General features: G+C 36.4%; 4 protein-coding genes across 4 annotated transcripts in view; all 4 read right to left on the bottom strand.

The window, feature by feature from the left end:
- Positions 1-29,109: 29,109 nt before the first annotated feature.
- Positions 29,110-31,269, bottom strand: LOC145133084 (uncharacterized). Its single transcript, XM_079068023.1, has 2 exons — positions 30,774-31,269; positions 29,110-30,541 (listed from the first exon to the last, which is right to left on the bottom strand). Exons 1-2 carry the CDS (start codon positions 31,025-31,027, stop codon positions 29,236-29,238), a joined length of 1,560 nt encoding a protein of 519 aa, XP_078924149.1. The 5' UTR covers positions 31,028-31,269; the 3' UTR covers positions 29,110-29,235.
- Positions 31,270-58,314: 27,045 nt separating this feature from the next.
- LOC145128550 (DNA-directed RNA polymerases I, II, and III subunit RPABC5) lies at positions 58,315-60,391 on the bottom strand. Its single transcript, XM_079063351.1, has 4 exons — positions 60,235-60,391; positions 60,078-60,136; positions 59,550-59,644; positions 58,315-58,490 (listed from the first exon to the last, which is right to left on the bottom strand). Exons 1-4 carry the CDS (start codon positions 60,268-60,270, stop codon positions 58,465-58,467), a joined length of 216 nt encoding a protein of 71 aa, XP_078919477.1. The 5' UTR covers positions 60,271-60,391; the 3' UTR covers positions 58,315-58,464.
- A 5,713-nt stretch (positions 60,392-66,104) lies between these two features.
- LOC145128579 (Mitochondrial import inner membrane translocase subunit Tim17/Tim22/Tim23 family protein) lies at positions 66,105-67,762 on the bottom strand. Its single transcript, XM_079063388.1, has 4 exons — positions 67,602-67,762; positions 66,992-67,105; positions 66,736-66,840; positions 66,105-66,648 (listed from the first exon to the last, which is right to left on the bottom strand). The coding sequence occupies exons 1-4, from the start codon at positions 67,684-67,686 to the stop codon at positions 66,380-66,382; spliced, it is 573 nt and encodes a 190-aa protein (XP_078919514.1). The 5' UTR covers positions 67,687-67,762; the 3' UTR covers positions 66,105-66,379.
- A 1,903-nt stretch (positions 67,763-69,665) lies between these two features.
- Positions 69,666-72,089, bottom strand: part of LOC145131681 (Pentatricopeptide repeat (PPR) superfamily protein) — a 2,690-nt gene continuing 266 nt past the window's right edge. Inside the window, exon 1 of the mRNA XM_079066338.1 lies at positions 69,666-72,089. This exon is cut by the window's right edge and continues 266 nt beyond it. Within this exon, the coding sequence (XP_078922464.1) occupies positions 69,706-72,089 (2,384 nt within the window). The 3' untranslated portion in view covers positions 69,666-69,705.

Here is a 72,089-nt window from a genome sequence, read left to right on the forward strand (position 1 = left end):
AAGTAGTCTCCACCAAGACCCACTGTTTTGTTTGTTCCTTTGATAATGTACAAGTTTTCCCAGTAGTTATTAGTTTGAAAATATAGTTTGACTCTATCCATGTATAGTAATGAGAAAATTGTTTTACCCCAACAGTATCACTGTCGGCCATATGTAATGAAATGCAGACTCCAGGTAGTATTAAATGTACAATACTCCTCAGGGAGTCTGTTGCCTTTAATTCTTAAAGTATTAATTAAAGGTTTGAATGTGAACTCGTACGTAACCATGCTGATTGACGATCGAATCCCTTTGACCCTCCGAGTCATATGTAAATGTGACATTTTGTCACCCCTGGGCCTAGACGGCTCGGACTGTAGCTAGCAGTCGGGATGTGGGAGTGTCTGTCCCGTATAGATCTATACACATAATGCCCGCTCTCCCTCCAGGAGACTCTGGTTACGCGGTGATAGCACAAAGATATGTCGTATCGAGAGATAGTATGTCACATTCTGTTTTAGTAAGTTCTCTTGTATAGTATGTAGTGTTCTCTTTGTATAGTACATAATGTTCTCCTTGTATAGTATATAGTGTTCTCTTGTATAGTATGTAGTGTTCTCTTGTATAGTATATAGTGTTCTCTTGTATAGTACATAGCATATATTGACTCACAACTGAACTGACTCTGGTAGTTGTCATGGCAATAGTAGCATTGAGTAGTATCCCTTAACTATACCTATTATAGTTAAATAGTATTGTTGGTTGCATGTCTTTGATATCCAAAGGCATTGAACTGATATGAAAACTTTTATATCTGACACGAATATATAAGATATATAACTAAGAATTCAACGAGAGTCGGACTAATAACAAAATACCCTAAGCCCACAATCAAACAAGAACAGGAAGTAAGGTGAGTTATTAGTCCTAAGTCCTTCAAGTCTTACTTATATAAATATATTGGTGTAGATATGGTTTGGGAATAAAAATAGTTTAAAAGAGTTTTCGAAAATAGTTTTATAGTGATTTAACACGAAAATGAATTTGGTAACCATTTGAAAACAGTTTAATTGGCTATATAGTTGAAAATACAGAAAATCCCTTTTTGGTGGTAAAAACAGTTAATAGTGTAGAAAATCCTTTTGGTTGCAAGTTATAATTCACATGCGATTGTTACTATAACTTATTTGGTTCAACTTGTATTCCCCCCCCATAAAACAGTTAAAAACATTTAAAAATGTTCATTTAGGGGTATGAACTCACCTGTAGTGAGTGAAGTGAATGGAAACGCCGGGTAGGATGCTAGGTGTCAAGTGAGGACTTGAACACACACACGGATCCTATGTAACATGTAGTGATGTATAAAGTATCTAATTAGTTGTGTAATCACTAATTAAGTGAGTAAAGGCACTTTAATGTATGAAAACACTTTGTTTCAAGTGTTAGGAGTGCTAAAGGTGGCATCTAAGGAGTGTATGGCCTCACTATGGAGTTTACACTTCACTTGGCCACACTTAAGTGTGTTTACGGTTGGGAGACCATTTCCCCCATGAGTTTACGGCCGTAAACTCATGGAAATGGTGAGTTTGTGTGTCTAGAGGTCTCATGCATCACAAGGAAGGTTCCTAGTATCAAATCGAGGGCTTTGGAAGTGATTAGGGTTCAATTGGGTACTCCCTTGGAGTTTACGGTCCTTGGACCACTCCTTGGGAGTTTACGGTCGTAAACTCTAGGGTTTACGGTCCTTGGACCACCCTTGGGGAGTTTACGGTCGTAAACTCATGGGTTTACGGCCGTAAACCCACCTTTGTCCATGTTTGTCCATTTTCCAAGTGTTTTGGTGGTTTGTAGGCCATTCATGCAAGTTCTAGACTCAAATACAAGCCATGCAAAGTGTTTGGAGCATTAAAACACCCTTGGAAGGTGTTTACGGTTTTGGGAGACGTTCCCAAACCGTAAACTCATGTTTACACTTCTTTGGACATGTTTTAGGGTTCTAAGATCATTCAAGCAAGTTTCAAGGCCATTAGACATGCATTGGAAGGGTTAAGGAGCATCAAAACCCCTTGAAAGGGTGTGTACGGTTTTTGAACATTCAAGAACCGTAAACTCATGTTCATGGCCAAAAACTCATGATCTTGTGGTTCTAACTCCATGCATGTAAGGATCTAAGCATTAGAAGAGGTTTGGAAGTGTTTTGGGGCTTCAAAACCCTCTTATAGGAGTTTACGGTTTTGGGAGGCTCCCCAAACCGTAAACACATGCATGTTGGGGTATTTGGATGATCCAACTCGAAATAGCATGAATACTAAGCTAGAAAATCAAGTTAAGAAGATTACCTTTGATTTTTGAGGTTTGAAAATGGTGTTCTTGAGCCAAACCCGATTTTTAGAGAGAGAAGGTAGAGAGAGAAAGCTCCAAGGTGGGAAAAGGCTCTAAAGGTGGGCACTCCTCCTTTATATATGGCTGCCTAGTGGGAACCCACCATACACTGTCGTTTGAACGGAGCTAAATGTTTTTTTTTTACCGGGTAAACTGACCGTAACCCGACTTAGTTGTATTTATTCCGTCATTATATATTATTTATTTTTATAACTCAAAATGAATTATTTTAATAAATAAAAGTTAACGGAAAATTTTAATAGAACTAACTTTTATTAACGGAAACGGGTTATAGTGACGGAGTAAATTTCGGGTTGTCACATCATCCCCCCGTTAGAGGGAATTTCGTCCCGAAATTCAGAATTCAAGTAGTTACGTTATTACAACACAACTAAGCAAAGAGATGAGGATAGTTAAGTTTCATTTGATCCTCGCGCTCCCAAGTGAACTCTGGTCCTCGTTTGGCGTTCCAACGAACCTTCACAATCGGGATGCGGCTTTGCTTCGTTCGTTTGACCTCTCGGTCGATGATCTCCACAGGCTCTTCCACGAAGTTGAGGCTCTCATTGATCTCGATATCATCGAGTGGAATTATGAGAGTCTCATCGGATAGACACTTTTTCAAGTTCGAGACGTGGAAGGTAGGATGCACATTACTAAGTTCGCGGGGTAGATTGAGTTTGTAAGCTACGGGGCCGATTCTAGCGAGGATCTCAAAAGGCCCTATGTATCTTGGATTCAGCTTTCCACGCTTTCTGAAGCGTATCAAGCCTTTCCAGGGTGAGACTTTCAAAAGGACTCTGTCTCCCACCTGGAATTCCAAGGGTTTCCTCCGTTTGTCTGCGTAGCTTTTCTGTCGGTCTCTTGAGGCTTTAAGTCGTGCTCGGATTTGCACGATCTTTTCGGTGGTTTCGCGGATGATTTCTGGACCGGTGAGAGTGCTGTCAGGAACTCGTCCCTTAGCTAATTGAGTGTCGCCTACCTCGGCCCAGCACAGAGGGGATCTGCACTTCCGGCCGTATAGGGCTTCGAATGGGGCAGCTTTGATGCTTGTGTGATAACTGTTGTTGTAGGAAAGATCGACTAGGGGTAAGTGGGTATCCCACGCCTTACCAAAGTCGATTACACAGGCTCGCAGCATATCCTCCAAGGTTTGAATAGTTCTCTCACTCTGTCCATCGGTTTGAGGATGGTATGCTGTGCTCATATCCAGCTTAGTTCCAAGAGCCTTCTGTAGTGACTGCCAGAACCTTGAGGTGAACCTGCTATCCCGATCGGAAATAATGGACACAGGTACACCGTGCAGTCGGACTACCTCTTGGATGTAAATTCGCGTGAGTCTCTCCATTTTGAAATTTTCCTTGATAGGAAGGAAGTGGGCGGATTTGGTTAGCCGGTCGACAATTACCCAAATGGTGTCGTACCCACTCGGAGATTTGGGCAATTTGGTAATGAAATCCATAGTAATTCTCTCCCACTTCCATTCAGGTATCTCTGGCTGTTGGAGAAGACCCGAGGGTTTCTGGTATTCGACCTTGACCTTAGCGCAAGTAAGGCACTTATTCACGAAGGTAGCGATTTCCGCTTTCATGTTAGGCCACCAGTACGATTTCTTGAGATCCAGGTACATCTTATCTGAACCTGGGTGAATGGAATATCGAGTGTTGTGCGCTTCTTTCATGACCAAGTCTCTGAAGCCACCGTGTCGCGGTGTCCAGATCCGGTCCATGAGGTAGTAAGCTCCGTCATCCTTGACTACCAGATTTTTATCCATTCCTCGCAGGGACTCTCCCGCCACATTTTCCGGTTTCAAAGCTTCAAGTTGTGCTCCCTTAATTTGTGCGGGTAGATGCGAATGGATAGTCATGGTTAGGGACTTGACTCTTCGCCCAGAATATTCCTTCCGACTTAGGGCGTCTGCTACTACATTGGCTTTACCCGGGTGGTAACGAATTTCACATTCGTAGTCATTGAGTAGCTCGACCCACCGTCGTTGTCTCATGTTGAGCTCCTTCTGGTTGAAGATGTGCTGGAGGCTTTTGTGGTCGGTATAGATGGTGCTCTTTGTACCATACAGATAGTGTCTCCATATCTTTAGGGCGAACACGACCGCTCCTAGCTCGAGGTCGTGCGTGGTGTAGTTGACTTCGTGTGTGTTCAGCTGCCTTGAGGCGTAGGCGATGACCTTACCTCGTTGCATCAGAACACAGCCGAGCCCCTGATTGGATGCATCGCAATATACTACGAAGTCTTCTGTCCCTTCGGGGAGGGACAGTATCGGCGCGGTGCACAAGGCTCGCTTCAGGGTTCGGAATGCTGTCTCTTATTTTTCTTCCCAGTCAAAGGCCACGCCTTTCTGGGTCAATGCCGTAAGAGGCTTCGCAATCCGAGAGAAATTCTGAATGAATCTTCGGTAGTAGCCAGCGAGGCCTAGAAATTGGCGAATTTTTGTAGGCGTCTTCGGTGCTGACCAGTTCTCAATAGCTTTAATCTTGGATGGGTCCACGTGGATTCCTTCTTTGCTAACCACGTGTCCTAAGAATTCGACTCTTCGGATCCAAAATTCGCACTTTGAGAACTTTGCGTAAAGCTTCTCCGATCGTAGAGTTTCCAGGACCTGCCGCAGATGATCGCTATGCTCTTCCTCACTTCTAGAGTAGATAAGTATATCATCAATGAAGACGATGACGAACTGATCCAAGTAAGGACGGCATACTCTATTCATCAAGTCCATGAAGACTGCGGGCGCATTGGTTAGTCCGAACGGCATCACTACGAACTCGTAGTGCCCGTAACGAGTCTGGAAGGCTGTCTTCGGAACATCCTCCTCGAGCACTCGCAACTGGTGATACCCGGACCTTAGATCAATTTTGGAAAAGTATCTCGCCCCTTGCAGTTGATCAAATAAATCGTCTATACGAGGAAGGGGATAACGGTTCTTGATTGTCAGCTTGTTGAGTTCTCTGTAGTCGATGCACATGTGGAACGATCCGTCTTTCTTCTTTACGAACAAGACTGGTGCTCCCCAGGGTGAGAAGCTTGGTCTTATAAAGCCCTTGCTGAGCAGTTCGTTAAGTTGGCCGGATAGTTCTTGCATCTCAGCAGGCGCTAGACGATAGGGCGATTTAGCTACGGGGGTAGCTCCTGGAATTAAGTCGATTCGGAACTCGACTTGTCATTTAGGGGGTAAACCTGGAAGTTCCTCCGGAAAGATGTCAGGGAAGTCGCACATGACGGGGAAATCTTTGAGTTCTTTCGTTTTCCGGCTCGTGTCGACAACATGTGCAAGAAATGCGCGATATTCCTTGCGCAAGTATTTCTGGGCTTGAATGCTCGAGATGATGCGAAGGCTCGTACTGGATTTGTCTTCGTAGATCATCAATGTTTCATTGTTGGGTAAGTTCAAACGGATGGCTTTGTCGAAACACAGAATGTCGGTACGGTGGAGACTCAACCAGTCCATGCCTATGATGACATCAAAGCTCTTGATCGCTACTGGTATGAGATCGATAGGAAACGAATGATTATCTAGCGTGAGGGTGCAACCTATGTAGATTTCGTTAGAACTTTCCGTCTTGCCGTTAGCCATTTCCACGACGAAGGTTTCTTTCAGTGATTGCGGTGATTGTTTGAGTAAGTGTTTAAAGTTTTGATTTACGAAACTTCTTTCTGCCCCACTATCGAATAGAATACAAGCATAAGAGTTATCAAGAAGGAACGTACCCGTGACTACGGTGGGGTCTGCTACAGCCTCATTATGGCCAATAGCAAGTAGTCTACCTGCTCCTCCCGCGTTGCCAGCCTTTGGACAATTTCTTTTGAAATGTCCCACTTCGCCACAGCCATAGCAGGCCTGGCTTGCTCCCGAATTGGGAACTTGGGAAATAGGTTTGGGAGGTGCTCTGCAGAACCGGATGGTGTGGCCCTTCCGGTCGCAATTGGTGCAGTGCATCTCACGGCAGGGGCCGTTATGATGGAAGGCGCACTTATCACACTTGGGTAGATTCCCCGCATATGTTTTAGCGGGCACAGGGGCAGTAGGAGTGGTGGCAGCATGGACAGCCACCATTTGCTGGTTACTGGAAGAGGATTTGACTGATCTACCCTTCTTTTGATCCCTCCGCTTTCTCTTGTTGTCGGAGGCGTGAGTTGGAGCAGTAGTGATGGTTGTGGTTGTTGATGGAGCACGGGGAACTTCATGATCGATAAGCATTTGGGCCAACTCCTTAGCACTTTCGAAGGTCGTTGGTTGTGATGATAGAACGTTCCCACGATACGGAGGCACTAGGCCCCCGATGTATCGCTCAATCTTTTTGGCTTCCGAGGGGATCATGTTAGGGCATAGGGCTACCAGCTCGCAGTACCGGGTTGTGTAAGCTACTATGTCGGAACCCTGCATTTTGAGATTCCAGAGTTCCTCCTCCAATTTCTGAATTTCTCCCTTTGGGCAGTACTCTGTCATCATTAGGTCTTTCAGTGTATCCCAACCCATGGCGTTAGCTGCTACCAGGGAGAGGGCTTTGACATGGCCATTCCACCATGTTAGGGCCCTTTGGGTGAGGGTACAAGTAGCAAACTTTATCTTGCTCCCTTCGGGGCAGGAGCACATTTCGAATACTGCTTCGGTTCTTTCGAACCATTGAGTTAGGGCGAGGATTCCCCCGGTCCCGTTGAAGTAGGTAGGCTTGCAACTGATGAAATCTTTGTAGGTGCATTCCCGAGCACGGGGGTGGGTTTCACCCTGGCTAGAGTTAGTGCCTAGTCCACCTCCACTGGCACCACCGGAATTGACTTGCGCCAGAGCGGCGGTCACGGCTGCAGTCACAGCTGTTTGGAACAACACCGGGTCGAACTGCGGAGGAACCGGCGGTGTAGGTGGTGGTGGTGGAGCTTGAGTTGCGGGAGTTCTCCTGGTTGGACGCTTGCGACGCGGCATCCTGTACTGAAAGGTTACGAAAACGATGACAATAGTAAGAATTGGTTTGTAAACATGATAAGAGTGTTTCTTGGATTAACTCTCTATAGTCTAACAAACAAAGGGAAATGTACTGCTAGGTTAGGGACACCCAAAAGTACAACTTCCCCATCGATTAGATACTGCCAATATTACTGGTATTACTGATGTGTAATGAGTTCGGGAAAGGAAATGACCCATCAGGAGGTCTTACATCAAACCATCAAGGAAAATGTTGGCAGTTTAGTAGTCTAGCTAGAGTACTTCCAAAGTTAGGAATGTTTACAGGCATGTACTCTATTGACTATAGAAAGGAGGCTATTCCTTAATCAGAAGAGAGGGATGAGTTGGCATCTTTTACTGGCGACGGGGATCCTTTGGGGCAAACCCTAAGATCAGCCAGTTGGCGCACAACTCCCTGAAGATGTCGCTCGTGCGTCCTCTGACGTGCTCGGAGTTTCATGACTTCCGCTCGGGATGCGGTTATGCCATTTACGCGAGAGTGGGGAAAGGAAAATTGATAGGCGCGCTAATCTAGGATACTTATATGACGATCGTTATTAGTCGACCCAATATTTGCATAGTGCATACCAATTACATGTAATCAAAGCAGAATAGACCTTCGAATAAGTGACCCTAACTCCAAGCCCACAATCAAACAAGAACAGGAAATGAAGCAAAGGTCACAGATTCTAAGTCTATAACGCCTTAGTCACATGTAACCGTGGTGTATCCACTTAGCAACTATTGCCCTACTAGTAACGACCCTTTTAGTTCTCACATATGTTGTAACTAGAATGCAGAATACTCCTATAGTATTCTTGTTCTGATGTTCTTGTAGCAGTATTGGTAAGTTTTAGACTTGTTGCAACACCACAACCATTCTTAGGCACATGCTAGCCACTCCTAGGAAAATGTAGTTGATCAGGCTACATCCGCCTAGTTTTGGCCATATGTCTCTAAGCCTAATTGTGCTGTTCAACAATCTTAATACTTTTGTTCTGTTCTAGTATGATACTGACCTTTTGTATGAATGAATGTATATATATACTTAGTTAAATATTTTATTATTTAAAAGTATATATTCTTGTTCAGAGTGTTTTAGTCCCGATGTGTTTATAGTTTGTATATCTTTTATGGGTTGATATACTTGATTCACTATAAACAGTGCTCTGATACCAATCTGTCACACCCCAAAACCGAGAACGGCGGAATACGTTCTGGGGTGGATGACGTCATGTACAGTATCATAACAAAGCATAATAGTAAAGACAAGCAACAACATCCATTGCATTAAGATAATAATTGTAATACAAACGTGTTCAGTACAAATGTTAGACACCAAAATACAATCAAAATAAAGTGGAGTCTTATATGTGCTCCGTCTTCTCAAAAGTCGCATCCGTACCTGTCTACTGATGACCTGAGAATACAAGTTATTTTGAAAACGTTTATCAGCATAAAGCTGGTGAGTTCATAAGTATTTAGTGTCATTTCCTGTATAAAAATGTTCACAATTATACATTGTAAAAGAAAGTTTCGGTGTTTGAAAATAGTATGAGCCCTAGAAAACCCTATGTTTTCCAGAAAAAAAGTAGTCTCCACCAAGACCCACTGTTTTGTTTGTTCCTTTGATAATGTACAAGTTTTCCCAGTAGTTATTAGTTTGAAAATATAGTTTGACTCTATCCATGTATAGTAATGAGAAAAATGTTTTACCCCAACAGTATCACTATCGGCCATATGTAATGAAATGCAGACTCCAGGTAGTATTAAATGTACAATACTCCTCAGGGAGTCTGTTGTCTTTAATTCTTAAAGTATTAATTAAAGGTTTGAATGTGAACTCGTACGTAACCATGCTGATTGACGATCGAATCCCTTTGACCCTCCGAGTCATATGTAAATGTGACATTTTGTCACCCCTGGGCCTAGACGGCTCGGACTGTAGCTAGCAGTCGGGATGTGGGAGTGTCTGTCCCGTATAGATCTATACACATAATGCCCGCTCTCCCTCCAGGAGACTCTGGTTACGCGGTGATAGCACAAAGATGTGTCGTATCGAGAGATAGTATGTCACATTCTGTTTTAGTAAGTTCTCTTGTATAGTATGTAGTGTTCTCTTTGTATAGTACATAATGTTCTCCTTGTATAGTATATAGTGTTCTCTTGTATAGTATGTAGTGTTCTCTTGTATAGTAAGGTGAGTTATTAGTAAGGTGAGTTATTAGTCCTAAGTCCTTCAAGTCCACAATCAAACAAGAACAGGAAGTAAGGTGAGTTATTAGTCCTAAGTCCTTCAAGTCTTACTTATATAAATATATTGGTGTAGATATGGTTTGGGAATAAAAATAGTTTAAAAGCGTTTTCGAAAATAGTTTTATAGTGATTTAACACGAAAATGAATTTGGTAAGCATTTGAAAACAGTTTAATTGGCTATATAGTTGAAAATACAGAAAATCCCTTTTTGGTGGTAAAAACAGTTAATAGTGTAGAAAATCCTTTTGGTTGCAAGTTATAATTCACATGCGATTGTTACTATAACTTATTTGGTTCAACTTGTATTCCCCCCCATAAAACAGTTAAAAACATTTAAAAAGGTTCATTTAGGGGTATGAACTCACCTGTAGTGAGTGAAGTGAATGGAAACGCCGGGTAGGATGTTAGGTGTCAAGTGAGGACTTGAACACACACACGGATCCTATGTAACATGTAGTGATGTATAGAGTATCTAATTAGTTGTGTAATCACTAATTAAGTGAGTAAAGGCACTTTAATGTATGAAAACACTTTGTTTCAAGTGTTAGGAGTGCTAAAGGTGGCATCTAAGGAGTGTATGGCCTCACTATGGAGTTTACACTTCACTTGGCCACACTTAAGTGTGTTTACGGTTGGGAGACCATTTCCCCCATGAGTTTACGGCCGTAAACTCATGGAAATGGTGAGTTTGTGTGTCTAGAGGTCTCATGCATCACAAGGAAGGTTCCTATTATCAAATCGAGGTCTTTGGAAGTGATTAGGGTTCAATTGGGTACTCCCTTGGAGTTTACGGTCCTTGGACCACTCCTTGGGAGTTTACGGTCGTAAACTCTAGGGTTTACGGTCCTTGGACCACCCTTGGGGAGTTTACGGTCGTAAACTCATGGGTTTACGGCCGTAAACCCACCTTTGTCCATGTTTGTCCATTTTCCAAGTGTTTTGGTGGTTTGTAGGCCATTCATGCAAGTTCTAGACTCAAATACAAGCCATGCAAAGTGTTTGGAGCATTAAAACACCCTTGGAAGGTGTTTACGGTTTTGGGAGACGTTCCCAAACCGTAAACACATGCATGTTGGGGTATTTGGATGATCCAACTCGAAATAGCATGAATACTAAGCTAGAAAATCAAGTTAAGAAGATTACCTTTGATTTTTGAGGTTTGAAAATGGTGTTCTTGAGCCAAACCCGATTTTTAGAGAGAGAAGGTAGAGAGAGAAAGCTCCAAGATGGGAAAAGGCTCTAAAGGTGGGCACTCCTCCTTTATATATGGCTGCCTAGTGGGAACCCACCATACACTGTCGTTTGAACGGAGCTAAATGTTTTTTTTTTACCGGGTAAACTGACCGTAACCCGACTTAGTTGTATTTATTCCGTCATTATATATTATTTATTTTTATAACTCAAAATGAATTATTTTAATAAATAAAAGTTAACGGAAAATTTTAATAGAACTAACTTTTATTAACGGAAACGGGTTATAGTGACGGAGTAAATTTCGGGTTGTCACACTGTACCATAACCTATCAATAATATCAAAGCAAATATAATTATTATATATAGGGTTAAGTATATATGAATAATTATATAATGAAATTATACCAAAGAAAATCATATTACGTTGTCATTCCTCGCGTATATTGGTTAGACATTAGGTCACCAGTCCGCCAATATGGATTTGTTAAAGATATCCATCTAATAAAATTAAACAATAAGTTAATTAATAAAGCAAAACGGTTATGTAGATTAAGATTGGATGGTATTCCCAACTTAATATTGCATACGAAAGATCCATCTCACTCTAAGATTAGATGTATTGCTTTACATAAGTATACTTCTGGGATAAAAGTATAATAATATAAGTATCCAATGGGCATACTTCTGGAATAAAAGTATAATAACTCTAAATAGAAGTATTGCTTTACACGAGCATACTACTTGAATAAAAGTATAATCAATCTAAATAGAAGTATTGCTTTACACGGACATACCTCTCGGGTAAAAAGAATAATTACTCTAAAAATACAAGTATCCGAGAGCATACTTCTGGATATAAAGTATCAACAATATGTGTCTATAAAATAATAATATTACACATAAGATTATATTGTACTCCATTTGATAGGGGAAAGTCTAAAGAGAATGGTAGTATGTGATAAAAATAAAGCATCGAAATTTTTGTATCTAGAAATAGTAAAATACTATTAGCAGATACCTTAACAATGTAATCAAAATACTTTTATAACTTAATAAAGTTACGCATAGAAAGTATTTTCAAAGATATAACACTCAAACCTATGAACTCACCAACATTATGTTGACGTTTTCAAAGCCACATGTATTCCTAGGAAACCACGAGATGGGAGACTTCACCTCCGAAAGCAGCGGTTAATCGACAAAGCTACCGAAGACTTATTATCATTATAATTATGCCTACCTGTTAAGGCACCTTTTGTAATCGAAATTCTAGTATTTCAGAAACATATTATGAAGTAATATTTTTATCCATAATGGAAGTGATGTTTGTGTTTTATATTGTTTTGTACTGTTCAATGTATGTTCAATGAAAGTGATCCAATATCCCTACGTTGCAAAGCCCGGCGTTTCCGCCGCCGGTCGGGGGTGTGACAAAAAGTTATTAAATGGACCATAACTCCTGCATGACTTAATGAGAATGCCTGAAATCCCATTTTTCCATTGCCAAAATGTCCAAAGAGCATTCCAAGGTGTTCAAATGGTTCTGGAGTTCTTTTGAACTCCAAGAACACAAGGAAAAGGGACAAAAGTGCCAAAACCACACATAATAAGATCTAATGAACTAAAGAACAAGATGTGAACTCTTCACTCACAAAGGTCCGTAAATGGAGTGAGTTTGTTGGATATACACTTGGAACCACGTTACTTGCAACAAAGGACACCTTCTTAAACTTCAAGCTTCACTAAAATGGAAGAAATAAACTTTTAAATCACCAAAATGCTCAAGAATAATATAGATGATGCTAGGGGTTGACAAGGATCGTTTGGGGAGTGATGGAGGCTGATAATGAATAAACCCTAGGGGTTTTTGCCCCTTAAATAAACCCAAATCCCGAGAATATGACATCGGTGAAAGATCTATATGCCCAAGAGTCATTATAAAATGACATTGCTAGATAATATATGATCCTAAAGGGTCACACTAACAACAAGTTGATACAATTGATTATTTATTATAAATTGATTTTAATAAATATTTAATAAACTCTTATAATTAATTAAAAATTATTTATTTCATGGAAATATTAATTTTCAATTGCATGTAACATAAAATATCACAAGATATGATTTCTTAAGTCATGTACATTATTTTGGACTAGAAAGACTCCTTTGTCTTTTAGCTAAAGTTAAAGTTTATATCTTATAGAGAGTTATAAGGATTTTATAAACTTCTCTTCTCTTTTTATACAAAAAAAAGATGAGCTAGTTTCTAGGAAACAAGACACGATCTTATGAATATAATAAGGGAAAGTAAGCATGGATTAAGAGGCATGGGAGACATGTAGGCATTAGGGTATGGAGTTTTTAAAGGGTTAAGGACTCTTTGGTAATGATTTAACTTTATGTAAGCTTTCATCCCTTCATTTTTTGTGTACCAAAACCGTAGCTACCTCCTTCCTCTCTTATTTTTTGTCTATTGCAAAGAAATGTTAGAAGTTACTTGCATGCTTTTTCTCTCTTTAAGTCATATATTTGGATATGTACTCAAAGCTTATGAGTTTTGGACTAGCATCTTCATCAAGTTGATTCATTGTTGGTGTCCATATTAGGAAGAGTTCTACTTACATTCTACATCAATATTCTAGCCTCATCTTAGGAATCATGAAGCTAGAAAAAATTGGAATAAGTCGATGCAAAATCCCCTCATGAAATAATTGTTTTTTCTTGCTAGCTTTTCAATACATATAGCCATTAAAAAACAAAGTGTGTTGTGTCGTACTACTGCGAAAGGATATTTCAAATACTGGGGCGACCCCAATTTTCTTGTAAGGCGTCCAACATATTGACTTCTGCACGTGTAATAAAACCCTCATCGTTATCAATCGACAGACGAAATGAGGGGGGGTACTCATAGTACGATAAGATATTAAGAAACCAATTTGTCAAATTTAGTTACTTACAAGAGAACTTTGCTTATATCAGATATCTCATATTATTATTGTTATGAGTATTTAATAAAAGAAAGAACAAAACGTTTATCTACCTCATTTACGTATGCTTTCCCTTACTGATGTGACGTGGGGAACGTGTTACTGTGTAAAGTTTTATATATACTGAGATCACGTTCTTTGGGGCCACTGTTTATTAGGGTGATCCGTTGAACATTTCCCAGATCTAAATCTAATAAAGTGATATTTATAAATATAGTAATTTCGTCCACACAACCAAGGTACATTTCGACTAAATTTGACTAATGTGACGTCGGGAACGTATTACTGTGTAAAATTATGTGTGTGTATGTGTGTATATATATACACACACGCACTATATTATAAAGTATATTCATTATATCTTGAATTTTATGAGGTATAAGTTTCAAAGTTTTTTGTACAAATCAAATATGCATAAATAAATCATTAATACTTGCCAAAAATATGAAGACATAAATAAGGAAGATTATTAATAAATTCAATTTGTAACAAAATACCAATATCAAAATATTATGTATATGAATTAATTTACATATAGGCAATATAAATATAAGCTCTAAAAATATATATTTTATTTAAAAGTGATAATTTTTTTTTGTTACTTAATAACTAATAATAACATTTAGTAATTTTTTCCCGTAAGAAACTATTCACCAAAACAGCTATTCGTCGTCGCTGCTTTGCGGGGCACATATCTAGTGTGTGTGTGTGTGTATATATATAGACACACACACAGATGTATCAATCTACCCGACAATCACATAGTAATTTTGTCCACATAGCCAAGGAACATTTCCGAGATCTAAACCTAACAAAAAATGACATTTATAAATAAGTTAGATTCTAATGTTTAAATCATAAACTATTTTGTAAATTTCAAATCAAAAACTATTTTGTAACTTTTAAATCATACCTTGAATGGAAAAAGAAAAACATAGACACTCTACTGTAATGTTACGAAATGATTTTCAATGTTACAAGATGATTTTCAATGTTACGAGACGATTTTCGTATGCATTTAATTTCGTAAAAACTTTGCACATCTCATTGTAAGTGAGCTACCACAAATAATTTTCCCACGTATATCTGACACCCAACAAAACAAATTATATTTTTTAAATAACAAATTAGTTAAACACATTAATTTTAGATTCCATACATATTCCATTTACCTCGGTCATCGCCTAGTGAAAACCATTTAACTCTTACATTTTCATTTATCTCATTTCCCAAGAACTCGTCACATAGAATGTACAATAGATAGGATGTTACCATGTTCTCCCCATTAATATAGTAAAACCACTTGGTAAATATAAGCACATGCCAATCTCCAACTGTCAACTACCTGTCTGTTTGATTCAGGAAACAACACTGTCGGGATGATGAAGCAACGAGTCATTTCTTATTCCTTATTTACTTCTGGATACCAAACGCCAAAATTGAACTTGGTTATCAAAACAAAACAGAATCCCTTCACAACCGAAATAAATATATTTGTTGCCAAATAAAAAGTCTAAGTGTTCCTCTACTGTTAGTTGAGTGTCCGGTCTAACCTCCTGCAACATCACCCCATGAATAAATAGTGTGTTCTCCTTGATATTAAGTACATTCACCCACTATTCGAATGTGGTGGACCGGAATAACTCTAGCCTTCTTTCCGTTAAACGTTGTATATGATCTCTAACATTTCTTGTATTGACCTTTGAATTCAAAGAACATTTAAATGCTTGCAATACATGTTACATCAATACGAAAAGTGTTACAAAAAACTAAATCAAAACATTAAAATTTATATGGCAGGATAACAAATTTTTTGAAAATAACCTTAAGATTTGCAGTACCACACCTGTTAAAACTTAGATTTTTCTAGGTCAGATTCTGCTAAAATCTAGATTTTTGTAGGTCATGACATGCTAAAACCTAAATTTTCATAGGCGTTGATTTGAAAAAATCTACATTTTCGTAGGTATAGACCTGCCAAAATCCATACCCTCTAGCGAGAATCTAATATGCATAGTAACGATGTCTAGTTTTCGTCTACAAACATAAAATACGTAGGTAAGATGAAAAACTATATGGTTGAAAACGAACCAAACCGTAGGCCCATTAGATTTCCGCAACCCAATATAGATTTTTGCAGCCCACAATCATATTTTCACAGCCAGCAAGCCCAAAACAACGTCGTTTTATAGTTTTAAAAAAAATCATAAGATACCAATATTTTCGTAGGTGGTGGTATGTGAAAATCATGACTATTTTTAATATTTTTGTAATTTTTAGCTATTTTTTGGAAATTAGTTTGTGATTAAGCTAATTAGTCAATTTCTCTAAAATATAACACATACATACATACATACACATACATATATATATATATATATATATATATATATATATATATATATATATATATATATATAATTATTATATATTAATAGTATGTTTTATTTAATAATTATTTTAATATGTAAATATATTAATAAAAAATTAAGTTATAGTTATTATGTTATGTATGTATATTAATAAATAACAGGAGGTACACATCCGTCTTCTCGATGTGTAGCGATATACAAAAAATAGATGCTCAGCCTGAAATGTTCGATAACAACGTTGAAGTCGTTAATCTATCGACATCATAGTGTAGCATGCAACAGACACGATAGTAGTCGTTGAACTACTAGGTCGGGAGAGGACAACCTCTTGTTCATGCTTCTCTTTCTTCGTTTCGGGGATGGAGGTACGATATTTAACATGTATAAGCAATTTGATTGAAGGGACCGACAAGATGTTCATAAAAATATACAAAATGGTTGTTGATGTATCATAATATCAACCGACTATTTTTGAAAGAATGTCGACGCTATCCTGCTAAGAGTATCCACAATGTATAGTTCAATGAGAGAGTTGAATGAAATGTCATGTCTAATTGACATTCAATGGATTAAAATTTATCATTGTATGATGTCATGTTGACATTCAGTGGATATAGAGTTGAATGACCATTGAACTTTATAGAGTTCAATGCATTGTAGGAAAATTAATTGAGAGTTGTATAAAAAGTAAACTGATGATATGTCAATCTATTAAACTCTAATAAGTTTAATGTATTGTGGATGACTAAGGAGGAACGGGGAGATTCCAAATACCGCCATAACACAACTGAAAAAGTATTGACATTACATTGACGTGAATTATTACAATATATTAAAGCAACATCTGACTGGATGCATAATTAGATAAAAGGTCAGTTATATATTAACACAACCAACTTCATTATATATTCAACATTGGTCACCAAAAGAACTTTTTTTGATTATCGTGGATCCTCACACTCATTATTCTTGTTTTTATTTCTCCAATATCCCCGACTCTAGGCTTATTAGTGCATTAGTTGGCATAAAGATGTACACGTTATCTACTTGGCATCCACATAATGATTATCTATTCATATTGTTCTTCTCCACGCATAAGACTCCAGTGAAGAACGACAAACTCCAACTTCGAAGATAAATGCATATGAAATGGGTTTCATAAGGATTTCGACAAAGAGGAGACCAATCATCAGGTTCCCCGCCCTCACTGGCGATCATATTGGAAAATCTAATCGAATGGACATTCGAGTATACTTTATACATTTTTTTTGGATTATTTGTTATAAGGTTTTACTTTACTTTTTGATCAATGAACTCAATTATGCAGTTCAAGATGTGGTTTTCTTTGTGAAACATGTTTCTGTGGCACTTCCATTTGTCTTATTTGGTTTATAACGTGTCACGTTGCATATAAAGGATATAGATTGGCTCGGCCAACATGTCACGTTGCATATAAAGGATATAGATTGGCTCGGCCAAGACCCAAAGATGTGTCTGTGTGTTTTATAGCTATATTGACATCGTGATCAGAATTATTTATTTATTTTTATTAAACGTTATACATGGTATAAGATGACATGAATGTAGTTCATGATTACATGGTATAAGATGACATGAATGTAGTTCATGATAATTCCCTTCTTGGCATTGACTTGTCTACTTGCCTGGTTTCTCTTGCTTGAAACCGTAGCCACCGTTCCTGTTGTTCCACCAAGGTCCACGCCTCCACCAACCCCAACCATAGTTAAACGGAGAGCCACCAATCCCTGGCCAATACCCACCGCCAGGCCAATAACCGCCGTTGTACGGATATGGGTATGGTTTACCATAATAACCTCCTCCATCTCCACCGTATCCTCCACCACCATCTTTTCCATGTCCACTGTCCCCTCCATCTCCATGACCACCATCATATCCTCCTCCATCCTCATGGCCGCCATCGTATCTGCCCCCATCTCCTCCATCATGATCTTTTCCATGCCCACTGTCCCCTCCACCTCCATGACCGCCATCGTATCCTCCACTGTCACCACCATGATCTTTGCCTTGCCCACCGTCTCCTCCACTTCCATGACCGCCATCGTATCCTCCACCGTCACCACCATGATCTTTGCCTTGCCCACCGTCTCCTCCACTTCCATGACCACCATCGTATCCTCCACCATCTCCACCGTGATCTTTTCCATGTCCACTGTCCCCTCCATCATATCCGCCACCTTTTCCATGCCCATCCCCTCCTTCGCTTCCATGACCGCCATCATATCCTCCACCATCTCCACCGTGATCTTTTCCATGTCCACTGTCCCGTCCATCATCTCCACCACCTTTTCCATGCCCATCCCCTCCTTCGCTTCCATGACCGCCATCGTATCCTCCACCATCTCCACCGTGATCTTTTCCATGTCCACCGTCCCCTTCGTCATGTCCACCACCTTTTCCATGTCCATCACCTCCTTCACTTCCATGATCGCCATCATATCCTCCACCATCTCTACCGTGATCTTTTCCACTCCCACCATCCCCTCCACCTCCATGACCGTCATCACCATGATCTTTTCCATGTCCATTATCTCCTACACCTCTGGAACCACCACCACCTCCACCACCGCCACCTCCATTGTCACCACCACCTCCACCGCCGCCGCCACCACCACCACCACTACTACCGCCGCCGCCACCTCCTCCACCTCCACCTCCACCTCCTGAACTGCTACCATATCCGCGTGCCTTTCCTCCATCTTTTCCATCGTCATGTCCTCCTGTGATCACAACGCTCTCTTCTTGGTCTTTAACAACTACCCTGTTGTGCTCATCATGCGCCTCATTCTTTTCCAGAAGTTCCCTCGCACTTTGTGTTGTAGTTGTTATACTCTGGAACACGATCAGAAAGATTGCTAGACTTAGAAGAAAGGATTTATGAACTCTCTCCATTTGTATGCATGTATGGTCTAACCAATGTGGGGACTTGATTTATATACTACCAGAAGTGTGAGTAAATCCCCACTTCCTTAATTTTACCAATTAAATTTACACAGCTCATGGGTAATTTATTTACTTTGATACGAAACAAAGTATATTGTTCTTTAACAACACGAATCTCCTAAGCTCAATTTTGGAGAAAAAAAGTTGCTTGTATCGTAGGATCAATATATATATTTAAGAGTTTTGTGTTTCGTGTACCAATTTTTTTTAACATTTATAAGTGCGAAGAATTTGCTTAGGAATGTGAAAAAAATTGTTGAACATATGCATTAAGTTTTTTATCATTTACTTTAAATAAATCGATTTCTTTTGTTTTTACATGACGATATTTTTTCATCTTAAAATGAATAAAACGTCTTGATACGTACGTTGTTAAATAAAAGTCTTAGACTAAAAATTATAAATCTAAAATATTTCATAAAACTTGTGGACCAAATTCAGTTACTAATATTTCATAATGGTCCGAGTCATAAAAGTAATCAATTTGGTTTGTAAAACATACTAAAAAACTTATATTTTACAGTGACCATTTTAAGAAAATTTAGTTCCATATATACTTCCATCCCTAAATTAATTTAATCAAAATAAAAAGGATTTTCGTGTCGTAAATGATTAAACCTACTCGTCATTTAATACATTCTAATGAAAGCCAAAGTCTGTAAAAGAATAAATCTTCTTTTGGAATGACCAAAGAAACCATTTTTTATTTCTTGATTTATTTCCGATGAATTGATGGATGATCTCTAACTTTATAATTTTCATATCTTTAGGTTATTGCAAGAAATCTAAAATATTAAACTAAAAAGGGCAATTATATATATATATATATATATATATATATATATATATATATATATATATATATATATATATATATATATATATATGAATTTCAAGAAAAAGATATTCGAAATTGAGATAAATCTATTTAAAGTGTGTTTAAATCTCAAGTAAATACCACTAAACCACCGTAAGGTGGAGGGAGTCGATACGAGATGAGACATTTTTGTGGGAGGTACCGACGGTATCACATGAAACACCATTCTCCTCCTTGTGGTACCACATATATTCATGCTTGAGTGGGTTCACTTATCTATTCATCATTTTCTTAGCTTAAGCATTTATTAGTTGTAAGTTATGTTCATATATTTGTACAAAAGTGTATGGTTAAGACTTAAAGAGAGATGTGTTTTCAAGTGTTTATAGGTGAGAGAGTTGGAAGTAAGAGCCGAGAGAAATATTGATGTGACGCTACGTGACATGAGGAGTGGGAGGGATGAACTCCATCCACTCTAAAACACTAGTAGTAAAGTGGACGAAGGTAGCGAGCTTTTTCAGCGGTTTGAAAGCGGTGTCAGCAGTATCGTGGGCTACACTGTCCTTAACTAGTGACATACCGCCAAATGTGTAGACAAACAAGTTTCTTAACCCACTTGAAATCTTCTTTTTTTTCTTATTCGTGACCTCGACTATTTTTTCAATTTCTTTTTTTATAAATTACCTATACAAACAACAATCTACCACTCCATTCCAACTCTCTCCAATTCCGTTCCAACTCTCTTCAATTCCATTTTAACTCCCTCTAATTTAATAGATTCATCATTTAGTTCCGATGAGCATCCCATCAGGAAATATGATATGTAAATGGAAGGTTTTTTTCATCGGATGTTATCCGATGTTGAACCAAATAATATTCAACTTTTGTCAACACTATTTCGAACTATACAAGCACTTGTTCGGAATACTGCAAGTTTAAACATAATTAAGAATTTAAGAACTCTTGTCCGGATAGCGACATAAAAACAATTTATCTGAAATTACTTTGCGGATAATGCAATCATTGGCAACGAACATTTTCGAAAAAGGTTTCAGTTGAACAAACACTTCTTCATGTGTATTGTTGGTGATCTAGAAAGAAATTATCCATATATCATCACAAGAATTAGCAGGAAATGACGTCGAATGGAATTTTGGCGTCCCTAAAAAGTTGTTTTAGGATTTAATTTACCGTTTGTTGTAGTATGTTTTATAAAATAAATGTTACTTTTATTTTTAGCTTTAACTAGAATGATCTTATCCCCATTTTGCAGGGACCAAACATGCCAACGTAAGAAAGTTTAGGGACCAAACTTGACCATATATAAAAGTCATGTGGCCAAAGTCTGAAACCCAAAAAGTGTATGGATCAAACATGGCAATATACAAAAATCTAAGGACCAGAACTGCCAATATAAATTGCGAAAGTCTTATGGTCAAAATCTAAAACTCAAGTTTTAGGGACCAAACGTGCCAATATATAAAACTTGTTGTGGCCAAAATATGAAACCTTAAAATATACTATTCATTTTACAATTGTAATTAGTATATATAATAAATTTGTAAATTTTATATTAGTAAATGTTTAGTTTTGAAAATATAAATAACTAAATTATGTGGGTTGTGAGAATGAGATGCATAAATTTTTGAGATGTGAGCGAAGGAGGTTGAGAGTGGAAGAAATGAACTTCCTCCTCGAACCCTAATAAATTTTTATAAGAGAAATTTATAAATTTAACCAAAAATATTAATTAGTTTTTAAAATATCCAAAACAATATATATATATATATATATATATATATATATATATATATATATATATTCAACACTAACCACTAACTTCCACCTGGGAATTTGGCATCTTTACCTATGAATTTACTTTAGACAAAATTGCAAAATGGTCTCTGTGGTATGTCAAAACTAGCAACTTTGGTCCAAAGTGAGTTTGGCTCGCAAGGATGGTCCAATAGTTTCGTTTGGGAAAATGACTTATATGGGTAACTATGTTTCAAAATTGTTCAAAAAATATCATTCAAGTTTGGTGTGTCCAAAAAACACCATCCAAGTAAAGCATTTGTACAAAAAACACCAACGAAGTATATTCTTTGTTCAAATTTGACCTTGTGGTAACCGGCAATTACCGGTAAAAAAATAAATAAAGGAAAAAAAAACAAGAGGAAATGATTCAAAGAGATAATTATGTTTCAAAATAGTTCAAAAAACATCATCCAAGTTTGGTAGGTTCAAAAAACACCATTTAAGTAAACCTTTTGTACAAAAAACACCAACAAACAATATGTTTTGTTCAAATATTACCCACCGGTAACTGGCTCTTACAGGTTAAATGATGATTTGGCTTAACTATTATGACATGGCATAATAATTATTGACAAAACAATAAATGATATATTCCTCCTTTAAAAATCGATTTAGGGTTTCTTCATGAACGAATGACTTCTTCTTCTCCTATGATTGCTCTTCTTCTTCTAAAGTGATGATCTCGAACTCAACCAACTGGTTCCGACTCTGCTACAAGGAACCAATCGCCTTCGATTGCATCTTGCAATTTTAGGGCAGTCTTCGATGATCAATCCTTCTATAATGATTCAATCCGTCTCATGATCAAGTTCATCTCCAATCATCCATTGTTTGGACCTTTCGAATCGTTCACTGATGTGGTTCCCATCTCAACTCTGTTCAAATGTGCTTTCTCGGCGTACCGACCACTCAATAATCTTCAAGAAGTTCATCTGAACTTGGTGGATGATTCTTTGGTCATTTTGCCCAAAGACAAGTTTCTTACTGCAATCAATCTTTTGGTGCATCCCTCAACCAAGTTTTTCTCACCAAGTGTAACAGACATTCTCTCCACACTATACCAGATGGGATACCAAAAGAAGCTCAAGGGAATAGGTGAGTTCAAGAAGAACCAGCTGCCTGCGGTATGGCAGTTTGTATGCCATTTTGTGATCCGCAGTCTGTCAGGAAGAACCGGAGGCACAGACAATATGGGCCTCAAATTACTGAAATTAGTATGGAGCATCTTCACAGGCCATGATGTCAACTACGAGCAAATCTTATGGGATGATTTCCTTCAATACATCCCTAAGGAAAGTCCAAGAGAAAACCCCACAGAGCTCACATTTGCAAGATTTTGGGCTCTCTGCATTTCAGATCTTTGGTCGAGGTCGCTGTCTCAATCAAAAATAACCTCAAAACCACTAGATAGCTAGGGTAAGTAAGGGTCGAATCCACGACGAGTTTGTGGTCAAACTTGTGCTATAGTAGTCAATGAAAAAGAACTAATACTTGCAATTGTCACGAATTTAAATTAAAGTAAAATAAACTAAACAACTAGAGACTTCATGTTGCAAAAGGTTGTAAAAAAAATACTATGAATGAGAAAACAAGGTACTTCCGGTTCAGTTGTTCAGATGGTTGGACAAACATGTTTTCTTCCCTTAAATTCCAATTTAATTACCTAGACATAATTACGGTTGACTCACATTCAATATATAATTATGGGCATCCAAGCTCAACTACAAGGCCTCTAAGGCCCAATATGACCCAAGAACTCCCAACATGGCCTTAAGCTCAAAAAATGACCTGCTACAATCAGGTAGGCCCGAGGCCTAACTTAAACAAGTCCATGCATATGCCAGTATATGCTGAAGCCTCTGCGATCCGGATGTCGAGCCAGTACGCCCGGCGTACTCCTAGCGTACGCCCAACATACTCGGCTAGGGTCAAGAACCGCCAATCTTCCGAAGGTCATAACTTCTTCATGCTAAGTCCGATTTCGTCATTACTTATATCCACGGGAGCTAATTTAGGCATCAGACAGCCATACCGAGGGTTATGGCCTTCGGATTGCGATTCTTAGTGTTACCTTAATGCTAAATTAGATTTCGTCATTCCGGTGTCCAACCGAGGGTTATGGCCTTCAGAAACGAAATCGCAATCTAATTTGGACCCCGACATAGCTCTCTGATGCCTAAATTAGATTGTGATTCTTAGTGTTACCTTAATGTTATGTATGATATCTCTTTTTTGCCTTACTTTACTCTGCCTCGGATATCATGCCTTTGGGGTATTTATAGGCTGCTCGTTGGGTCATATTGGGCCTTAGAGGCCTTGTAGTTGGGCTTGGATGCCTTTTGGGGCTTTTTATGGATTTGGGCCTTAGGGGGAGGGAGGCCCATTGAGGCAGGAGTAAAGGAGCCCTTTTTTCCTTAAGTCAAGAATTAGGGTTTGGGGCTTGAGTTTGAGATCATCACTTTAGAAGAAGAAGAGCAATCATAGGAGAAGAAGAAGTCATTTGCTCATGAAGAAACCCTAAATAGATTTTTAAAGGAAGAATATATCATTTATTGTTTTGTCAAAAATTATTATCCCATGTCATAATAGTTAAGCCAAGTCATCATTTAACCTGTAAGAGCCAGTTCCGATGGGTAATATTTGAACAAAACATATAGTCTGTTGGTGTTTTTTGTACAAAAAGTTTACTTGGATGGTGTTTTTTGAACATACCCAACTTGGATGGTGTTTTTTGAACGATTTTGAAACATAGTTACCCATTTGACTCATTTCCTCTTGTTTTTTTTCTTTTACTTATTTTTTACCGGTAATTGCTAGTTACCACAAGGTCAAATTTGAACAAAGAATGTACTTCGTTGGTGTTTTTTGTACAAATGTTTTATTTGGATGGTGTTTTTTGGACACACCAAACTCGAATGGTATTTTTTGAACGATTTTGATACATAGTTACCCATATAAGTCATTTTCCCGTTTCGTTTTGTTGCAAGTTTAGTCCAATTTCCTATGAACTTTTTTATAATGACGGATTTGCCCTTATTATTTTATTTTCTATTTTTCTTTTATTACAACAGTTAAAAAACAATTAAAAATAATACAAAATCTCTCTCTCTCTCTCTCTCTCTCTCCCTCCCTCTCCAAAATCATTTACCTCTTCAATCTTCATCCACACACACATGTTTTACTTCTTCTTCTTCTTGCATACGCCTGTTACCTCAAAGGTACCTTCTTTTCATCTTCGTATCTATCTGTATCTCACTTGCTACCATATACCAATTCTTTATGGTCTATTTTGTTCCAGATCCTCATCTCTTATTACGACTTTGATTCTATATGTTTCGGAATTCCTCTTTTTGTTTTAATTGTATATGCTGAAAATTTATCTGAGATCTATTTTATACTCATCTTTGGAAAATAAATTGCTTTACCTGGGACAGGTCTACATAGTTGGTATTTGTTTTCATTATTAGCTGTTGTGGTCTTTGGGTTTTAGTTACTTACTTGGTCACATTTCAACCGTTGCGGTAGACTAGATTTCTCATTCATATACTGTTATCTAACAAATTCGATTGATTTTGAACAGGGAGTCTTCTTTTTTCAGGATCAAAATGCAATTAAGAGTTGTTCCCAGAATCAGTGACCCAGAGAAACGAGATTAGAGTAAACAACATCTTGGAAGAGTTGTTGTTCTTCGTGAGTACATTTATATGATACTTCTTCTTTCCCCGTTTTGTGTAACCCTAAATCGATGAATCTTTCAAGCCCTAGAGAGTTTTTTAGCTTCAATCTGACCTCATTGCTGTGTTGTTGCACACATCGGATATAACCAAAATCCAATAATTGCATTCCGTTTCACTCACAGGTGAATTGTTACAAACGCCTAATACGTATCATCAAAATGAACTAGTTTTCGATGGAGACGATTTAGGCTCAATCTGAACCTGCTTCACCGATCTGAATCTCCCTCTTCTTCGATTTTGCATGATGGTCGCTAAGATTTTGTTGCATCATGCGTCTGCGTAATGGAGTTATGACCTAGTTTTAGGGATGACAGAAGGGAAACGGGAAAGGGGAAGGTGGGTTGGCGTGTGGTGAGATTTGATAGCGTAGGTGCCTTGGAGTGACCGGAGATGCCTTGGAGTCGCCGGAGTACTCGTGTTGGCGGTGATACCGGTGGAGAGGAAACACACTGTAGAAGAAATAGGGGAGGGAGACGACGCGTTTGGGTTTATAGCTTATTTATTTTATTTTGTTTTATTTTTAATTGTTGTAATAAAAGAAAAATGAAAAATAAAATAATAAGGGGCAAATTCGTCATTATAAAAAAGTTCATAGGAAATTGGACTAAACTCGCAACAAAACGAAACTATTGGACCATCCTTGCAAGCCAAACCTATTTTGGACCAAAGTTGCTAGTTTTGACATACCACAGGGACCATTCTTGCAATTTTGTCTTTAGTTTATTTGATTGGGAAGAGGCCCATTTTCGGCCCACGGTCCAACAATAGTGAGTAGTTATAAAATACAATTTTTTTTCTAACTTCCCAGTTAGGTGTGAAGTTCTCACCTCCAACTTTGATTTCCTCTACGTTACTTGCGATTTCTTTTGCTAAATTCTTGATTTTTTTATTTATGTTCCCAATAAAGTATGTAAGTTTGACTACGGTTTTGTTGCGTTTGACTATGATATCTGACATCATGGAGTATTAATCCGTACAATTACACTAGATTATATAGAAAAATGATGTAAAAATGGTTAGATTTTTAGTTTTTTTTCGGTTATTTTATGTTTGTATTGAAATGAGTTCTAGTGAATATATCGTTGTCCTTGTAACTGGCAAGATGTGGGAGATAGTTGAGAAAAACTAGAATATGTTTAGCAAAGTATTCATCTTCACCCGTTTATAGGAGCTGAGAGTTTTTTCGAATATGAAAGTGTGAAAATGAAATTGATTTCAAAAAAACTGAGATTTATATACTTTGGCCCATGGTTCAAAAAACGGGCCACTTCTCAGCCCAATACGGTAACCTCCCAGGTGGAGGCTCTAATTTCCCAGTTGTTGCTAATTACTTGTGAAGTTAGTGACTTTTTTCAGAAAAAAACTATTTTTCACTATTTTTTAAAAAGTAATTAAAGTTTTTGGCTAAATTTACAAATTTCTCTTTTTAGAACTGTTATAGTTAGTTCATCCATTATTTTTAATAAAGCATTTAAGATTTATTCGATACTACAACAGTGACCCATTTCGACTCTTCACTTTTTAAGTCTAGAATCATATACTAAGGACCTCGTTCACTTGAACAATTACTTTGATACCAACTTGTAACATCCAGAAATTTGATATAAAGTGCACCCAAAAATTTCTTTAAATATTAAACATCGAAGAAATATGCCCGCCTCCTCCACCAATGGGAGGGGACAAAACAAAAGCTCGAGTAAAAAACATGAATCGTAAGGACATAAAATTTAAAAAATATTAATGGTTCAATTCATAAATAAGAAAAATTAAAATAAAAATATCAAATTTATATTCATAATTTAGATATATACAAAATTTATATTTATAATTTATATATATACAAAATTTTAAATATAATTACACAAATTGTGTGTAACGTTTTTTGTATATTGCAAATTTGGTAAAAGAGTAAAATAGTTATTTCATAAAAATCTAACAGCTGAAAAATTAGTTTTAGGGTAAATTACACCAATCGTCCCTCGTGCATATGCCAGAAAGCGTGTTTAGTCCCTAATTTCAAAAATTAACTCAGTCTCTTATATGGTAAAAAGGTGCACGCTTCATCCCTCGTTAGTTTAAATTTGTATATTTCATCCCCTGTGATACATGAAATGACTCAAATGCCCTTTGTAATTTCTTTTTCATTTATTTTGACATTTACGTTCTTTTTAATTATTAATAAATATTTTAATTAAGATTATGGGTCCACCTAGCTACCATCATCACTTGAAATCTACACCACCAATAGAAACTTGCACAACTACCATCGAAAATCTACCAACACCTTGTACCACCCAACTCCCCGGTTCAAAGCTCAAGACCACCACCCTGCTTCCATCAAGCCACCTTTCACCTCCTCCTTATACCACATGTTCAAAGCTTAAGACCACCACCACCACCCTCCTGTACAAACACCAACAAACCAAAAAAAAAAACCCATTCGAACACCATCTGTCACCGCTCCATCATCACTACTGGAAAAATCCACCTACACCCTCAAACACCACATCTGCCACCTCCATTGCTATCAACTACCACCAGCAAACAAAATTAAAACAATAATCTGATGTAACAATCTTAGAAAAACCACAAACCTAAATCTACTCGAATTAGGGCAAAATTAGTTTGATTAAATCCAAAACCCAAAATCATTTTGCTCAAATATAATCAGAAGAAACACAACCCCTAAATCAGAGTTTGAAGTTGGGTTTACTGTGATGGTCTTAAGAGAAATCAAACCCCCACCGGAAATCGACACACAACCCCTCGCATACTTCGGAAAATCAACTGATATCGACACACAACCCTCGGGATCCCCTATCGGAAATCAACACTAAGGTGATGGAAAATTTAGAGTTGCAGGTTTTCGGTCGACAGTGTAATCGTTGAAGGCGACTTCATCGTTATCAACGTCTCTCGTTAGAATCCAATTTACAGATACAAAGACAGGAGAGATAACATAGTTATTTTCCACAACGATGTCGATGGATCTAGAGTTGTAGAGTCGTAATAAGGTTTTATCTTCGGAGAAGTAGTGAGAGACGGAAGCAGAGTAGAGAGAGGCAGTCTGCCATTTTTGTTTCAGGTGAGTTTGGGGGGACGAAAGGAAAATGAGGAAAGGGAAGGGGGAGGTCCGATCAAGTGGAGATATTTATTTATTTATTATTTTCTTTAAATTTAAAATTTATAAACAAATAAAAGAAAATTGAAAAAGAAATTATTAAGGGCAAAATAGTTTTTTTATGTACGAAGGGACGAAGCACGCAAATTTTAAGCAAATGAGGGACGGTCCGAGTTAATTTTTGAAAATAGGGACTAAACACGCTTTCTGACATATGCACGAGGGACGATTTGTGTAATTACCCTTAGTTTTAACTTTAGAATGAGCGGTTATGAAATATTTTGTCTTGTTTATAATTACAAAACTTCAAAGGATCAATGAACATGTCAGAAATAAATATACAACTTATGACTTATGAACCAGTATCATTACAAATCACAAAATAAATAAAGAAATCCTTATGAACAAGTATCTTTACAAAGGACAAACATATAATTCTGGCTTTCCAAATTCGTCACAAAAAATTTACAATTAAACTGATTAGATGGAAATGCAAGAACATATCCCAAAAAATTAGATTTATTAAATCTTTATCTCAAACTGCACATTTAGAAACTAGTTACAATATATAAAAATGAGACCAAAGATATTATTTAAAAAAAAAAAGTTTTTATTACCTCAAAACGACATTAAAACGCCCATTTTGGTGAAGAGTGAACCGCACTGGGCCTACTACGAGACCTATTAGCATTAGGCCACTGCTCATTGTTCCGTTTCTTCATAATCGAAGACACGGTAGGGCTATAATAGTCATTACTCCTATGAGAGGTTGCCCCTTGTGAAAAGACCTTTTTACCCTGCTGAATATAGCTTCTCTGCTTTTCAAGCGACCTCCCACGAGCCACCGTGTTCCCCTGAACCGGCACCCATTTTCGGTTGTAGTTTACACAGCTTTGGCTCCTCCCAATCCCAACTCCTTTCTGACCAAAACGCCCTTCTTTAGGACTCGGGTAGTTACGGCTCTCAGCTGTTTCAGCCGAGTACATCGTGGTTTCCCCTTCACTGATATACCCATTTTGCCCCTCTGACACCGACACCTCACTCTTGGGCCCGGTCACCGAACCCATCTCCGCTTCTGATTGCTCTTTAACCACCGGCCCAGATGGTTTAGGATTAGGATTAGAAATCTTATTGGTCTTATTCTTAGGAGGGAAGTTGATATCCAAAAGCTGAATCTGAGGGGTATTTTGGTAATTTCTGAAAGGACCCGAGATCAATTTTGGCGACTCGTATATCTCGGGTGTCCGGATTCCTTGATCACGGGTCGGGGTTTCACCTATAGAAGAACTGGAACTGGGGTCCGATTCTGGGTCCGGGTCCGGTTGGTCTTCTGATTTTGAGGTTATGTTTTCGGGTTGGTGAGGATCGATTGTTTTAAAAACTTGTCGCATAGTGAAGGAAGTACATGATTGTTCACTTTTTTGACCTGTGGACATTAATCGAATGAGGGGTAATTTTGGTTTGTTTACCAAATCATCCAGGTTGCCTTCCCAATTTTGGTTTAACCAATCACAGATTACAGGAATCGGGATTCCAAATTGCAATGGGAGATCTTTTTTCCATGATGAAGAAGATGATGAGGTGGTGGTGGTGGAAGAGGATTTTGTGTTTGGGGAGGTGGCTAACTTCATAGGGTCACAGACCATGAACGAGAGGTTACCTTGTGGGTCGAACCCGGCCGAACCGGGGCTCCATGTGACTCCATCGGTGCAGACCTTTATGAGATTGTCGGTTGCTATCACCACCTTTGCTTCACCAACAGTTAGCTCGTTTTTATCGGTGTAGCCTAGAATATAGACTATGTTACCCAGGTTTAGACCTGATTTACAACAGGTTTGCAGGTAGTGAGGTTGCTGATTTGGTGCATTTGAGTCACCATCCATGGAGTCTACGCCCACTATTGTTAGATCCAGAACAGAGCTAGTTATGTAAAACCTGTTATTCGATTCGATGGTGTGTGAGCAATTAATTATAAGTTATAACGATACCATTGTTCGAAAAAATGAGGGGAGAATTGAATAAATCTAGTTGTTGTATCAAAATTGAGCTAATTCCATTAGATCTGGCGATCTACCATCGCCAATTTCTTGAATACAGATAGTACACAACACATACATATATAACATATTAACATCAGACCAATTCGACGCATTAGCTGCATAGATACCTGTGAGGGAAAAGGGAAGCGCCGACACCGTTTTGAAGCCGGATCTCGGCGGCCTCGGCGGCAGCTACCGACGGAAGGATGGCGTGTGTTGTAAGGAGAAGGTTCCGGTGGATAAGGAATCCGGTACCGGAAACCAATCCGTCGGTGAATATTCGAGCCATAGCGGGACCTTTGCCGGAGAAAATGGAGGCTTTGGTTCTCTCCGACTTTCCTCCACCATTACAAAAACACCATGACTCCCCTAAAACCCTCATTGCTGCTTTGAATCCTCAACTGTTGACCCTTCAGAAGCAGGAATGTAGGGAAAACATTTTGGGTGTGACAAGGAATGAGTACATGTGAAGATTTTGGCTATGACGTTTTGTGTATGCTAGTTGAAAAGAGCTTCTTACGGGTTGTTAATGGTGGCTATGGGGGATAAGGAAGGGGACGAGAAGCTCATGAAATTCTTAGAAGGGAATTGAATGCAGCACAAGGTTTCAACGTTCAACCAGCTAATTTAAGGATGAAATGATGAATTATTAATTATAACGGTTTTTATTTTTTATTTTTTCCAAAAAGTAAAGCAAAAGTGAGTTTAATAAATCAAGCCTAAAATCTAACTGGTTGTGTTTGATTTAGTTCCTGATTTTCCATTTCTCAAAAAATCGTTTTTCGTTCAAGATCTTAAAAGAGTATATATTTAGTTTGGCCAGTTCCAAACTGTGTTTTATTAATATGATTATTATATATATATATTAAAGTTGTGGAAGAAATGAATAGTAAAGTTGAGTAACTTTGTCCAGGTTTGGTCCTTTGATTTACATATCCGGTCCCTATACTTCTTTAATTAATTTATTCATGTCCTTTTGTTTATGTTCCATTCAACTTCCCATTTTTTTGGCAGAATTGGTCCCTGTATTATTGTTGGAAGTTAGGAATACTAAATTTGGATTTTTTTTGGCAACTTTGCTCATTATTCTTTACCCATTTTGACACTTTTGGTCCTTGCAATCAATATTTTTACACTTTTTTGGAACCTTTTAATATTTAAAGTTTGGCCACAAAACTTTAACGGTTTGACAACTTTGATCCATTTTCTAAAAAGTTGCTAATTCCTACCCCTTTAATTCTTTAGCCATTTTCACACTTCTGGTCCTTACAGTCAAAACTTTTATATTTTTTGTCTGGGGCAAAACCCAGACTTTTCATCCTTGCACTTTCTATGTATGTCATATTTATCAATTCGGAAACAACATTGAAAGCTTCTGTCCTCCGCGTAGCGGGGGTAACCTTTCTAGTTATAATTATAATAATATAAACTAAATTATTAAAACCTTTTTTCATCGAAACATCTAAAAGAATATAAAATCTTAACAACCCTTTTATGTTTTTCCTCTAAAAATGGCAAATAAGCCTCACAACTTCAATGCCACCATGATGCTCCATCACCCCATGTGCAGATTTGCAATACCAGCACAACCAGTTGCATTTAATTTCACTTCAATATATATATATATATATATATATATATATATATATATATATATATATATATATATATATATATATATATATATATATATATATAAAAGCTAACCTCAGAACTAGGATAAATTTTATTAACTATTTAACTTTTATGGTGATAAAATATAATTTTAGGGAAAAAAAAATATAAGTTTATTAAATACCAAACCTAATAAAATGATAAGTAATTTTTATTGTTTGTCAAATACTGTGTATACGTATAAAATGATAGAAAGAAAAGACGTATTACACATTAATGACTTTTTTGTTTATTTAATAACAGTTTTTTTTCGTCATTTATAATAAAAAAACTTAGACAGAAATTTAATATCAAATAAATTTTTAAAAAATACTGCAACTCTGATTTTAATCAGATTCTATAAAAATACTTATTATTTGATAGAATATATAAGCTCAAATATCATTAATATTAAAAAAATATCGTTCATAAAAAATAATATCAGTAATAATAAAGAAAATACTAGAAAAAATTGTTCAGAAACGAAGCCTTGTATAAGGCCGGACCGAGTGGACCGCGGGGAAACCGCGGGATCGGTTCCCGCATGAAGACACACCGCACCGTGGGTGCGGGAAAGGAGTAGCGGGAAGAGGGTGGGGGGAGAGAGTCCCGCTCTCTCTCTCTTCTAACCATTGGCTGTGCGATTTTTTTTTCTTTTTTTTTTCTTTTTTTATTCCAAACGGCTATATAGCTGTGACATCCCTAATTTCTCGGCCAGAAAAGACCGATTTAATTTATGCTTTTTAAAATAAAATCAGAGAAATCTTTTTAAAAGATATTGCGGAATTGGTCCCCAATACAAAACATGATAAAAGTTTGTTAAAACCTTTCTTTAAGAAATATATAATTTCATTTCATATCAAAACCTCGGGATGTCATGTTCCGATACAGATCAAAAGCATAAACAAGACATTATAAGTCTTTCAACAGTTATTTACAACTACTGGTCTATAATCCAAAAATCTCTCATCGTCCACCAACTATGCTCGGGGTCCACTACCTGTAACATAAAAAGCTGAGTGGGTCAGGCTTGGGAGCCTGGTGAGCATATAGGGTTTTCAACCCACAATAATAATAAACTTATTAAGTTCACCAATCAACAATAACCCTGATTACCCGTTCCTGTTATCCTCACTTTACGTCCCTAAACACTTATCACAAGGGACCTAGTCTAAAGAATATCATCGGGATGGACACTAATGCTAACGAGTTTCCTCAGCCATACATGTCCTAAAGGCAACCATGAGGGGGATGGAGTACAGCGAATAAACACTCTAGTTCATTACACCTACAGGTTGCGGGTCTGCCAGTGTTCCACTGGACTGTCTAGGAAGTCCGTGGTCGTCATCCAAACTCCGCTAGATGACTGGATCTCAAATCACATCGAGGCCTCTCATCACTTTTATTTTATCACACATCACTATCTACCCATGTTTTACCCAACATATTTGTAGATAAAAATACATATACAGTTTAAAACTTGTATAAAACATCAATTCAACAGTCACCTCTGTTAAACAATTAATATAATTACACGTAGCACGTATTTCATATAAAATATTTCATATCTACGTGTAAGATGAAGGTGACTATACACTCACTTGATTTGATGAAAATCGGGCAGCAATTCGTTTCCCAAAACGTTCGTTTCTAATAAAACTAGGAGTTTTATTCAGAAACCGGGCTCTGCGAGGTTCGGGCTTCGAAACCGAAAAGATAAATTTTTCGGGCTTCTCGGGCTCTTTGTGGCGTATTCCGGGGGTTATAATCGATACCGGGGCTTTGGGGAATGTTAAAATGAAGAAAATATGAAGAAATGGGCTAAAAGTGGCAAAATTCTAAAACTAACCGGAAAGGCTCGCATACCCCTTCTATTTATAGGGTCCGAAGTCGGTTCAGGAGGTGGGGTCCGCAGGCGAGGGTCCGCAGGTGGCTGCACATGGGCTGCGCGTGCAAGGCCTCGGTGTCGCCTCCTGATTGGACCGCGGCCTAGGGTCCGAAGTAGGGGTTCGTGGCTCTCTCGCGAAGGCTCGGACACGTGAAAGAGGACACGCGTCGGACAGGCATTGGACCGCTTCGGATGACTCAGCAGCTCGGATGACTCAGCCATTTTTCGGACACGTGGCATGCTCTAAGCGAAGGTGACGTGGCCGAAGCCACCTATGCGAAATTTCTCGGTTTTCGCGCCAAAACTTCTAAAATCCATAACTTTCGCATACGAGCTCCGTTTTTGACGTTCTTTATATGCACGCATAGGTAAAATTACGCTCTACAACTTTCGTTTAGACTTCGTCGGCTAATTTTGACTTTAATTTTTATATTATTATTTTTAACAAACCGGGACAGGAAATCCGTTAAAAATTCATAACTTCTTCATCCGACGTCCGTTTTCGTCAGACTTTTTACCGTTGTGCTACTAATGACAAGACCTTCGATTCTCGTTTAGGTCGTGTCGGCTAAAAATCACTCGATCCAAAATTCGAGTTTTTAGCTGTCTACTGCTAAGCTGAAACTTCGAAAAATCATATTTTCTTCATACGAAGTCAGATTTGGGCGTTCTTTTTATACCTACTCTCGGTTTAACGAACACTACGAGTTTCGTTTAGATTACTAAGGCCAAAAAGTAGTTTATCGAAAACTCACTTTTTACGACATTCGGCCCCGTGCCGGTTTTGTCGCGAAACTTCGACAGGTCATAACTTCTTCGTTATAACTCGGATTTCGGTATTCTTTATATATCCGTAATCCTTGTCACGCCCAATACAAGTTTCTTAATAGATATCGGCTTTATCTAATATTTATTTTTGACGCTCATTTTTATTCTTAATTAATTAAACCCTAATAATTAAGCATAAAACACATAATTCACATAATATTCACATAATTCCTTTTTATTTCTTCAAAATGAGTTACAAAGGTTAACATAGACTATAATGTCAATATTAATGCCTAGCCTAGAAACACGGGCATTAAAATTCTCTCCCCCTTAGGATGATTCCGTCCCCGGAATCACACATCAGCAAACAAATGCGGGTAGCGACTCATCATGTCACTCTCCATTTCCCAAGTGAGATTTGGGCCATTCGTATGTTTCCAATGCACAAGCACTAAATCGACCATCTTGCGTCGCAACTTCTTAGTCTTACGGTCAACGATTGCCTCAGGTTCTTCGATCAACCTCTTGTTTTCATCCAACCTTCACTCAGAAATCGGAATTATGTCGGGCACATCTCCCGTGAACTTTCTCAAATAGCACACATGAAAGGTATTATGAATACCCTCCAGTTCTTCCGGTAATTCTAGCTTGTAAGCTTGATTCCCGATCCTCTGAAGAACTTTAAATGGTCCAATAAACCTTGGACTCAACTTTCCCCTCTTACCAAATCTTATAAGTCCCTTCCACGGCGAGACTTTAAGTAAAACCGAATCTCCAACATCGAAGGATATCGGTTGTCTTTTCTTGTCAGCATAACTCTTTTGTCGATCTTGAGCAGCTAACATCCTTTCCCTTATCACTTTCAACTTTTCAGCAGTCTGATGGACTATTTCAAGTCCCATAAACTGCTTTTCCCCAGCTTCCAGTCAACATGATGGCGTTCGACACTTTTCTCCATACAAAGCGTGATAAGGTGCCATCTAGATGTTCGAGTGGAAACTATCATTATAGGAGAATTCTATTAGAGGTAAGTGTTCATCCCAATTACCTTGGAATTTTAGGGTACATGCTCTCAGCATATCCTCCAATGTTTGAATCGTTCGTTCGCTCTGACCATCGGTTTGAGGATGGTAAGCTGTACTCAAACACAACTTGGTACCCAATTCCTCTTGTAGACTTCTCCAAAACCTTGAGGTAAAACGGCTGTCACGATCGGATACAATCGTTAACGGAACACCGTGTAGCCTCACAATTTCCTTCACGTAAGAATTCGCAAGTTTATCGATAGACCATTTCTCGTTAGCGGCTATGAAATGCGCACTCTTAGTGAAGCGATCAACGACCACCCAAATCATGTCGTGACCGTTCCTTATTCTGGGCAGTTTAGTCACAAAATCCATAGTGATATCTTCCCATTTACCCATGGGTACATGTAAAGGTTCTAAACTCCCATACGGTTTCTGATGTTGTGCCTTAACCCTAGCACAAGTTACACACTCGAACACATACTTAGCAACATCGAGCTTCATCGTCGGCCACCAGTAATAGGGTTTTAGGTCCCTATACATTTTCGTACTGCCGGGATGAATCGAGCACATGGTCTTGTGAGCTTCTTCCATCAGAAGATCTCTTACTCCTCCCGTCTTAGGTACCCAAATCCTATCTTTGAATACCTTCAATCCTTGACCGTTTGTATCCAACACCAACGTTTTGCCCAAACGTTCCTCCTTCCGGTCATTTTTCTCTAAAGCTTCCTCCTAAGCTTTCTTTATACTTTCCACAATTGTAGAGACAACTTCAATTCTCAACGCTCTTGGCCTTTTCTTTTCAAGGTTCACCTTCCGACTGAGAGCATCAGCAACAACATTCGCTTTACCAGGGTGGTAAAGTATCTCACAGTCGTAGTCCTTGAGTAACTCTAGCCAGCGTCGTTGTCTCATGTTCAATTCCTTCTGATTAAAGAGATATTGAAGACTCTTACGATCAGTGAAAAGTTTGCATTTTGTACCGTAAAGATAGTGCCTCCATATCTTTAAGGCGAATACTGATGGGTTTTGAGCATAACAACATTCCTATGGTGTTCATGCAACCCTAATTGCTTGGATCTAGTTTTTCTACTTAGAACATGCAATAAACCTCCAAGACTTATAAACCCTAGATCTAGCATACAATTAATCAAATAAACATGTAAACTAGGGTTTGGATCTTACCTTGATTATTATGTAGCAATAACAATGAATTCCTTGGCTTCAGAAAGCTTAGTGCCTCAAGTGTTGCACCTCTAATGGAGTCACAAACACCACTAAGCAATTTGTATGAAGAAGGAGGAGAGAGTAGACACCAAAAACGGCTGGAAACCCTAATCCCAGTGTTAGCCACGTTTTTGGGTCTCAAGGGTTCTTTAAATAGGTAGGCAATTAGGGTTATCTAACAAGGAAACCCTAATTTGACTGCTTAAGCCCTAAGCAGCCCATGGACCCCTTCTGGAACATGCCTTGGACGATTTCTAATGGGCTTCCCCATAGAATTCGTCCAACCTATATTCCAAGGTGATTCATAACCCAATTGTAATTATCCTATAATTACAATTCCAGTCCCCTAAGTTTAATTAATCTCTTTTAGCCACAAATCTAATTCTTAATTAATTCTTGACTAATATTAATTAAATAATATGATTTCTCGTTTAATATATTATTCTCATAATATATTAACAAATCATAATTAAACCTTTCTCTCCTTAATTCATCCTACATATTGCTATGGTGAAGGCAACCCAAAAGGACCATGCTCATAATCGGGTCAAGTACATACCAAAATAGTTATGGACTTAGACACTAATCCAACAGTCTCCCACTTGGATAAGTCTAATAACTATTTTGTATAAATTCAGAACCTGATCAGCAATCGTAGCTTTCAAAAGCCGCTGTCAACTCTGATCTTATCAGATACGCGTGTCCTTTAGATAAGGAATTATATATTCGTCCATTCTCAAGATATCGTATAGACACAAGACATGAATTAATCATTCTCTCTATATTGTTTCCCGATTTCCGATTTATGACAACTGAAAACAGACTACAATTGAACACATCAACTTATTCCCGGCTTGGCCAAGCGCTTAGGGTGTCATCACTAAATCATCGAGAGGCCCACAGATATCGCTTTTATCCCACTTTGAGTAAAAGGAATGGATAAACTTCGACTCAAATGCTCGCTTGCATTTACTGATCGAATCACACACAATAATAAGTTTTATAACACCAAGTTACTGGTGCGTTTTCTTATCATCAATGTGCAACCGACCAGCAAATAACAACTCACACGTCTCGGTTTCAAGAATATACAATGTTATCGTCTCACAATTACTCATGATAAAAACCATGAAGTGATTCAAGTGAGCGTGGGTTTGATCCAATACTCTAATCTTATTAAGGCACTCATGAACTCTGCAGCAAACTTGTGCTATGTCTAAACACTTAGGCAATCTACAGACAGATTCATGACAGTCTTCCTTCATACCTACTTCCAACGTATGACCGACTGTGGAGGTTCGAATAACCCAGTTATTCTGGAAGTCAAAACATGCAAAGTGAAACGCAATAATAATATTAATCCTATATGGCCCCAAAACTTTTGAGCGTAAATAAAAACACTTTAATTTAACACCATAGTGATTACTCATTATTCATTGCTTACTGTTTCAGAAAATCAACTTATTACTCGAATTATAACCACAATTGTCCCATGCTCCAAGCATGCACACTTTGATTTCCTATGATCCTTACTTTGTGAAATATATCAATTGAAAAACATTTCCAATGAAACTCATTTCACAATTCCCAATCCTTATCATTAGCGTAAGAATACAAAATTCTTGCCACTTTTAGAATATGTCAGATTCTAACATTTTATGCAACGATCCTTTCGTGAAGTCACAACAAAAAAGTCACAACGACTCGGCCAATGAAATCACAAGGTACTCTATCAGAAATTGTTACAAAACAATTATATAGATGTGATGTCTCTCACTCAAAGTACATTCCTTTGAACATCCTTCTCGCATAAAAGTTTCTAATCTAGACATATTTCTTAATATCCAACTCCCATTAATGGAAACATTTCCATATTTGCCATATGACAACTCATTCTTAATAGAATCTTATCTATTCATAATATTGTCAATATAGTCCATCTAGTACTATACTTCCAACTACTCACAAGCAACAATTCCTAGGCGAACCTTAGATCGTCCTTTGATAGTTGTTTAATTATTTTAGTCAAATCCAGTTCTAGTCCCTTTTTCCCTCTTAATACCCTAGGCATTTGGAAAATATTAGAACGGTCAAATATTATAGCATTTGCAATCGATCCTATACCCTAAGCGTATGGGACACGATGCATAATGTCTTACATAAAGATATGATACTTTATCAATCTTCTGTCATAATATTTTATGTGTCACGTTCTCACAATTCGAACTATGAAGAGGGATGCCGTAATCATAATCGAAATTTGAGAACACACTATGTATCCTTTGACTAAATTTATTAAAATTTCTCAATCTAAGCTTTAGATATTGAAACGAAGTATAATATTCTATCCCTTAATTATAGCAAAACAACTTTTTAACCCCTACAACTTTGCAAAGTTAATCTTTGTTTTCTATAATTAATATTGCTAACTCGCAATACTTTAAATAATAATCATGCTCCCACTAACACGATGATTATTACAATACAAGCATAACACTTATACTCCCACTAGCTTTGACATATATCTAGAAACATCTGAACTTCCAGAAAACAATGCTTATTGAATTCCTTAAGTTCATATTTCTAAATACTTGATGCTTTGATAAGCCTTTATCTAAGCTTCTTAAACTCATACACCTTTGCCTTAGAAAGCTCATATGTGTGTCTAGACAAATTCAGAACTAAGTCCCAAATGTTCAAACTAATTGCCAAATTTCACAATTCGAACTATGAAGAGGGATGCCGTAATCATAATCGAATTTGAGAATACAATTTTCACAATTGCTATCTTCTTAAAATCTCTCTTAGTGAAAGCATTTCCTCACAATCATTTTCATGAAGGAGGGAAACCTTATGTCACTTAGATTTTATGGTGTATGTGTTCCTATCCATGTGAATTTGCCAAAACGAAGGTTTGCGACAAATCCAAAAACATATGGACTGAACTTTCTCAATCTTGATTTCTTGTCTCATGGTAACACGAGTGCCCACCATGTCTTCCAAGTAGTTTGGCAACTCACCCTTACATATCAATGTACCTTCCATTGATCAAGGTGCTTGCCTTTATGCATACAGATGAGAACTCATAGAACTCAGAAGCATAACTAACTTAACTGGAATAGCGCAGAAAACAAAATTGTCATCCACGATAGGTTACAAACCTCAAGTCGTGCGCTAGTGATGATCAATTAGGTTTATTCTTGATTTATTCTTGAACCTTTTCAAGAACATTAAGACTCCCACTGACTCCTTGACATATAAGATTCTCTTGTCAAGAAACATTCCTTGACAAAACAAATATTCAAGAGTCAGTGTAGTTTTTATCAAGACTATCACTTCACATAATTGGTTCTAGTTGGTCTTTGTCTTATCCAAGACATCACAACTTACCAATCTCAAATGTGCAGGAATAAGAAGACTTTTTTCCAATTCCATATTTGTTGAATGTTATAAACCTACTAAAGACTTGTCACTCAATTCACAATCTTGGAATATAACTCTAAGACTTGATATTGGAACGAAGTATGATTGACTTCTTGATTTTAACCATTTCTACAATTCTCGATTCCTCTTCTTAGACATACAAATACACTAAGACTCACTTGGAGGATCAATTGAGATATGGTTCTTAATCATTAAGACTTATCATAAAACACAATAAAATGTACTCTCCCTTCTTCTTAGAATAGAGAAACTTTTATCTTTCTGCCTACTTGATTCTTCTTATTCGTTCTGCTATTGATTGAAACTCTTTCAATCAACTCAGAATTATACTTAATCTTATAAGTATAACCATATTTACTAAACTTTAGTAAATCATGACGAATATCTTTATCACTCTTGCGATGGACTTGATCAACGCACAACCTAGTGTACTTGATCTCCTAGTCCTTCTATTGACACTTTGTCAAAAATAGTCTAATTTCCAAATCTGAAGTTTCTCATTCATCACGCAACCTAGTTGTATGATTCCAAGTTTCTGCCCAATTGAAACTTGGGAGATGAGAATCTTCCCTTATTTGGCAAATTCTCGACATTTCCACAAATAACATAATAAAGAATCCATTATTGTTGACAATAGAAACAATCAAACATCAATTTTTCATACATACCATTGCAAGGATAAATAAATAAGACAAAATCAAAATTTATTTTATTGCGGAAAAATTTGTCCTTACAATGCAATTTAACTGAAAAACTATGTTATTTCATATTTCTTATCATTCTATCCTAACTCTAAAGTAGCAGCTCAAAAATCTGATCCTCGAGTCCATGCGATCGAAATCCATTTCTTCATGATCAGATTCAGCACGCTTCTTCCTTAAGCTTCCTCTCTTTTCTTCGATCCTGCAAAAACATCAAAATGTAATCTTATCACATCATGTATTAAGAATCAAAGAATAGGAACTTATAGAGTTAGTTAACAGATTTTACCTGAAGTAGAGCCATACGTCTTGACTATCCCATCTCTTAGATCTCTCAGGTAAACAGGGCAGCTTCGTCTCCAATGCCCCTTCTCTTGGCAGTAGAAGCAGATGGACTCTTTTGGAATGGCACAAGGAACTATCTCAGAATTTACCTTTTCTGGATTTCCAATGTCACCATTTTCAATGTCCATTGAAGTTTGGGAGTTTGATTTGCCAGACAAATTTGCTCGATCAGCACGCCAAATCATTTCTGATTCAGCAGCTATAAGCAAATACGTCAAATCAATGAGGGTCACGTCATGGTCCATCATATAGTACTCTCTAACGAACTCACTATATGATTCAGGAAGTGACTGAAGAACCCGATTAACAGCCAACATTTCTGAGATATCGACATCCAACATCCTTAACCTATCAATGCGTGACTTCATCTCTAAGACGTGTGCACACACAGGTTTCCCATCTTCGTGCTTACTTGCCAATAGGGATTGAGTGAGCTTGAACTTTTCAAGCCTTTGAACTTGTGGGTCAGGGAGAACAATTTGAGGAGGTGGAGGAAGTGAAGCATGACTCTCATTTCCTTGATCGTATCTTGGAACGCCATCTTCATTTGGAAAGCTTGTTCCAATGGATTTAGGAAGACCATTGTTAGATTCAGACATCTACAAAACGGGAGAAAATTCAAGTCAAGTTGATTAGAATCCTTGATGTAACACCCAAACGAAACATCAAGGCTAGGATCCAACACAATACTCTACAACCTAGAAGAGGGATGCCGTAATCTAGTTGCAGAATATTTGAAGGTAGGTAAATGACGATTTACCAATTTCCACCATGAAAAACGAAAAAGACGTTTAAGTTTTAAATGAATTGAAACTCCTAGATCTTTTGAGATTCATTGAACTTTTCAATGGCATGTTTAATCTCGATTATGCCCTTCAAGTTTGCGACTGGGATGCCGAGGATCACAAACAAGGTGTGAATAACCATACGAATCATGTGGTGCACCCAATTGCTACTATCACCTAATCAATGTGCCGGTTAGCCACACACGCTCCATTGATCTATAATAAACATCGAGCCACCCTTCGCCACCAATGCCAAACCCAAATTAGTGTGCCGGTTAACCACACACGCTCCACTAACGTTTCGACAAGGGTACGATGTGTAATTCCATGAATTAGCATACAATTCCACATTTTTCCTAAAGTAACTATGATTTGGGAATTTGTAAAAGCATGTAGTTACTTCGTACTTCATTATACTTATAATGGAAGGTTTCGTCCTATCCTACCCGTTCGGCTAACGACCCTCCACTAGTCAAGAGTGCGGTGGGTAAGAGTGGATACCCATTCAATCGCCATTTTATAGGCAATTTCTTTAAACACCCCTTATAGACCAGCTTCGTGAATTAGGCCTACTAACGGTAAGACTGACTGTTTACTCATACATATATATAATATTAGACTTTTAATGTTATATATAGTATAGGGTGTATTTTACACTTGTAAAATACTAGGTGGTTTAATCTAATAAATTATACTTTTAATTTAATTAAATGTAAACCAAAACTTTATAGATTTATTAAATCTCTTTTAATTATACACTTTAATTAATTAATAAAACCATAAGGGTATAATTTGAACTTTTCAAAGTACTTGAGTTTTAGATTTTTAAAAAACTTCAAATTAAGACTTTTAATTAAATTTTAAAATCCAAAACTTGAGGGCAAGTTTTGAAACTTTTTCAACCTTAGGGTTTAGAATTTAAAATTTTCAACATTAAACTTTTAATCAAAATTTTAAATTCCAAAACTTGAGGGCAAGTTTTGAAACTTTTCAAAACATTAGGGTTTAACTATTTAAATTTCAAAAACAAAACTTTTAAGTTCAAATTTAAACTATAAAACTTAAAGGGAGTAATTTGAAACTATTCAAACTTACTAGGTCAAATATTTATCTTATAATAATCCTATATTATCCAAATTTAACCAAATCCATCAATTTTGATAAGGATAATCATTCCAAACATAAAAAATCGATTTTAGGCAATAAAAACGAGTTTTGGTAATTATCCACATCAAAATCTGACCAAAAATTCGAAAAACCCGGCAACTGAACAGCCAACTCGTCGAGTCCTCTTTGGAACTCGTCGAGTTCAAGCTACTCGTCGAGTTCTAAGAGCAACTCGGCGAGTTCATCAGGCAGACAGCAAGAAATTTCGATTTTCAGGTCTTTGGCAGTTCAATTATGCTTCTATTCAATAGAAAAACGACCTAGTCTCTGATACCACTGATGGGTTTTGAGCATAAAAACATTCCTATGGTGTTCATGCAACCCTAATTGCTTAGATCTAGTTTTTCTACTTAGAACATGCAATAAACCTCCAAGACTTATAAACCCTAGATCCAGCATACAATTAATCAAATAAACATGTAAACTAGGGTTTGGATCTTACCTTGATTGTTATGTAGCAATAACAATCAATTCATTGGCTTCAGAAAGCTTAGTGCCTCAAGTGTTGCACCTCTAATGGAGTCACAAACACCACTAAGCAATTTGGATGAAGAAGGAGGAGAGAGTAGACACCAAAAACGGCTGGAAACCCTAATCTCAGTGTTAGCCACGTTTTTGGGTCTCAAGGGTTCTTTAAATAGGTAGACGATTAACCCTAATTTGACTGCTTAAGCCCTAAGCAGCCCATGGACCCCTTCTGGAACATGCCTTGGACGATTTCTAATGGGCTTCCCCATAGAATTCGTCCAACCTATATTCCAAGGTGATTCATAACCCAATTGCAATTATCCTATAATTACAATTCCAGTCCCTTAAGTTTAATTAATCTCTTTTAGCCACAAAATTAATTCTTAATTAATTCTTGACTAATATTAATTAAACAATATGATTTCTCCTTTAATATATTATTCTCATAATATATTAACAAATCATAATTAAACCTTTCTCTCCTTAATTCATCCTACATATTGCTATGGTGAAGGCAACCCAAAAGGACCATGCTCATAATCGGGTCAAGTACATACCAAAATAGTTATGGACTTAGACACTAATCCAACAAATATTACCGCTGCCAACTCCAGATCATGTGTGGGGTAGTTCTTTTCATGCTCTTTCAATTGCCTCGATGCATACGCTATCACCTTATCCCTTTGGGTCAGAACACATCCTAACCCAACTCCAGAGGCATCACTATAGACTGCGAAGTCATCAACTCCTTCCGGTAACGAAAGAATCGGTGCTTCACACAATCTTTTCCTCAACTTCTCAAAGGCTTCCTTATGCTTCTCATTCCAAGCATAAGTAGCTCCTTTGTGGGTTAAAGCTGTTAATGGAGTAGCAATCGAAGAAAAACCTTGGATAAATTTTCGATAATATCCAGCTAATCCTAAAAAGCTTCTAATCTCCATAGGACTTTTTGGTTGTTCCCACTTCATCACAGCTTCAATCCTTGCTGGGTCAACCATTATTCCTTCTTGGTTAACCACATGACCTAAAAATTGGACTTCTTGAATCCAAAATTCACATTTGGAGAACTTTGCATACAGCTTCTCCTTCTTCAGGACTTCTAGCACCTCATGTAGATGCTTTTCATGCTCCTGCTTGCTCTTCGAATAAATCAAGATATCGTCTATGAATACTATCACAGATTTATCAAGGTATGGTTTACAAACCCTGTTCATCAAATCCATGAAAGCTGTTGGGGCATTGGTTAATCCGAACGACATAACCAAAAATTCATAGTGTCCATATCTTGTTCTAAACGCAGTCTTCTCGATATCCTGCTCTCTCACCTTCAGTTGATGGTATCCCGACCTAAGATCGATCTTAGAGAAATAGCTCGAACCTTGCAATTGGTCGAACAGGTCATCGATCCTCACCAACGGGTACACATTCTTTATCGTCGCTTTATTCAGCTCTCTGTAATCGATGCACATTCTCATGCTCCCGTCTTTCTTCTTTACAAACAACACAGGGGCTCCCCAGGGTGATGAACTGGGTCGAATGAAACCTTTGTCCAATAACTCCTGAAGTTGTGTCATAAGTTCTTTCATCTCTATTGGTGCTAATCGATACGGTGCTTTTGCTATCGGCGTCGTTCCTGGTAACAAGTCAATACGAAATTCTACTTGTCGATCAGGGGGCAATCCGGGAAGATCTTCGGGAAAGACTTCCGGATAATCAAACACCACCGGAATATTCTGCACCTCCTTCTTCTCCTTCTTAGCATCGATCACGAATGCTAGATATGATGTACATCCCTTGGCCAAACACTTTCTGGCTTTCATTAGGGAAATGATTCCAGAATTTACTCTGAGTTTGTCTCCATACACCATAAACGACTCTTTCCCTGGCGGGTTTACTTTTACTATTTTCTGCCTACACAATATTTCGGCATCGTTGGCGCTAAGCCAATCCATTCCTAAAACTATGTCGAAACCATTTAACTCGATAGGAAATAATTCCTCGTGGAACTTATTCCCATCCAAGTCAATGAGGACGTTTTTCATACGATGGCTAACAGGTACAAACTTGCCACTAGCAATTTTGACTAATAAAGCATTAACTAGTCTATCAACAAGCAAAGCTAGTTTTCTACCAAATTCATGCGAAATAAAGGAGTAATTGGCTCCAGAATCAAACAAAATTTGGGCAGGCAATTCATTTACGAGAAAGGTACCTGAAGCGACATCGACTTATTCTTTTGCAGCTTCAAGGGTCATCTGAAAGGCTCTTGCCTTCGACTTTGGTGGAAGATTATGCTTTGCTGCATCCTTCCTCTTCGGACAGTCTTTAAAAACATGCCCTTCTTCATGGCACTCAAAACATACCCTCTTGTCGGACGGACACACGTTGGCATAATGCCTAGTCTTTCCACATTTGAAGCAAGTCACCCCTCGCTACATTTCCCAGAGTGCTTTTTCTTGCACTTCTCACACCATTTCACTTCACCTCCTCCTCCTCCAAACTTCTTAGACTTAGAAAATTTGCTTTTCTTGTTGGAATCTGAAGTTCCTTCAAATTTTCTCTTTTCACCAACTTCTGCCCTTCTCCAGACCTTTCTCTCTGATCTGAACCTCACCATTCTTAGCAGACCAGATGGCGGCTTTCAAAGTGGTTGCTTGCTTAACCATCGGACCAAAGTCCGCTGGTAATCCGAGGGCAAACTTGTTAAACTTAGAGAGTTCAATTGGAACTAGGTAAGGAACAAGCTTCATCTTTTCAGTAAAACTAGCAGCGTATTCAGTAACGCTCATCTTTCCCTTCTTTAAATTCTGGAACTCATTGTTGATTTCCAGAAGATCCTGCTCTGAGCAGTATTGCAATTTCAGCTGTACCACAAAATCTTCCCAAGATATCTTGCTAGCTTCTCCCTTGGGCATCGAATCAGCTAGTAACTTCCACCAGCTCAGTACACCAGACTTTAACAGAGGAATTGCAAGTGCGGTCTTTTGTTTGTTGCTGCACTCACAGCTTTCAAACATCGTCTCCATTTCGGAGATCCAGTTCATGACTTCCACCGGTGTCGGACTTCCAGATAGACATGGTGGTTTAGATGCCATGAAATCTTTATATTTGCACCCGCGTCCATCAACTCCTCCATCCTGGTTGTTTTGTCTAACTATCGGTGGGTTGGCTTGACCAAGAGTCTCACTGTAGTTCCCTCCTACTGATTGCCCTTCATTCAATACGGGCTGTTCAACAGGTATCGTAGTTTCTTCCCTATTCTGTTGTAGTAATCGCCTGGTCTCCTCCATTTGGCGATCTAACATCATATGTATCATTGCTTGTACCCCAGCCATCGTCATTGGCTCAGGTGCAGCTCCTACAAAGGTACTTGCTCAACTACTTGAGATTGAGGCTGTTGATCCCTGTTTCCGTTTGCATTTGCAACTCCACTGCGAGTTCTTGCCATTACAATCTATATACCGAATAAGGCAAATTTAGGTCTTTATCCTTGTTAGACATTTCAATTCCCTTATCACTCCAAAACGTTTACATGTTAGTTCTAATCTCGTAATCATACGCTTAGAATCCTACACACATAAGGTTTCCAGATCCGGTTGGCAACAGACCATAGATCCGAACAAATAATGGCACACATGGCAAACACATATCATTTAGCACATAAGGGCATTTTAGGCATCTTTCCTAAAATAAACTAGTGCTCGTGTCTAAAATATGGTAGACACTCATCTCACAATCATCACTTAGCATTCTAAGTTTAAGTCTAGAAATCCTACAATTTCTTAGTTCGCTTAAACTAATGCTCTGATACCAACTGTGACATCCCCTAATTTCTCGGCCAGAAAAGACCGATTTAATTTATACTTTTTAAAATAAAATCAGAGAAATCTTTTTAAAAGATATTGCGGAATTGGTCCCCAATACAAAACATGATAAAAGTTTGTTAAAACCTTTCTTTAAGAAATATATAATTTCATTTCATATCAAAACCTCGGGATGTCATGTTCCGATACATATCAAAAGCATAAACAAGACATTATAAGCCTTTCAACAGTTATTTACAACTACTGACCTATAATCCAAAAATCTCTCATCGTCCACTAACTATGCTCGGGGTCCACTACCTGTAACATAAAAAATTGAGTGGGTCAGGCTTGGGAGCCTGGTGAGCATATAGGGTTTTCAACCCACAATAATAATAAACTTATTAAGTTCACCAATCAACAATAACCCTGATTACCCGTTCCCGTTATCCTCACTTTACGTCCCTAAACACTTATCACAAGGGACCTAGCCTAAAGAATATCATCGGGATGGACACTAATGCTAACGGGTTTCCTCAGCCATACATGTCCTAAAGGCAACCATGAGGGGGATGGAGTACAGCGAATAAACACTCTAGTTCATTACACCTACAGGTTGCGGGCCTGCCAGTGTTCCACTGGACTGTCTAGAAAGTCCGTGGTCGTCATCCAAACTCCGCTAGATGACTGGATCTCAAATCACATCGAGGCCTCTCATCACTTTTATTTTATCACACATCACTATCTACCCATGTTTTACCCAACATATTTGTAGATAAAAATACATATACAGTTTAAAACTTGTATAAAACATCAATTCAACAGTCACCTCTGTTAAACAATTAATATAATTACACGTAGCACGTATTTCATATAAAATACTTCATATCTACGTGTAAGATGAAGGTGACTATATACTCACTTGATTTGATGAAAATCGGGCAGCAATTCGTTTCCTAAAACGTTCGTTTCTAATAAAATCGGGAGTTTTATTCAGATTCCGGGCTCTGCGAGGGTCGGGCTTCGAAACCGAAAAGATAAATTTTCCGGGCTTCTCGGGCTCTTCGTGGCGTATTCTGGGGGTTATAATCGATACCGGGGCTTTGGGGAATGTTAAGATGAAGAAAATATGAAGAAATGGGCTAAAAGTGGCAAAATTCTAAAACTAACCGGGAAGGCTCGCATACTCCTTCTATGTATAGGGTCCGAAGTCGGTTCAGGAGGTGGGGTCCGCAAGCGAGGGTCCGCAGGTGGCTGCACATGGGCTGCGCGTGCGAGGCCTCGGTGTCGCCTCCTGATTGGACCGCGGCCTAGGGTCCGAAGTAGGGGTTCGTGGCTCTCTCGCGAAGGCTCGGACACGCGTCGGACAGGCATTGGACCGCTTCGGATGACTCAGCAGCTCGGATGACTCAGCCATTTTTCGGGCACGTGGCATGCTCTAAGCGAAGGTGACGTGGCCGAAGCCACCTATGCGAAATTTCTCGGTTTTCGCGCCAAAACTTCTAAAATCCATAACTTTCGCATACGAGCTCCGTTTTTGACGTTCTTTATATGCACGCGTAGGTAAAATTACGCTCTACAACTTTCGTTTGACTTCGTCGGCTAATTTTGACTTTAATTTTTATATTATTATTTTTAACAGACCGGGACAGGAAATCCGTTAAAAAGTCATAATTTCTTCATCCGGCGTCCGTTTTCGTCAGACTTTTTACCGTTGTGCTACTAATGACGAGACCTTCGATTCTCGTTTAGGTCGTGTCAGCTAAAAATCACTCGATCTAAAATTCGAGTTTTTAGCTGTCTACTGCTAAGCCAAATCTTCGAAAAATCATAACTTCTTCATACGAAGTCAGATTTGGGCGTTCTTTTTATACCTACTCTCGGTTTAACAAACACCACGAGTTTCGTTTAGATTACTAAGGCCAAAAAGTAGTTTATCGAAAACTCACTTTTTACAACATTCGGCCCCGTGCCGGTTTTGTCGCGAAACTTCGACAGGTCATAACTTCTTCGTTATAACTCGGATTTCGGTATTCTTTATATATCTGTAATCCTTGTCACGCCCACTACAAGTTTCTTAATAGATATCGGCTTTATCTAATATTTATTTTTGACGCTCATTTTTATTCTTAATTAATTAAACTCTAATAATTAAGCATAAAATACATAATTCACATAATATTCACATAATTCCTTTTTATTTCTTCAAATTGAGTTACAAAGGTTAACCTAGACTATAATGTCAATATTAATGCCTAGCCTAGAAACACGGGCATTATAATAGCCGTTATATATATATATATATATATATATATATATATATATATATATATATATATATATATATATATATATATATATATATATATATATATATACATGTATTTCTTTTTTCTTTCCCTTTTCTTAACCTATAAATACTCAAACATTCTATCATTTTTTTTAACCCATAACCTATATTTCTCTCTAAAAAATATTATTCAAAATGTCATCATCTTCATCATCCGATTCGACGGCTGTAGAGGAGGCTAAGTTTATTGGTTCCGTCATGGCGAAAACGGTTGCATACTATCAAAACCGACTAGGCGAAACATCACGTACACGACCTAACCTAAGAAAGCCGCCGTTACGTAGAAATCACGAAGCCGGACACGATCGCCTTATAGAAGATTATTTTGCAGATGACGCCATATACGCTGTAAAGTTTCGACGTCGGTTCCGGATGAGGAAGGAACTATTCTTACGTATTGTTGGCGATTGGAAGGCCGCTTTCCATATTTCCAATGGAAAATGGATGCAAGGGGAAAAAAAGGTTTCTCTCCCATTCAAAAATGCACGGCTTCAATTCGTCAGCTAGCATACGGCATGGGCGCAGACAAATGGGACGAGTATTTTAGGATGTCAGAGCGTACCGTGCGGGAGTGTGTGTACAAGTTCTGCAAAGCGATCTGTTTGATTTATGGGCATCGATATTTGCGAACACCAACTATCAACGATATCCACCAATTGTATACGGTGCATGAAGGTAAGCATGGATTCCCTGGAATGCTAGGTAGTATCGATTGCATGTATTGGAGTTGGTCATTATGCCCCAACGCATGGCGTGGTCAGTACATGAGAGGCGACCACAAAGAGCCGACGATCATTCTAGAGGCTATCGCATCACATGATCTTTGGATATGGCATGCATTCTTTGGTCCAGCTGGTGCAAACAATGACATCAATGTGTTAGACCAGTCGTCGGTATTCAACGATATCTACCTTGAAAAGTCACATGATGTACCTTTTCAAGCAAATGGAGTAGCATATAAGCGTGTATACTATCTTATTGGCGGTATATATCCTCCCTTGTCTGTTTTTGTGAAATCGTTTACATGTCCTAACGACCCGAAAAGGAAAAAGTTTAAAGAGGCGCAAGAGTCAGCTAGGAAGGATGTGGAGCGAGCATTTGGTGTACTTAAGAGACGTTAGCAAATACTAACGGTCGGGGCAAGGTCATATGAGGTGAAAATGTTACAACACGTAATGTATGCATGTATCATATTGCATAATATGATTCTTGAAGACGAAGGAAGAGCGATATGCCGATACAACGAAAATGAAGTTTTGCCAAATGTCGAAGGAGTAGCCGTTGGTACACAAGAGTATAGGGTGAATAGAAGAGAAGTACACAATCGCGACATTCATCAGGCCCTTCGTGCTGATTTGGTGGAGCACATTTATAGGGCTCATATTCAGCCCCCTTACGAGTTATCTCACGATGATTTGTTTGACGAATCAGACGAGGGTTCTGATATGTTCGTCGAGAGTGAAGATTCTGACGACGAGAGTGACACTGGGGAGAATGATGCAGACGATCAAGGCGATGACGAAGACGATGATTCCGAGTGACGTATTTTGGTTTAAATAAAATTAGGATATTAATTATGTTTTCTATGTTGTAGGTTGTTTGATTTTTTTTTTTTTTGCGGTTTTTTTTATTATTTTTCTACTTATTTAAATATTAGGGTTAATGTAATTTTTATTTTAATTAATGAAATGTTTTTTATTTTTAATTAAATTTTATGTTTGATATTAATTTAAAAATTATAAATCAAAAAAAAATTATTTTATTTAATATAAAAAAAAGTGAGGGAAGGGTTTCCCACCCATTCCTTGGCTTTTAGATGAGGGAAAGGAAAGTGAAGGAAAGAGGGGTATGGCCCACCAAAAATAAGGGAAGCTTTCCTCCCACACTCTCCGGTCTAACATTCGTGTTCAATACATGTCAGTACTTACACGAAGAGTACTTCATGCATGTTTCTTTTAGTTTCATAATATAAAAAAGAATCTACCCCACCTATTAAATTCTATTAAATTTGACAGATTTAGTCTTTGTTTTAAGGAAAATAATTTAGATTTAGAACGGTAATTATTTGTTTATTTTGTTCGTATTTAATCTTTTTTTACACGATTGGTGGACGAATTTGTTAAAAAATTCAAATGTCATTAGTTGTAGTTGTACGATGATAATTAAATTAATTAAAAAATCATATAAAAGAAAAAAAAAACTATTTTAACATGTTATCTAGGCATCTATTCATGACAAATTAAAACTACAAATATCATTATTGTAATTATTATATATATATTAAAGTTATGAAGAAAAAGAATAATGAACTTGTCATTTTTTTGGCAGAATTGGTCCCTGTATTATTGTTGAGCTTTAAAGTTAGGAATACTAAATTTGGATGTTTTTTGGCAACTTTGCTCCTCATTCTTTATCCATTTTGACACTTTTGGTCCTTGCAATCAATATTTTTACACTTTTTTGGAACCTTTTAATATTTAAAGTTTGGCCACAAAACTTTAACGGTTTGACAACTTTGATCCCTTTTCTAAAAAGTTGTTAATTTCTACCTCTTTAATTCTTTAGCCATTTTGACACTTCTGGTCATTGCAGTCAAAACTTTTACATTTTTTCATAAAAATGATCCCTTTTCTAAAAAGTTGCTAATCCCTACCCCTTTAATTCTTTAGCCATTTTGACACTTCTGGTCCTTGCAGCCAAAACTTTTACATTTTTTCATAAAAACATGAAAAAAACGGTCCGGGGCAAAGCCCGGGCTTTTCATCCTTGCACTTTCTATGTCTGTCATATTTATCAATTCGGAAACAACATTGAAAGCTTCTGGCCCCCGCGTAGCGGGGGTAACCTTTCTAGTATGTTATTAAGGTAATTATCTATTTGTTTTGTTTACATTTTTTTCTATATGATTGACAAATAGTGTTTTTTTTTTTATAAACCGATTATCATCTATTATAATGATCTAATATTAGCAAAAAACCATTTATCCATTTGCTTAGTTTGTACTCATTTTTCTTTCATTTCATATAATATGACGATGAATACATTCACTGTAACATCCCGAAAATCATAGGGTAAAAATTTCATTTTTAATATATATTCAAACATTTAAAAGTATTCCAGTGTAAAACAATTATCAGAGTAAAATCTCAAAATCACGAATTGCGGAAAAACATGGGTGTATGCGCTGCGATCAAGCTGGGCTCTTCCCTTTCGAACCGGAAGTACTTGAAACCGTAAACCACAAACTGTAAGCATAAAGCTTAGTGAGTTCCCCAAATACCACATACCATAACAAACATACTGCCAAGCATATCCGGGTGCTGGCCTACCCCTTCGGTCTATTTCAACCGGATACTGCCGAGCATATCTGGGTGCTCGACCTGCCCCTTCGGTCTATTTCAACCGGATAATGTCGAGCATATTTGGGTGCTCGGTCTGCCCCTTCGGTCTATTTCAACGGGATAACGGGTCTATTTCACCCCTACCACTACCACATAATATCATACATAATTCACAGAATCATCAAACAATACATGCACAACCGATAATTATCACAAAGACAATCATCATGCTATATCATAACTAGTGGGCCGACATTGGTGCCTTCGACCCACGAATTCTACGAAGGGAGACTCACCTTGACAACTGAAACCATGAATAATCTCTGCCTGCTGATCCGCTAGAATCCCCGCGCTATCAAACAAATAACATCCAACTAACAATTGGGTTCCAAACCAAATCCAATAATCCATACATGGGGTAAAAAAAAGACAAGTTTATCCCTCACCTAGTTTGGTCCAAGACTAAGGCCCAAACTCCCCATCATAAAGGCCCACAAACCAAAAGTCATCCAAATCCCACTTATGGCCCAATTTTCCAAATTTACATGGGCCTTACCCTAAGGCCCAAAAACCTTTTCCTAATCCAAAACACATAATCACAGTTGGTCCAACAAAACCCCAAGCAATACAAGCCCAAACGATAGCCCAAACCTGAAATGACACCACAAGACCTAATAAGGCCCAAATATCCCAATTAGGCCCAAATCCATCATGGACCTCTCCCGAGAAGGCCCAATGTCCAAAAAGGCCCAAATTAATGAATGGTCACCCCTATCAACTCCTGGTCAAATGTCAAATGTCCAAAAGGTCAACAATTAAAGAAAACCCAACTTGGCCGAGTACGCTCCGTGTACTCAGCTGGTACGCCCAACGTACACCCTTTGGGGCCAGTACGCGTAGCGTACTAGATGGGTACACCCAACGTACTCCTCTGAACCCCAACCATTCCAAAAAGCACTTAATCACTTAATCCCTTGCTCCAAATTCTCAGATCTGATCCCCAAAGATGACTTATCACGTAAAGTTGGCAACTTTACTTGCATACATGGCTTAATGGGGATCTAAAGCTCAAAAGAGCTTAATGAAAGATCTTAACACATGCATGAGTCCAAATAAACCATAAAGATTACATTTTTATGTCTTTGGGACACCTAAAACGTCCAGATCCACAAGATCAAACCTCTGAAACAACCATAGCTCACAAGAACCACCAAAAGAGGCTAAAAGGGCTATGAACAAACCCAAAAGAAGATCTAACCAGAGAGTGAGCAAGATAGATACTTTATACCTTCAAGAGTTTGCAAAAGATTACAAACTTATGGATCTACAAGCTCTCTTCCAGGTGGTGATTCTTCAACAAGCTCCAAGCTCTTCCAAGTGCACAAAATTCTCCAAAATCCTTCACAGTGACTTAAATGCTCCAAGATAAGGGTCAGGGGTCGACTTTTAGGGTTTAGGAGGCTTAGAGGTTGATAAAAGATGAGGCTCATGAAAGAAATGAGGTTTAAATAGGGTCAAGGATCACAATTTAGGGTTTCATGGCTGAAGGGAGTACGCTCGGCGTACTCGAAGACCACCCGCGACTACTCTACCCGGTACGCCTTGCGTACACATTTAGTACGCCCCGCGTATTAGATGGCCCTCCAAAACACTCAAACTTCATTCGGCCATAACTCCTTCGTCTCATGTCCGTTTCCAATGAACTTTATATCCACGGAAAGGTGACGAGAAGCTCTACGCTTCTAACAAATCACCATCGCCTTAAAACTTCCCGAACAATAACCCAAAATTCATAAAATCCCGAACTAGCAAATTACGATTATACCATTGGGCTCTGAAACGCCATCAAACACTCGGATCACTTAGACTGTAGCACCCACATCCAAAAAGGGCCAAATCCTTTCTTCCCAAAGGCCCTAAGCCTCAGGATAACTGATAATTGGGCCACAACCACGAATAATGAAGCAATCTGAAACCGAGTGTTACATTCACTAACAACAATTTGCTTTTTGGCGTTCTATATCATTTATTGTTTGTCACAATATGTAGTATTTGCGTATTTTACTAGTATAACAATTTTAAGATAAAAAGAGTTTAAAAACATATATCGGGTTGCATAAATCATGATCATCTTTCATTTATTTACACTCGTAGAAAGGTAAAGAGACTATATATATATATATATATATATATATATATATATATATATATATATATATATATATACACTCGTAGAAAGGTAAAGAGACTATATATATATATATATATATATATATATATGCAGTTTTTCTCTATAAAGATGTTAAAATATAAATGTTCTATAGTTTGATGAAAATAGGGGTATTTAATATATTTCAATGTTCTTTTATATATGATTTGAAGATGTCTAAAACATGTATGACTTATTAAGTTGTCCTGATATACTCATGTGAGAAATATGTATCATGGTGCAGATTTAGAAGAAAAGATAGTCACACAAACATAGCGAAGATGTTATTAATCAGGCTTGAAATAGCTTAGAGAATTATTTGATGAATAAGTGTCGTTGTATCGATTGTGATTATATATCATATTACTTTTCAACAATGTTTTATTTTGTTTGAGATTTTTTTATAGTTTTCGGACTTGCAATTTTAATTAAAAATGTTATTAAGCTATAAAGTGTTGTTTAAATGTTATTTCATGGCCATATTTCCGTATCAATTTCCATAGCCATTTTTCCGTAGCAAACTCTGTAACCATTTTTCCATCACAAATTGCATAGCTATCTTTCCGTAGCAAACTACATGGCTATTTTTTTCGTAACAAAATTTATAGCTATTTGTTTTTTAGCAAATTCGTAGCTATTTTTTCTATAGGAAGATTCAAAAAAATCGAATTTATTCTTAACAATATAAAAAAAAATAGTAAAAGTTAATTTAAAGTAATATCAAATTTTATAAGATATATTTCAAAGTTATCTAATTATAAAAAAAATGAATATTAGTTACAAATAATAACATTTGAACATTTCTAATAAGTTTCATGCTCAATCGTGTACAATTCTTTTTTGTCTAAATATGAACAAAACAAGTAGAAAATTGCCCTCCTAAATCATTGTTCGTATTACTTTGTCACCTATATGTCAAGTAAGTTATAACCTAAGATAGTTGGTCACAATGATAATATTTGAACACTTTAACAAGTTTGTTGGTCAATCATATATATATACAAAATAAAAGTTATCTAAAAATGAACAAATCCAATAACTAATTACTTTACTTTTAAGATATATAACACACATATCTCTTTCTCCAGGTCAGTATGATTTTTTTTTCTTCACAGATAAATCAAATAGCAAAAACCAAGCACATGGAAAAAGCCGATATATAAGGTGTTTTATATAAGTTACGAGAGCACTTTATATAAGAAATCCTAAATACCCCTTGATGTCAATTCCTTATTTCTTTTACCATAATGAATTCTTTCGTACCTATAACTTTTTTATTAAAAAATTATACCAAGTTTAGTTTTATAAATTAAAATTTTAATATCTAAATTTATTCAAAATAACTGTTAAAGAAATCAAGTATTTGTCAACATCTTTTCTGCAAGGACAAAAACACTGATTTGGTGACTAATTATACAACTAACAAGTGAGATATCTATACAAATGGTACATGTAATTACAGGCTTATAAAGAGTGATCATTATTTGAAAGTAATTTTTAAATTAATTTACACCTCATTTTTGGATATTGCAATATTAAACTCAAAAGAAACCCATGTTGCCTTCCCTCTTTATGCTACACTTTAAATAATCACAATATTAAACATTAATTCATGAATTTTCATCAATAAACGCTTGTTGATCGTGTCTTTTTTATAATTAGGCTAAAATGTAAGCGTGAAAATATAAAAATATAACATTGTCAAACGATATCCTACAAATTAATAATGACAGCAATAATTTGAACTTATTGTAGTTATATGAGTTGATTCTGATTATGAAATTAATCTTTTAATTGACAGAATTTGATCAAATAGGTTGAAAGTCGACCAAAATATATTTCTTAAATAAATCAATTTTCTTAATCATTTTATTAATATAAATTAGACATGTAGGGATATAGGTTTTTTAAATGATATTTAATACGTTATTTATAAAATGCAGAGTAATGTACACTCCAACTAACATAATAAAAAATTTATTCACTTGTTACCTAACCTGTTGTTCTACGTAAATTAAAGTAAAACTCTAAAGGCAAACAGAACCGATTCCATCGGAATCCAACAATATTTCCACTTTATGACGGTTTTGGTGGAATGGAATTCAATTCCATTCCTGCAAATCAAGCATATAATTCCTTTAACCTTCAATTGTAAACGTGAAGGCAAATTCTTTCAACAAGGTTATATCATATTACCCAAATGAAGAGAATATCGTTATCACAAGACAAGTCAAACATGTCACATGACCAAGGGGGACCCACCCTCAAAAGCCAATGTCAATAATTGTACAAAAAAGAAACCTTCATAACCTCAACCTCGATTATTCAAGGCAGGACCAACTTTTGGCATCATCCATGAATTGCAGAGTACACATTCATATTCATTATAAGCAACATACACAAATCAAACATACATATATGCATGCATGTATGTATGTATGTATGTAGACATATACATACATACATACACAAAGTTATAATCAACACAGAAAAAGTGTGCAGAAATTTGAGATTTGCATTTTCATTAGCCTATTAGTCTAAAATAAGATTCTACAATACTTCTAGAAAGAAACACCAACATTTTTACCAACAAGTACACACTTGTTTACTCCATCAATTAACATTCTCTGATAAATCCAAGCCTCTCAACTGGTATCAGATTTCTCCAATGCTGCAACAAAATGCCATTTTGATTGTTAAAAATAATATATATAAGTAAAAACAGCAAACTATTTGAATGGGCCAACAGTCAGAATACAAGAAAGTGACCATTTTGCCCTTATGTCTAGATAATGCTGAATAATAATTGAATGTTTATTCAGCATCATTATAAACTGAAACTCTAGGTTTAAAAACAAAAAACAACACCCTCATCTCACTTAATCCATAAAGTCCATCTGTTTATATTAAGTCAAAAAGAAACATCACTATATATATATATATATATATATATATATATATATATATATATATATATGTGTGTGTGTGTCCAAATTAAGTTCTGTCACTCATGTCCCAGTTGAGTTCATTAACTCAAGTAGAAATAAAATCTTATTTGGTTGACCTTTTTCAACATTAATCATGTCCACAAAATTCCCCCTTTTTTGAAATTACCAAGAAAATAGACCATTATGTTATTAACAACTAGTCAAAAATGCAATCAGATGTTGCATTTTGAATGGGACAAAAGAAGTAGATAACTTGAACATAATGTGAATATCAAGTTCTGTGTAGAGTTTTCACCAAACTTGTGAACCAAGCTATTGGACTGGGAATCACATGTGCTGTAAAACATACAAAAGTGGAAAGTCTATGGTGCTGTTTCCTTTTGACTTAATGGGCTTATAGGAGACATGACTTAACCCAATAAGCTACATATGGGTGTTTCTTTTTAACTTAATGCATAAAGAACGACTTAGTAGAGAAAGTTAGGAAAAAGTGGTTTCCCCATGAAGTCCTAACTTTTAATAAATGTGTCCTTTCCTTCCATTTCCCCAAGTATCTTAGTCATTTTCTCAAGGGAAGTGATTTGTACACAACAATTTTTCTCCATACACAACAATTTATGCTTTATGGAGTTGTACAATACAACACTTTAATGCACAAATTGTTGTGTATGGAAAAATTTTGTTGTGTAAGAATCAGTTTCCTTTTCTCAGTACTTTTAGACATCATGTGTGAGTGTGTATCGATTTTAGAGAGAGACAAGGATGGAAAACAGATAGATTACTATTATAGTTCAGAAGCTTCTCGATGAGATCAACATGGGTCATCAGCATTCTTCTGCAACAGTAACGAACAAGCCCCAATGCATCAAGAGCATCTCTGCACAACTCAAGTAGCAAATATGGCAATTAAAGAACGAAGAAGGAAGAACAGCCAAAGTTCACAAAAAAAAAAAGACACCATAGTTTCCTCACCCACTGGCCAATATGTAAATATATTATGTATAACAATCTATACCAATTGAATTATGGTTGATAGAAAAAAAGGTCAAGATATTATGAAGTTCCATTGATGCAACAAGAAATAACGATGAAGAGGAAGATATACAAAGGAAGCGTTAAAAATGTACTAATACGTACGTCCATCATCTTTGATGGAACAAGAAATAGCAATGGAATTTAATAACACGCAATAATAGTCGACAAACACTAAACCATCGGCTGTACGAAAAAAACTGTAAACCCTAGCTTTTTCGGTTTCTTTTAAATTGTTTATTCATGAACGAAGCTAGAAAATACATAAAATGCCTCACCCTTCCGTGTAATCGGATTGGAGAAGATCAAGATACGTGTCCCATTTGTTTCCAATCACCTGAAAACACAAATTGGTGAAAATACTAAGAACATGTAAGAAACTTTGAAACACTGTGCATGTTAGAGGAAATAGATAATGATGTATTAGGGTTTTACCTTGCCGCAGGTGAAACAACGAACCGGAATGATCATTTTTGTTTGCCCTAAACTTTCGTTTTCACAATTTCAAAGCTGCGATTTCTGGAGTCGAATATAGTGTGGGCGGATTATATACTCCTTGGCTATTTAGGCAAAAGCCCTAAAACTGGAGAAATTGTGAAAACCCCTTCAAATTAAAAATCAAAATAACCGATATGGGAAATAATTAATTAAGGGTAAATCGTATAACAATCATTAATTTTTTGGGATATATGTATAAAAGCATAATCATGTATAGAAATCCTTATTGTATTATTTGTATATTTAGAAAAATCTTTATATTATTATTTACGTTTCAAATAAAATAAAATTGTAAATTTTTAAGAGAAATAACCGGATAAATATATGATATGACATACATATTTTTTATATTTTCTTGATTGTATGTGAAAACATATCAAAACATACATTTATTTCAATTATTTTTGCTCGATTGTATTCTCCATATGGAATTCTAAGACGGATTTTTCTCTCCTTAACCAATCATTTTTATCATAAGTAACATCAATGTTGTATTAAAAAACAAAAATATAAGTAACATCAGAATTGTAGTCGTTAATTTCCCTTAAAACCCCGTATTTTGGTCTTTTTTCGAATGGTAACTATTAATATAAGGGTTTTTCTGAACATAAAAATAATATAATATACATATATAATTGGTTGTGTTTTTCTACATATATCCGTATTTTTTTGTGATACCAGTGTTTTTTTTTTCAATTAAGTACCTATGATTTTTATTTTTTTACAATTCTAACCTGTTGACCATTTTGTTTCAGGTCATCCGGTCCAGTTTGCCGTTGCTGACATAGCATCAACATTATTTGGTTATGTGATATTGATTTGTATGACATGTTATAATTGAAGTAAAGTGTAGCAGAAAACACTATGTTTTCATTTTTTTTTTTGCGATTTTAACACTATTTTTCATTTTTTTTATATATTAATAAAATATGAAATATACCCTTTAATAAAGGGTTTAAACCTTAAATACTACCCATTATAACGAAAATTCATATTCTGATGTATGTATAGACTATGGAGATAGTTTTATAGAAAAATGATACCTAGGTTAAGCTCAGATCTTCCTGAAGTTTTATTGTGATTCTTGAAACTTCTACCCTTGTATGCTCTTTACCATTGTCTTCATCGCCCACTGATAGTCCTCAACATCCATTTCTTTCATAACTGACTCGCCTAGGAGTATTTTCAGGTGTTTGATTTTATTTTTAGATCATTACATTTCGTTTGTAATGTAGACAGCTCCATAGTCATATTTTCCAAGTTTATTGTTTGATCACGAGTCACCTTTGGAAACATATAATTACATATCAACCATCAACTTCCTAGCATTTCTTTCTTATGTTCTTGTTTCTGCACCAAGTTCTTTTGTTGCCACATCATCTTCCAGAACATATTAAGAGGAACTTAAAAGTTTGTAATGGTGATGCAGGGATAATATGTGAAATTTTTTCAAAATCTTCTCTTTGATTTAGAAAATTCTTTCCAAAACTAGGAAAATTATAAAGACTGATCATGGTATTTTTAGTTCATCTAAGTATTTTCTTGTCTCCTTATTGCAAATCTTGTCTCCTGTTGAACGAATAAAGGTATCTGCAATTGCACAAGGATGTCAAGGAAAAACTATGATTCTAGCTATAGTATAAGAGCAAAAAAAACCTTTTCAGCAGAGTTGAGTGAAAATACCCTGCTACCAAGTATATTAGATGTATCCCAAATGTTATTGCTCATAGAAGTTCCAATCAATTTGATGTCAAAACTGTTTCGTGCATCAGATATGTTATCTAGATCAGTAATATATGCAAGAGAGTTGGTGTAGCTCCATATGTATTTATGAAACATGCATCAACCTATGCATGATTGGAAGAAAAAAACATGAAGATTCTCTTGTTCAGGAACAAACTTCGAATTTGATCGAGGAGTTTAAGCATTGAATAACGACCTACAAACAAAAATCCAAATTCTTCCTTCTAAAAGAGCACAAATGCACAATAATCTTATAAGAAAAAGACCATAAAGCTAACATGTCTCTGTTGAAATGTGAGGTAAACCAAATCCAGGGCTTCAAAGTCAAGCTTATTGTGATGATTTTCTTGAGTGGATGAAGGGATGAATTCGTTTATTTAGAGACGCCATGAATTTTCATTTTATGGAGTAATATTTAAGGTTTAAACATTTTATTTAAGAGTATATTGCTATAGGAATTCGTAGAAGTTCCTATAGGTTTGGTGTCAAAATTGTTCCGTACATCATATATGTTATCTAGATCAATAATATATGCAAGAGAGTTGGTGTCGCTCCATATGTATTCATGAAACATACAGCAACCTATGCATGATTGGAAGAAAAAACATGAAGATTCACTTGTTCATGAATAAACCTCGAATTTGATCAAGGAGTTAAGCATTGAATAGCGACCTATAAATAGAGAATCCAAATTCTTCCTTCTAATAGACCACAAATGTGCAATAATCTTACGAGAAAAGACCGTAAAGCTAACATGTTTTTGTTGAAATGTGAGGTAAGCCAAATCTAAGGCTTCAAAGTCAAGCTTCTTGAGATAATTTTTTTGAGTGGATAAAGAGAGGAATTTGTTTATATGGAGTGGTCATGAAATTTTCATTGTATGGAGTAATATTTAAGGTTTAAACATTTTATTAAAGAGTATATTGCATATTTTATTAATGGAGTGTCAAAATTGGAAAAGATTGGAAGCTTAGTGTTAAAATCACAAAAAAAATAAATAAATAAATAAATACTTAGTTTTTTTTGCGCCATTTTTTTCAACTATGACACATCATCATGTCATGGCAGTGTCACATAATCAAATAGTAACTTGTCAACATATCGTGTCAGTGATGGCAACCGAGTGATTTGAAGCAAACTGATCAACCGGTCATAATTGCAAAAAATCATAAACATATCGACTTAATTGAAACAAAAAATATGATATCGAAATTGCAAAAAAGTAAAAAGTTAGTGACTTTTGTGCAATTTACCAATTAATTATTTATTAGTTTTTGTAATACGTGTTATGACTTCGAAGATTTTCACATACGAAACGGTCACACTCACCCTCATTTATTAAATATGCCATATGCACTTTATACGATATAATTAATATAAGTGGAACTAGGGGTGAGCATTTGGACATGTGCATCAGACCTGATCGTTTTTTTGGACCCCCGGCCAGTTCTCGGTTCTAGGATTTCAGCAAAACCGGTCCGGCCGGTTCCGGATAAGAACCGGTATTGGACTGACTTATTATTTTTTTTTTTAAATTGTATTTTGTAAAAAAATTTAAACAAGCATATCTCATTTATTTTAAGTCGGATTAACATGTGGTTTTTTCCAATGAGTAATTTAGAGTTTGTAGATGATTTTAAACTATAATTTTGTTGTTTTAGTATTATATTTGATGAGTTACAATCATTCAAAGATGAGATATCAAAACTGAAATATTTCAGCTTTTCAGCAAAAAATTTAAACTTTTGTATTCTGTAAAATTCTTTAAACAAACATATCTCATTATTTTTAAGTCGGATTAACATGCGGTTTTTTCTACCGTATAATTTAGAGTTTGTAAATTATTTTAGACTATTATTTTGTTGTTTTTGGTGTTATATTCAATGAGTTACAATGCTTCAAAGATGAGATATTAAAGCTGAATTATTTAAGTTTTTCAGCAAGAAATTTAAACTTTTGTATTTTGTGAAATTCTTTACAAGCATATCTCGTTCGTTTTAAGTCAGATTGACATGTGGTTTTTTCCGAACGTGTAATTTAGAGTTTGTAGATGATTTTAGACTATAATTTTGTTGTTTTTGATGTTATATTCAACGAGTTACAATCCTTCAAACAAATTGTATAAAGTATAAATAATCAAAGTTTGACCGGTCCAAATGGCACAATAAACGAAAACATATTCATTTTTACGAGTTATACCATATCAAACCCAAAAAATTATTCATTTTAACGAGTTGTAACGTATCAAACCCAACAAAATATTTGTTTTAACGAGTTGTATCAAACCCAAAAACGCATTTAACAAGTTGTACCGTATGCATATAATGTTGTATTAGTCTAAACGGGTCCAAGAACCGGAAAACCCAGACCTAGACCTGGACATGGACATGGACATGAACCTGGACCTGGACTCGGTGAGTATCATCCGGTTCGGTCCACGGTCCACAATATTCTCCGAAACCGGTCCGGTCCGGTTCGGTCAAGTCCGATCCAAATGTTCACCCCTACGTGGAACAACAAAAAGATAGATAGATAGAGAAAAAAAGAGTCGGGTGTGGTGAATATATACCACAAGAGGGGGAATGAAATTTAGGTGTGTATGTGTGTGCGCATTGGGGGGGGGGGGTGTTCATTGAGGGGCATCACGATTCAGGGCCACTTGAGTCTCGGCCACCCAAGACACACCCTTAGCTTTATGAGTTGTTCATGTTACACAAATATTTTATATAATTTGATTTTTAAAATAATAAAGTTTTCGTAAAATATGAAATATTTGGAAAAATGGGCAGAATTTGTGTTCAAATCTTGTTCATATTTTAGCAAAAACACTTACGGTTCTTACAAACTAATACAGTTTTCAATTTTGTAGAAGTAATTTTGCATATTAAGGATAGGTTTGACAAAAGTGAATAGTTGTAAGTTGTATTTTTTTTAAATGTATGAGTATTCAACAAAATAGTTGTAATTTTTGAAATGTATTCGAATCAGATTTTTAAATTATTATTATTATTATTATTTTTGTTTAAAGAGGGTGTTTGGGATTGCTTTTAAAACAACTTTTTGCTTAAAAAATATCCAAAAGATGTTTGGGTATTGAAAAAAAATCTTTTAAAATGACTTTTTGTATAGAAGGAAAAGATAGTGTTTCAAAAGTCATAAAATCCTATCTTTTTGTGACTTTTGGGACTTTTTAATCTGAAAAGTTAACTTTTACCTTAAAAACATATACAAACACTTTTTAAAGATTTTCTTTTAGAAAAAATCACTAGCCAAAAAATCTTTTTACAAAAAGACTTTTAACATTAAAAAGTTTTCCCAAACACCCTCAAAATAGAAGCTTTAACTCGTACTTTCAAACAACCTTTTATTTAATTCAAGAGTTTTTTTTTTTCATAAAAGATAAAACCTAAAAGTTTTTAAAAGCTTTAACAGGGAATCTTAGGATGCACTAATAGCATCACAACAGGAGAGCTTTTAACTTTCTAATTTTACATGACCAAATGAGAAGGCTCACCACAACATGAAGTTTTTTTATGGAGCGATATATATGAGTCTCACTAAAATTAAGAAAGAAAAACTATGAAAACTAGTTTAATATTAGTAGAACAGTGAAAAAGTTCCTATCTCATAACAAAAATTAAAAAGCTTTTGCAATTATTTGACCCAATAAGCTTTCTATTGTAGATGTTCCAAATTCTCCTTCTTGCATTAAGTAAAAGTACAATTAATGGTCGTTTTTTCTCATAATGTTTTCCGTGGGTTAGATGTTGAATTGGGTAAATATTATAGGTGTAAATGTTGCATGCATATAGTGTCTTTGTTGTGTATACTAAATAATTTGTTTGGATGAAGTAAATGATCATCTTACTCTTATGTTTACAATGATATTGATAATATTAGAAACATCTGGATGGTTACCTTCCTACCCTCTCCCAGAGGATGTCTACCATCCCACCTCACCCTTATTCTTATAGTATTGATGATGTTAAAACATTGTTTACTTCATGAATCACATGCAATTGAAAAACTAAAATCCTATGATATTGACAAGTGAAAAAAAAAAAAAAAAAAAAAAAAACAATTCATGCCTCCAATATTTTATTGATTTGGCTACTTAACTATTTTTGTAGTGATCAAACAACCAAAAAAACACCCATAAGGCTAAAAATACATAAAACCACAGCCATTGAAGTAGCTTGCCTGAATATGAGCTGAGCCCTTCCAGTTTTGTGGAAAGAATAACAACATACCACTGAAAATTCTGTAAACCTCTAACAAAAACTTAACCAAGAGTACACAAGTATTATCTAAAGGGTATAACCACCAAAACCCAGTTAAGTTAGTGTCCTTCCGACTCTTCTTTTGTGAGATCTCGGATCCGGGCCCGCAACTGCTCCTCTCGAGCCTGCTTTGCAGCAATAGCTTCCTCATCAAGAACTTGGATTGGCAGCCATTCTGGCCATCTCAACCAGCTGTCTTTCTTCTCACCACCTACTACTGATTCATACATCTCCTTCAAAACAGGCCTTAGTTTGATACCTGCATAATCAACCCCAGTTCCCAGAATCGCAATCCCAATCGAGTATCGAATCGCACCACCAACCCCACCTGGCATCAATAGTTTCACAAGATCTTCTGTTAGTTTTGCTATTTTCAATTATGAGAATGAGAAGGGCACTCACGTCTTTTACTAACCTTGCAATCTCCCTAGAATAGCACCAGTACCAAATCCAGCAATGGCTGAGTCAAGAAGATCATCAGGCCCTGAATGTCGGCTAGCTTTTACAATCTGCCGAGCACCTGTCATCATTCAAGATCATACTGTAAGACGAGTGTCTATAAGCTATGATGTATACAGTTTAGTAGTTTACTCAATAGTTGATCCTTGAAGTGGTTTGAGGTGTTGATATAGAAATAAAATAGCAAAAAGGAGTGAATAGTGATGGTTTACCACAATAGCAACCCGTGACTATGGCAAGATTAGTGGCATAAGTTGCAGACATGTTTGCAAGGCCGTGAACCTTTCGATGTTTTGATACTACTCCAATTCCTCCTCCAACGATCCCTAATCAACAAACAAATATTTACAGGACGGTTACAGACTATACCTTTTGATGTTCTTATTCTATCATGGATTAGAACTAGAATCGGACCAATAATACAAAATTTTCAAGTAAATGAACTCCAAATACGCATAATTTACTGGGAACTTCCTATGAATTCTTGGTATAAATACAGTAAAAAACGATGAGCATTAACAGTGACACAGCATGAATACATGATATGGAACAGTTTCTCGTCGCCAGTTTTGATCAAAACCCTATCTCAAATTTTGAAACTACAAGTTGAATGACGAAAAGCCAACTCTAAGAACTGTAAATGCAAAATGAAATTCACTATTATGATATCTCGTACCTAGTTTCGGCATCGGAAAAACACTATGAAAACATTATCATATAAAATATAAATAATCAAATACATCTAAAACCTTTGTGCCAATCATTTGCTGTTCATATTCAAAAAATTTAATGGAAATAAAGCAAATAAACTTAGAGAAAAACCTCCGATGAGAGTAGGATACAGTATGCGACTTCTCCAATTAATACCGTCTTCTTCTAGGGTTTTAATTTCATCGGCCGATTCCATTTCTGAGCATACTCTCAAATCTCAATTTCGATCAAAAAAGGTGCTTCGGGTTTCATGCTCGAATCGGTCAACTAAACAATAAACCGGTTTAATAATCGTAATTTCCTAGAAGGGATAGTAAAGTGGGCCGGTTCAATTCGTAAAATCCTGGCCTAAGATATATGGAGTGTAAAATGGGCCTGCTCAATTCAAGTAACAATCATTTTTCTTTTTCATTTTATGAGAAATCAGCATTTAATAAAGTATTGTAAATGATTAACACTATTTATTTTTGTTTACAAATGATATTTTACGAAGATTAATTTTTAGCTGCTTACATTCTCAATAGCTTTTTTTTTTTTTTGAAAACCATGGTTTTCTAAATAGAAAAACAAATATTTATTTAATCATGTATAACATTAACCCTATCTCATATGGTTGTTGTAATCGAAATCGACTATAATCAAAATGTAAAAAAAAAAAAAATCTGGAAATTAGTCGAACCATATTTGGTTTTGTCTAAATTGAACTTTGCTAATAGGATAAATGTAAGAAATATCAATTTATTTTAGTTATATTGTTATAGCATTGTACTTTTATTTATTCTTATTACAATATTATATTTTTGAATTATTCCTTTAATTAGGACATTATATATCAGAAATTTTACAAGTTGTACCTTAGATGATGACATCCTCCTTAATAAATGAAAGTTTTTTTTGTCACATGTCAATCTCTCATGAGTTTTGACACATGTAATTTTGTGATTAATTCTTACAAATTAATTTCCACTTGGCATTTTATGGTAATTTTTGATTTTTTTAATTAACTATTCTAATTTTTAGGTTATAGAAAGTAATTAATGTGTTATTAATTTGTTTCCTTATATTTTTAAATTAAATTTTGATATGTTTCCTTCAATATATAATTCAAAATTGATATTTTTCTTTCAAATTTCATTGTCATTTTAGTCAAATGGTCTACATATAAAAAATAATCAAATTTTATTGTTTTTCATTGATAAACTAAAAAAATGGTTATGTGGCCAAAATATAATTATTTTTATGTAGTTTCTTTTATTAGTATAAATTGATTTATTTATTTATTCATCATTTTGTTTGTATATATTTTGAAATTTCATTTTAAAAAATATTTAATTTTTACACATTGATATTTAACTTGGATGACATTTGAGAGGGACGTAGTTATATGGATGTAACGGTGGGTTTTGGCCCACCCATACAAATTTGAGATGAAATATATATTATATATAGAACATATATTTCTTTTGAATAAAAAACATTAAGGTTGTGAACTGTGACATAGTCCACCCCATTTAAAACTTAAATGAAGAAAATAATTTATGTGTGATATGTCGATTGCAGAAATTTTTGAATAGATCAAATTGCATTTCAATATTGATAATGAATTCTTCATTCATCAGGTTCGTATATTAATATTTTTTATTATCTTATTTAATCAATTACTTGCAATTTAAACGGACAATTTACTTTAAAATCATATATTGTTACATTTTGTTACCAGTTGAAGTATTTTGTTAACTCTTCATATTTGTAAATTATTTGGATTACCCTAAAATAAAATCTTGGCTATGTCACTGCCATATGATTGTCCAAATTAGAACTCCAGATGTAATGCATTGCTAAGGTGGGCAAAATATTATTGTTTCAGTTTTGTAAAACTTTTCTTTTTATTACACGAGACACTTATTTCTTATTATAACATTTTACTATCGAATTTTTTTCAAATAAAAAACAAAATACATTAAATCAAATATGTGTACAAAAGAATGAAAGATCACTGGCTCATAAATCAAACATGCTCACAAAAGATCATAATTTATGTTTACATAAGTTAGACATGTCTAAAGAAGATCTATCATTTTATCAAAGTAATGATGTTACCCATAAAATGATAGATTTTTCAAAGGACAACGGTATAACAAGAAGAAATAAATGTACAATGGTAGAACAAGAAAATCAAAAGTAAATTGCTATATCTTGCATTTAACCAATAAAATCACCAATAATCCCCACACGAACAACATCCATCTCTAAAATGATGAAACCTACTCGAATCCCTCACCACAATATCCCTCCCAACAATTTTAGAAATAACCTTAATTGCACTATGACAATCCACACAAGCTCTCAAATTCTTCATCACCACAATACGCGACCCTTCGGGTGTACTAATAAGAGCAAACGCAATCGCAAGCCTCTCACTATGATACTTCAAAGATTCCAACTTAACATCCTCATTCACATTTTGAACAATCACACTCGTATCCGCCTTATACCCTTCCTCTTCCATCTTCCTCCCTAAAACATCAATCTTTTCCCAAATTTCACCAATTCGAGGGTGAATTCGGTCATTTGCACTAAAAACATGAACTTCATGGTTAACTTCAACCCAACTATACGCAGGTAACTTCTTAACCCCGCGATTCTTCATTGCCATTTTCACTTTGCTAACATCTTCCCATTGACCCGCTTCTGCGTATATACTAGACATGGTGATATACGCACCCGCATCTCTTAAAACCTCCATGTTGAATAAAGCATCCGCCATCCTTTTAGCAAAATCTTGATTTTTGTAAATCCTACACGCTCTCAAGACCGAAGTCAACATGATTTCATCTGGGTCAAACGGCATTTCGTGCATTATTTTCTCGGCTTCATGAAATCGTCCACATCTACACAACAAATCAACTATCGATGCATAGTGTTCTCTTTTCACAACAATTTGAGTCATGGATTTAAAATAAGCAAGACCTTCATCAACGAGCCCACTATGACTACAACCGGTTAGAACCTCAAGGAAGCTAACCGAATCGGGTTTGACCCCGGAGTTGACCAACTCATTAAAGGTTCGTATTGTGGCTTCACCATCCCCGATTTGTGCGTAGGCTGTTAGCATGGTGTTCCATGAGACTATATTTCTAAGTGGCATTTCGTCGAACACTTGGATTGCGTCTTTTATGTACCCACATTTTGCATACATGTCAAGGAGAGAGCTACCACAGAAGACATTTGAGATGCAACCGGATGTAATCATACAAGAGTGTAACTGTTTACCTAGTGAAAGAGACGTTAGGTTTGAAGAAGCTCTTAAGGTGCTTGCGAAAGTTGCATGGTCTCCATAGACATGGGATTCCAGCATCTGTTTGAAAACATCAAGAGCTTCGTTGTAAAATCCTTTCTGAACATATGCTGAGATTATAGCAGTCCATGGAACTGAGTTTTTGTTGAGGAGGGATGAAAAGATAACGTTAGCTTCTTCAAATCTGTCACATCTTGCATACATGTCGACCAATGCATTGCTGACTTGGATATCCGAATTGGCCTCTGTCACTAAAATCTGAGCATGGATTTGTCTGCCCATTTTGAGATTAGTTTCATTTGCTGCTAGGCTTAGCATTGTTGCAAAAGGGAACTGTTTCCGGTCAAAGCTAGTCAACTGTAATTCATGGAAGAGATTAAGTGATTCCTTCAATCTTCCAGCCCATGCAAATCCAGTGATGATCACATTGTAAGAAACACAATCCAACAAAGTCATTTCATCAAACAGTTGTTTCGCATTGTCTATAGAATCATTTTTCGAGTAGAAGTCAAGAAAGGAATTTGACACAAATATGTTCCAAATAAAGTTGGATTTGATAACAAGAGTATGAAATTGAAGCCCTAAAGGAAAATCGTTTAGACCCATGGTGGCACATATGACTGCTGCAAAAGTATACTCAGATGGGATCATACCTGAATTTTGCATTTCTATGAAGAGGTTTATCGCTTGGTTGTTCAATCCTTTATTTGAGTATCCGGTAATCATCGTATTGAATGTCACGGAATCCCTTGTCAGCATCTCTATGAAAACTCGATTAGCCAACTCAAGGGTGCCAGTTTTGCAGTAAGCATCAAGTAAACTGTTGCAAACCTTAAGGGTGTAATTAAACCCCAGTTTGATAACATGGGAATGCACTTGAGTTATTGTTTTTGTCATCAGGGTCTCGTTGCAACAAGAGAAGAGCGTTGTAAAGGTCACATCGTCGGGAGGTGTTCCCCACCTGCACATTTCAGCATACAGCTTAAAGGCGCCAACAGGTTGATTGTGCTTTGAATAGCCACCAATTAATATCGTCCATGACACCTCGGTTCTAACAGGCATGTCATCAAACAAGGCTCTTGCACGAGCAAGATTGCCTGAGTTGACATAGCCAGAAATCAGAGTGTAAAATGAGTAAGTGTTTCTATGGCGCATTTGATCGAACAGTTGGTGTGCTTGGGCTAGTTGACCATTGGCCACAAGATCTTTGAGTTGGAAGTTGGAGCGTGATGTGTTTGGGTGGAAGCCTGTTTTGATTATTGTAGCGTCCATGGTGTTTGTGGTGTAGTGGGAGCATGGAA

Source organism: Lactuca virosa, chromosome 8, assembly GCF_052849685.1.
Source record: "Lactuca virosa cultivar CGN04683 chromosome 8, Lactuca_virosa_CGN04683_v6, whole genome shotgun sequence".
NCBI lineage: Eukaryota > Viridiplantae > Streptophyta > Magnoliopsida > Asterales > Asteraceae > Lactuca > Lactuca virosa.

Bases quoted from the DNA above. Each gene is read 5' to 3' on its own strand.
- LOC145128579 (XM_079063388.1), bottom strand. From the start codon at position 67,686: ATGGAATCGGCCGATGAAATTAAAACCCTAGAAGAAGACGGTATTAAT. The intron at 67,106-67,601 runs GTTTTTCTCTAA...TTTGTTGATTAG, and splicing joins GTATCCTACTCTCATCGGAG to GGATCGTTGGAGGAGGAATT. The intron at 66,841-66,991 runs GTAAACCATCAC...GAATGATGACAG, and splicing joins AGTCACGGGTTGCTATTGTG to GTGCTCGGCAGATTGTAAAA.
- LOC145128550 (XM_079063351.1), bottom strand. From the start codon at position 60,270: ATGATCATTCCGGTTCGTTGTTTCACCTGCGGCAAG. The intron at 59,645-60,077 runs GTGAGGCATTTT...TGAGTTGTGCAG, and splicing joins CAATCCGATTACACGGAAGG to AGATGCTCTTGATGCATTGG. The intron at 58,491-59,549 runs GTAATCTATCTG...ATTTTGTTGCAG, and splicing joins GAAGCTTCTGAACTATAATA to CATTGGAGAAATCTGATACC.
- LOC145133084 (XM_079068023.1), bottom strand. From the start codon at position 31,027: ATGAGGGTTTTAGGGGAGTCATGGTGTTTTTGTAATGGTGGAGGAAAG. The intron at 30,542-30,773 runs GTATCTATGCAG...ATCGAATAACAG, and splicing joins GCTTCCCTTTTCCCTCACAG to GTTTTACATAACTAGCTCTG.